The sequence below is a fragment of the Hydra vulgaris genome, chromosome 11 (assembly GCF_038396675.1).
Source record: "Hydra vulgaris chromosome 11, alternate assembly HydraT2T_AEP".
NCBI lineage: Eukaryota > Metazoa > Cnidaria > Hydrozoa > Anthoathecata > Hydridae > Hydra > Hydra vulgaris.
The window spans coordinates 40711888-40780000 of NC_088930.1; the positions used below are offsets into that span (position 1 = coordinate 40711888).

General features: G+C 28.0%; 7 protein-coding genes and 2 long non-coding RNA genes across 10 annotated transcripts in view; 4 read left to right on the forward strand and 5 right to left on the reverse strand.

Annotated features, from left to right (window-relative positions):
* Positions 1-12208: 12208 nt before the first annotated feature.
* On the forward strand, positions 12209-13973 carry LOC136087646 (uncharacterized). Of its 2 annotated transcripts, none has more exons than XR_010641960.1 (4): positions 12209-12659; positions 12806-12900; positions 13018-13183; positions 13288-13973. It is a non-coding gene; the product is annotated as an uncharacterized LOC136087646 (long non-coding RNA). The 2 variants fall into 2 exon arrangements; XR_010641961.1 differs by having other exon boundaries at positions 12209-12459.
* A 13545-nt stretch (positions 13974-27518) lies between these two features.
* On the reverse strand, positions 27519-29249 carry LOC136087645 (uncharacterized). The gene is made up of 3 exons (XM_065811083.1): positions 29031-29249; positions 28658-28885; positions 27519-28578 (listed from the first exon to the last, which is right to left on the reverse strand). The coding sequence occupies exons 1-3, from the start codon at positions 29230-29232 to the stop codon at positions 27578-27580; spliced, it is 1431 nt and encodes a 476-aa protein (XP_065667155.1). The 5' UTR covers positions 29233-29249; the 3' UTR covers positions 27519-27577.
* Positions 29250-31809: 2560 nt separating this feature from the next.
* On the reverse strand, positions 31810-32412 carry LOC124814044 (uncharacterized). The gene has a single exon (XM_065809537.1). The coding sequence runs from the start codon at positions 32410-32412 to the stop codon at positions 31810-31812; it is 603 nt and encodes a 200-aa protein (XP_065665609.1).
* A 128-nt stretch (positions 32413-32540) lies between these two features.
* LOC124814176 (uncharacterized) lies at positions 32541-33343 on the reverse strand. Its single transcript, XM_065809538.1, has 2 exons — positions 33145-33343; positions 32541-32899 (listed from the first exon to the last, which is right to left on the reverse strand). Exons 1-2 carry the CDS (start codon positions 33341-33343, stop codon positions 32541-32543), a joined length of 558 nt encoding a protein of 185 aa, XP_065665610.1.
* Positions 33344-37290: 3947 nt separating this feature from the next.
* On the forward strand, positions 37291-38791 carry LOC136087647 (uncharacterized). Its single transcript, XR_010641962.1, has 4 exons — positions 37291-37662; positions 37787-37952; positions 38073-38246; positions 38322-38791. It is a non-coding gene; the product is annotated as an uncharacterized LOC136087647 (long non-coding RNA).
* A 965-nt stretch (positions 38792-39756) lies between these two features.
* LOC136087032 (uncharacterized) lies at positions 39757-40107 on the forward strand. Its single transcript, XM_065809539.1, has one exon. It carries the CDS (start codon positions 39757-39759, stop codon positions 40105-40107), a length of 351 nt encoding a protein of 116 aa, XP_065665611.1.
* A 2755-nt stretch (positions 40108-42862) lies between these two features.
* On the forward strand, positions 42863-43213 carry LOC136087033 (uncharacterized). Its single transcript, XM_065809540.1, has one exon. It carries the CDS (start codon positions 42863-42865, stop codon positions 43211-43213), a length of 351 nt encoding a protein of 116 aa, XP_065665612.1.
* Positions 43214-58636: 15423 nt separating this feature from the next.
* On the reverse strand, positions 58637-60100 carry LOC136087034 (tigger transposable element-derived protein 2-like). The gene has a single exon (XM_065809541.1). The coding sequence runs from the start codon at positions 60098-60100 to the stop codon at positions 58637-58639; it is 1464 nt and encodes a 487-aa protein (XP_065665613.1).
* Positions 60101-62350: 2250 nt separating this feature from the next.
* LOC100215649 (polyunsaturated fatty acid 5-lipoxygenase) overlaps positions 62351-68113 on the reverse strand; it is a 31767-nt gene continuing 26004 nt past the window's right edge. Inside the window, exons 14-15 of the mRNA XM_065811084.1 lie at positions 65894-66057; positions 62351-62681 (exon numbers count right to left, since the gene is read on the reverse strand). Of these exons, the coding sequence (XP_065667156.1) occupies positions 62567-62681; positions 65894-66057 (279 nt within the window). The 3' untranslated portion in view covers positions 62351-62566. The remainder of the gene's footprint in view (positions 62682-65893; positions 66058-68113) is intronic.

Here is a 68113-nt window from a genome sequence, read left to right on the forward strand (position 1 = left end):
AACGCGTAAACGTTTTATTAAATTCAAGTTAAAACCAGTCATTTTTGAAGATAAACCCGGCTTTGAAATCTTCCTGACGTATTGCCGTAATTTGTATTTTCAAACCCTGCCTTAGATATATCTACATGAAGCCTTAATTTTTCTTTGAAGGATGTTTAAATTTTCTTTTTCGCTTCTTTGACAATTTTTTTTTCCCCGTTTAATTGAGGTTGCCACATTTGTAAAGGTGTTTTATAAGCTAAATGAAGAAGCAATTCAAAGAAGCGGATCCTTTTATGAAGAATCGAGATTTCAAATGAGAGGCCTTCTGTATCGATTTGCTCTTTTTTAATAAAATTATTAAAATCTTTTGATATTTGTCCACAAATGCATATAATTTTTTCCTGTTTACCATCAATTTTAACAATCATTCTCAGAGGTACTAAGGAAATTCGAAAAATATTTGCATTACTGTTGGTACTGTTTTGAAGTTTTTGCTTAAATTTTGCTTGTTGTGATCCATCACAGCCCCAGTTTTATAGTAAAACCATATTCTTCTGTTCTTCTTCTGAACACTTTTTTACAACCTCTGAGAGATACTTATATAAACGCAATGTGGTGTGGTTAAGTAATGCTTGTAGTTGAATTTCCTCTGAAGTATCGGTTATGAAGTATCAATTTCTTATCAGAGTAACATTCTCTTCTGGCTTGTCGAATCAGGGCAATTAGCAGGGCTAGACATTTTTGTTTCTACTCTGAATTAGTTCCCACTTTTTTCTGGTAAAATTCTACAAACAGCTCCAGTGCCTCTTGATATGTTAATTTATTGACAGTGACTCTTTTTGAAGCAGAGTTAAATACTTTTCAGTGTTTCTTTGCTCTGGTAGGCGCGACAGTAATTTCTTTAATAAATTTTGCTACTTCAGTATTTCCTGACGTGCGCTGGCTCACTCTGGCTGGATACGTTAGCTCATCAACAGATACCTGCTCGCGCAGATCTATAGTTTTTTGACGCCTACAGCAATCATTAAGCTCTATAAATGTTTTCGATAGTCGTCTAGGTCTCTGTCAAACGTTTATTGACCAATAAGGTATTTCGATGGTTGATTTAAGCGACTGTTTATTGTTTTTTATAAAGCTTTTGTGTTTATAACTTGCAGCTATATATTTTTTCTTGAAATCGCTCATAAAGAATTTTAAAGTTCTTGTTATGGCATTTTTTTGATTTCTTGGGTATTTCATAACTGTTAAAAGTTATCCTTCTAACAACGAAAACTTTTCTTCAAATTTTTTACCTGAAAAAACGATTTGCAAGCCTATATTGCTATTAATTTATTTTTTTATGTAATCTTGAAGAAATTCCTTTTGAAACTTTTTATTTTTTTTTTAATTTTTTATTCTTTTATTATTGCAAAACGCAAACTCTTTTATTTACTACGTGAAATATTCAACATGTAAATATGTAACACGTCGTTATACAGAGGTTCTCAACGACAAGACTATACGGTAGACCGTATGGTGTTGTCCTCAATCTAAGTTATTCTCCCTTCCGTTAATTTTATAATGATAAATCTCAAATTAAAGTTTAACTTGATTGCAATAATATAATATAAATTTATAAAATAATTAAATAAAAAAAAAAGAAATGTGCCTATGTTATAAGAAGAAACGTGCCTTTTTAAATGTTTATTATATTAAAAGAAATGTGCCTATATTATTTTGATGCGCGCCTTTGGCGCGCACAAAACTTGCATTTGTCTTAAAAATTATTTAAGTAAAATAATTTTAAAGTAAACTTTTCTGGGTTTTTTGCTTTATATATAGTGATTGCATGCTTATACTATCCTTCAATAAATAATAACTCTGCTCACATTTTCGTTTTTATTTTTATAAATTTGTTTTGTAAATAAAATAGTATTTACAAAAAGCGCAATTTAAATTTTACAAAGAAAATATAGGCAACTTAATTATAGATCATTGTAATAGTTCTTTATGAAGTATGTTACAGGTTTGCGTTTGGTTATCTGGTAAATAAATTTTTATGTCATTTATGTATCGCACTCGTGATAAAGCGACGTATAATTGCCCATGTCCAAAAACTGGTTTTGGCAGATATAATCCATTTGCCTCTGTTTTTTTTAATCGTCATCGCAAATGATAGTCGAACTGGAAACTGGTGTCAACGCAGACGAAATTGTTGTATCTGGTCGTTCGGCCATATCGTAATCCGTGGGACTACATCGAATCTGTCTTTGTAGCTGCCGGTCGTAATTCAATGGTAAGTCTCGTTCTATTGCATAGTCCGTTTTTGACGTCGAGATTTAATAACATTGCAATTGCGCCGACCTTTAATTTTAATTCATGCGGTGGATATTCAGGCGGAGTAATGCTGATGAGGAATTCCAGGAATTCGCATGTTTTGTGTTAATGTGAAGGTTTTGAAATGACGCCATAAAGGCGATTGCCAGATTGACGCCTCCACGATTGATTCCTTGGATGCTTTGTAACTACAGGAAGCACTTGTCAAAAGTCCCCATCAAGAACAACAATTTTTCACCTAAATGGTATTTCAGTTTTCATAATGTCGTGTAAACAAAGTATCTACTGCCTCTAGTCCAAGTCGAGGCACTATTGACACCTTGTCCCAGATAATCGCATTGATTTGCCGTAGAAAATTGGCAAGTTTACTTTGTCTTTTGAGCTGCAATGTGCAATTAGCTGCCGTAGAGGCACTGGCAAGTTGAATGCAGAATGCACTGTTTGTCCGAGTGGCAGCAAATTGGCAGCAAAGTAGCAGCAATACCTGATCACGAAACGGTAACAATCTTTTTAGCTATGTCCAGCGAAAATGTAGGTAATGGTTGTTTATAGGTATGTCTTGCCCGAACCGCGTTTTCCCATCAATGAAAAAGCATCGTTCGTTACCATGCAAGAACAGCATCTGCAGCTTTTTGTTTTTTATGCAGAGTCGAGTACAGTTTTGCAGCCTTTTGCTCACATTCTGCGATGGTTATTGTGGTTTCAACAGGCTTTGGCAAAGGATATTTTGGCACTGAAATAATGGTGGTAATATCTTGTCCACAATTAGAGACGATTCATCCAATATTAGCATATGCGTATGCTTCGTTTTTTTGTTCTGACATCGTTCGATGTCTGTAATCGTCCGACATGGCAGTTTTGAATTCTTTCCAAAGCGCTGGAGCGTTATTGGTTTTGTCGAAACAAATTGCGTATGCGAATAACGGTCGCATTTCTGATGGCATTTGAAGGAAAGATCCTTCTTGTACACTGTGACGATATTCATTGTTGTCATTCAGGTATCCAGCTGCCCGTGCTGCATCTTTAAACGTTGGATAAATTATTCAATTAACTTTTTGAAAATCCTCGAATGATGCAACTCCTCGAGTGTATATATGTATACACTCGAGGAGTTATACATATACATAAAACTCCTCGATAGGAAAGTATAATATGACCCGTTGGTAGCAGTGTTTTTAAAAGCTATGTTATGTATGGTTTATATTACGGGGCTTAATGATAAGACAGCTATAGTTTTCTTTTAGCTCCTGTCATGTAAATTTTATTTCTTTAATTAGTTATTGTAATTATTGTCAAACGGCGAAATATATATATATGTATATATGTATATATATATATATATGTATATATATATATATATATATATATATATATATATATATATATATATATATATATATATATATATATATATATATATATATATATATATATATATATATATATATATATATTCACAATTCAAAGAGTCAAGAACTGGCTGAATCAGCCATAACATAAAACTTAACATATTGCATTCAAGTACCAAGTGCTACCAAGTCCGCAGACTGTGAGAATGAAGAAGAAAATGAAATGTGTCTATCAATCAGAAAATTATTTAAAAAATGAAATTGGAACAATATTGTGACATCCACAGGAGTATCAAAAAATAAAGGTGCTAAAATTCGCTAGTAATTGTCACATCATGGTATTGATATTTCACAAGGAACACTGCATCTTTCATTTTAATGATAATCACTTTGTCTAAAGTGAGTATAACGTCGTCGTACTTAAGAAAGAGACGCACTTAAGAAAAACGCATTAAACACATAGCCATTAAAAGATGACAAGGCTAAAACTACTTAAGCAACTACTTTGGCACCTAATTGCCAAACATCAAGTATTTATCTTTAAGTTTGAAATTTTGACGAACTAATGAAGAACAGTAAGCAAAGTTGGCGAATGGAACAAAAAAATTCGCAATAAATCAGGCTGGAGAGATTACCTTTGGAGAGATGGCCTAAAACCTTTGCATAACACGATTGTTCAGATTCTTTGAGAAAAATAGACATTTTTGATTGATAAATTTTTAGAAAATTTTTAACATCAGTAATGCATAGTGAAATTCAATAAACAATGCCATAAACAAAAAATATCAAAAAGTCAAGGTCTGTGGTTTTGGTTATTTTTTATTTATAAATTACATAATTGTTTACAAATCTTTGTTATGTAATCATAAAGTTGCTAAAAAACTAAAGTTAAAAGCAAATAAATAAATTTAAAAAAAAAAACATTTACTTTGTTTCAGAAAATGACCAAATTATTATTGTTACTATTAATTACATATTATAGCTATTATTAATTATATAGAGTAAAAGAACACAGGGCAAGATAATATATGTTTTGAAAAGTTTTTGTAAAACTGTCTGTCATAACACATTACTATTTTTTGTTATGATCGCTTAATCATAATGACTCATTACCTGCACGAGTTTTTAGTTTGCAAGTATAAAAATTTCTCATAAAAGTTAAAATAAAGGAAAGTTAAGAAATTTTTCATCTGGTCACGTAATTGGGAAAGATATTTTATTATGATTTCTGTCTTCAAATTATTTAAACTTTAGAAACTATTAACTTCACCTTAGGTACAAAATAAAAACTTGTCGCAAAAAACCATACCTAAAAAAGTGTCTACCCGGAGCGTACTCAATAGCAATAAGTAACCACCCATTGACAGTAAATAATTAGCAATAAGTAACCACCCATTGACAGCAATAAGTGACCACCATTACATAGACAGCAATAAGTAGCCGCCCATTGACAGCAGTAAGTAACCACCCATTGATAGTAAATAAAATCTTTTTTGTAATAAAGTTAAAAAAAGTCTTCAATAGCTCTAGGAAATGGATGTAAATAATTTTCAGATGTTTTAAGCCCCTCATTCTTAAAAACTAGCTCTTATTCTATATAGTCGATGTTCAAATGTATATAGTTTTTTCGATTAGCATTTCCTTTCTGTGTTATTTTCTGATATAGATCAAAACACTTTAAAAACAATTTTTTACAGTGTACATTTTTAAATGCATAGCACTTCAATGGTTATGTTACACGCTTAGCTCTTCAATGTTTTTATTTAGAAGATCTTTTCCATATTCAAATTTTGTAAAATCAATATAATATTTAAACGTTTCAAAGGTATATAATATTTTAAATTAAAAATCGATTTTTGTATCAACTATCAAATACTGCTTCATCATTTCTTTTAGACTTTAAGCGTTTTGACTCCATTTCTGTTTTGTAAATTTGGATGTATAAAAACTGACACCTATTAATACTCCTATTCCATATACAGGAGCTAATGCAGAACACGCCTACAAGTTACATAGTTCATTCCGGTCACTGCATCTATCTATTACATTGAACTCTCCTAGCTTGTGGTAAGCACAATATAGCTTATGTCTTATTGCAAACTCATCTCCCTTGTTTTCTTTGATGTAAGTCAAATAATCTTTCTTTTTAACATATTGGAGATACTCTTTATATGAATAGTACGAGCACGGAACATTATTATCTATTTGAAGATTTACTAGTACATTTCTCTGCTAATCTATCTTTGCAGAAAGCAAAAAAGCCTTGGAAAAAAAAATTTACTTTGTAATTTATAATTAATGAAAATTTTCTTTTACCATTTTTATAAAAAATATCATCGTGATAGTAGGCGGCTTAGTAACGAGCAAGATACACGTGTGTTGCTTTTTCAAAACTTAATTTTGCTTCGTCAACAGTCATTTGGATTAACTTTAATAATAAATCCTCTGCTAGCATTTTGTGTTGCATTTCTTTATACAATTTAATTTGCGCTTTTTCCCTACCATTACATATAGTTTGACCGATTTCAAAAACAGTATTTGCAGATCTTAAAACTTGGTCTAACATTTAGTCGATATTATTTATTAAGGTCAAGGGCTTTTTCCTCGTTTATGTTCATTTTGTTGTTATAAAAATTCATATTGGCAATACCGGTTCTTAACCTTGATTTAGCAAGTATTTTGGTATTTTTTTCGTAAACACAGTATTTTTTAATTCTTGAAACGCGACTCCTAAGATGTCGCATAAAATTTTTTCTTTGTTCTATTTTGGCATCGCATTGGCAGCTGTGACAACTCTTCTCTATTATACCCAAATTAAGTCAATTCATTGATAGTTTTTTATTGTTCTCTTCCGGAAACGAGTCGGAGGTTGATTTTTTCGTTATTTTTTTCATCTACTTTAATAGCTTTTTTGATATTTTGTTCCCGTTCGTTCGTTTGCTTAAATAGCTTTAACATCTTGGTTGATTGGTAACTTTGTATCACGTAACAATGAAGTTTATGAATATATAGGTAAACATGGATAAATACTTTAAACTTTTTTTTAAACTGTTTTTAACATCATTCATACAAAAAGCAAGAATGATAAACAATAACCAGATAGTTTTAGTTTAAATGCATCAACGATTCATCAAGCTTCCTTCTTCTTACCAATCATCAAGCTTTTTTCTTCTTACCAATCATCAAGCTTCTTTCTTCTTACCAATCATCAAGGTAACTCTTTAAACTTTGTAACTCTACTTTCCTTTTTTATTTTTTTATTTTTTTTTTATTATTATTATTTGCCGTAAAAAAAATTTACACTGAAATAAATCGTGTTATTAAATAAGAGAGCTGGAGCAAGCAGAAGACATAAACTGTCTTATCATCGAGCCCCATTTACATTTAAAAAATCGTCAATTTATATACAAAAATGAAAAGTAGCTAAGTACATAATAGGAATTTTACACACGTAAGTTAAAATATAAATATTTATATAATATAAGTATTAATGTTGAAATATAACGTAATATATAAAAGATTAACAACAATATAAAAGTATTAAAATTTTTTAACAAAAATTTAAATAAAAATAAAACTGCAACAAAAGAGAAGTAGTGTCACTAACTATTTTTTTAGATAATTTATATTACTTATGTATTTATTTTAAAAGAGATATTTTAAATCAAAGTCATTTTGTAATATGAGACTCTTAGATTCTTTCGTGAATTGTTCCAAAGATGTTTTGAATATTAATTTTTTTTTGTAATAAATTTTGAAAAGTGTTTCCATAGAAACGGTCGACAGTATTGGATTTGGTAAGAACTTAGTTTTAAATTAGTTTTTGGTAAAATAAAGTTGTTAATTGAAAATTTAGTAGGATACTTGTGCGAGATTTCTCTAAAGTAAGACTGAAATACAATAGGAGAAAGCCCATGTTTTATTTTAAACATGAATTGTAGAACTTGATGTATAATAAGTTTATAGATACTTAGGGCACCAAGCTTCCTTAAAGGAGGTTCGCAATGAAAAGTTCTGTGTGCACCAAATACAATCCTACATGTGTGTTTTTGCTTACTATAAAATTTTTTTAATTTACTATAATTAGTACTACCCCAAACAATATTACAGTAAGATAAAACTATGAATAAATGAAAAGTATTTTTTTTTCAAGGAAACAGTGTTAAGATATGGTTTAGTTTTATATAATATTGAAATATTTATTGAGATTTTATTTTCTATGTATTTTATATGTGGTTTCCATGACAAATTTTCATCTAGTATTACTCCTAAAAAATTAACGATTGGTTCCCTTTTAATAAATGTTTTATTGATTAAAAGATTGGGTAATTTTAGAGAACATCATCACCTTAACTAGGTTTGGAGAATATAATAAATTTAGTTTTTTCTACATTTAACGAAAGCCTATTACTTGTAAACTACTCGTTTATTTTTCAATAGTTTTTTATTAAATATATTAAAGAGAACTTTTATGTTTTTGTTGGAATAAAAAAGATTGGAGTCGTCTGCAAACAATATAACATTTAAAATATTTGATGCTAAGTATAAATCATTTATATACAATAAAAATAATAATGGTCCTAAGATTGAACCTTGGGGCTCACCACATGTAATGTGTTTTTCTTTTTCAATTTTTTTATAAATAATACATTGTGACCTGTTCGCCAGAAAAACTACAAACCAAAATAAGTTTTTATTTTTTACTCCATAGAGTTCCAGTTTTTTTATAAGTATCTTAGGGTTAACAGTGTCAAAGGCTTTTGACAGATCAATAAAAACGCCTAAGGTAAAATATTCATTATTGAATGCATCTGATACATGATTAATCAGTTCGATTACCGCATGGTTAATTGAATTATCTTTTTTAAACCCAAATTGTTTACTGTACAGCAAACTGTTTAACATCAAATAGTTAAAAAGTCTGTTGTACATAATTCGTTCCAATAATTTTGAGAAGCAAGGCAAGATTTGAGAAGCAAGGTAAGACGGAAATAGGTCTGTAGTTTGAAATATTAGTTTTGTCACCAGATTTAAAAATTGTAGTGATTACGGCAAAGTTTTTTTGGCACAACACCTATTTTTAATGAACGGTTAAAAATATGAAATAATGACTGTTCAATGATATTGAAAACTGACTTAACAACATTTACACTAATTTTGTCAATGCCCGCACTTTTATTAATTTAAAGACTATTAAAAGCATTCCTTAACTCGCTTAGATTTAAATTAGATTCTTCCATAATAGTATTACACGGTTTAATATAAGATTCAAACTTTATGGTACTTGGCGGAATTTTACTCGCCAATTTCGGCCCTACTTCAAGAAATAATTAGTTTGGATTTTCAGCTATTTTTTTTTTATCATAAATCATTTCCCCGTCAATTAAAAGCTTATGGGGGCGATTATTTTTTACACATTTATTTTTACCAATTATTTGTTTAATTATATTCCACGTTTTTTTAGTGTCGCCGTTGGTTTTTTCCAACAACTTTGCATAATAAATTTTTTTGGAGTATTTTTTTGTTTTTTCAAATAAATTTTTATAGTGTTTGTTGTTTATTTCATTTTTATATGTTTTATGCTTTAAATATTTAACATAAGGTTATTGTTTTTTCTTAGACGATTTTATTAGTCCCTCGGTCATCCAGGGGTTTAAAAGAGACTTGGATTTTATAATTATTTTTTTAACAGGAAATGCTGTCATACTGTTTACAGAATTGCGCTGAAAATAGTTCATATGCATTATTGACTTCATGGGATTGTATATAAATAAGATTCAAATCAATATTTCTGATAAAAGAGTTCGAAAATACAATAAAGAGTTTTCATTGATCTGTCGCGTTAAAATTGTAGAGTTCGAGGGGGAGTTATTTTGGGTAATGTTACCATTATTTAAGAATATTGGAAAGTGATCTGTTAAATCAGTTTTGATTATGCCCGTTCCTAAACGATAGTTTTGAAAATTTTTAGTAACTATATTATCAAGTAATGACGATGTAGTCTTAGTTATTCTCGTTGACTTATTTATTGTTAGTATTAGGTTATATTGGGTTAGAGTATCTGAAAAGTATAGAACATTTTTATTTGAAGCATAACTAAGCAAATTTAAGTTAAAATCACCATTAAGTAAAAATGTTTCCGTGTTAAACTAGTTTTGGTTAAAAAACTGCTTAAATAAGTTTTAAATTTTTTTAAACTACCAGATGGTTGTCTATAAATAGAATTAATAACAATATTTTTGGTGGTTTTGTTTCTAATTTCTATGCGCAACGACTCGCAGTCTGTTTCATTAACATTAAGATCATTACGTAAAATAAAGTTAATTGATTTGTGGACAAAAATATTAACACCGCCACGGGCATAGTTAAAACGCGGTTGGTGAACTGATACGTAATTAGTTAATGCAAAATTTGAATTTTTTCCGTTGGTTTTAAGCCAAGTTTCCGTGATACAAATTATTCGAAATTCGTGGTTTAGTTGATGCAATAAGAGTTTAAGATTTTCAAAATTTTTGTTAATATTTCGAATGTTTACATTTAATGTGGAAAAGTTATTTTTGTTCTGACAGAGATATTGAGTAGATTCAGAAATTGGATAATATTCGCTTTCTAAATTTTTTCCATTAAAATATTTATCATATTTATACAAGCAAAATATTTATACAAGCATTCTTGTTATTATTATTATTATTATTATTATTATTATTTTTATTTTTAATTTAATATATTTCAGTAATATAGTTTACATAGTTTACATTTTTATCTTTATAACTTGTTGGCTAAGTGATTCAAGAAATTATTATAAGATTTAAACAGCTTCATGTTTTTGTTAAAAAATATACCATTTTTACTTGAATAATAACTACAAATCTCAATTTCATAGTATATAATGACTGTAATAATGACTATGATAAAATTAATTAAGAAGAGTTCCTCGTTGAAAAAAAAAGACTGATATATATTATTTGTTGCTACATCGCAAGATTAAAAAAATCAAGGATGGATAGTGTTCAACTTGAACTTTTGCAGTTCATTCTAAATTACAGTCTAGAAAATTAAGTTCCTAATAGAGTTATACTGCTACAAGTTTTCTTCACAGTTGCTGTAAGTGTTGCTAGTTCCCAGTCGGCACAACTCGTTTAAAAGTTACGCGTGGTTTCTGTTGCGTGTTTAAAACTCCCGAAAACACCAAGAATAACACGTGTCAAGAATAGGGTTTTGATTCCGTGAAATTAACTACTATATTTTACCAAAAAACCAGTTTGGATAATAAGTTTTTAGTGATGGTTTTTCAGTTACAAAAATGGAGTATTAAATTATCAAAAGTTTTCGCAACGAATGTGAAACCATTACTAAAAGCACGCGATTTTTTAAATTTATTGCATTTTTATTATTCGGAAGGTTTTAGAGTGTGTATCAAGAACATTCAGGAAAACATTTGTCGAGAAAATTATATGTTAAATAAATTCAGTTTTTGTTAAGTACTAGCATGTGTATATATATATATATATATATATATATATATATATATATATATATATATATATATATATATATATATATATATATATATATATATATATATATATATATATATATATATATATATATATATATATATATATATATATATATATATATATATATATATATATATATATATATATATATATATACACATATATATATATATATATATATATATATATATATATATATATATATATATATATATATATATATATATATATATATTTAAATATATTTATATATATACATATAAATATAAATATATATATATATCTATATGCACATATATAAATATATATATATATATATGTGTGTATTTATATGCACATATATATATATATATGTATATATATATATATATATATATATATATATATATATATATATATATATATATATATATATATATATATATATACACACACACACACACACAAGCACACACACATATATAAATATACACGTGTGTATATATATGTGTATATATATATATATATACATATATATACACACACGTGTATCTATATACATACACACTTATGTATCTATATAATTTATACAATGTATATTTTATATATGTATGTATAATACATATATAAAATATGTATGTGTTTATTTATGTATTCATATGTATATATGTGTGCATGTATAAGTCTATATATTATGTATGTATGTATAAAAAGAAAATATATATATATATATATATATATATATATATATATATATGTATATATATATATATATATACATACATACATACACTTGTAAATAAATGTATATGTTATGTATACGTAATATATACACATATACACACATATGTGTGTTTGTTTCGGAGTATGTATATTTGTGTGTATTTGTATCTGTATGTATTTTTGCGATGAATATATATATATATATATATATATATATATATATATATATATATATATATAAAATACATTTTTTGTGTTAACAGTATTATTGTTATTATTATTAGTATTGTTATTATTGTTATATATTTGAAAAATACTAGTGTTGTTCCTATATAAATGTGTGTGTACTAAATGCTATAGGATATCTTTTTAATAATAATTATTTAACAAAAATGAAAAGAACAAGTTCAGCATAGTAGAAAGAATATATGAAAAAATATTGATTAGCCTTAGCTGGAATTTATTTCCTGAATGTTTAAATTTGTCTTCGAGCTGCGAGGCTGCACCAATTTACTACCTATGCTTCAATAAACTTTCTCTACCAATATTGACACCAAAATCTAGTAATACTTTGTTGCAAAATACTGTCCGTAAGTAAATTTACTTATCTGTAAATCAATTGTTTATATTTGAAAATTATTATGTAAATGTTAATTTAATTTTTAATTGTTTGAGAAGAGACAAAAATGAGTCAGCAGTATTAAAAATATGGCATGAGCTGAAGCCAGCAAGAAAATTTCTTACATAGTCTATCTAATTGCAGAAATGATATATTTTTTTGCTGATAAAGGTAAGGGTCTATTATCAAGCAGACTATGGCTAGTGATATGCATTAGCACATATTGAACTTTTTTTGTTTTGTTTGTGTGTATATAGAGATTTAAAATGACACTAATATTTCTGGTAAATTTTGTTTTTGCAAATTTTATCTTTTAGGAGTTTTACCGTTATCACATAATCTAGATGAAGGCAATATATTTATAGAAGACTTCAGAAACTTAATGAAGATAATAATATTAATGTTGATTAAGGTAGGTGACTATTAATGAACAGGGGGCATGTGTGCATTTGGTTTTTTTAAATGTATGTATAACTTATATTTATTACCTATATTTGAGTGTATATTAGTCTAATTTATCTTAAAACAGGATATTTGCACTTTAACAAGCAACAAAACCTAAATGAGATGGTTTCGAATCAACCTTTAAAGATTTCTATATTTATAAGCAAAAATCAATTAAGAGAGGATTTACATCCTGGTACAAATGCTAATGAAAATACTTGTGCATACTCGGGCTTCTGGGTCTTTCCAAAGTAATAACTTATTTGCATTTAATTTAAAAGTTTATAATATTTATAAAGTACAATAGTATATTTGATGAATTATGTTTCTTAATTGGTTTCATAAATTCTTAAAGGGCGTCTCTTATTTACGTTGAAGTAGGCTCTAAAAAACAATTTGAAAAGAAGAATGAAGGGTCGATTCCGTTTAAATGTACAGACACAAACAAGCGTGATTAATAAGGAAAAAAGCAATTTTACTCTTCCATCGAATCATCACTCTGGTTTTTTCAAACAGCATTTTTTATAGTGCATTTATTTAGGTTCAATACAAAACAATAGACTAAGATAATCATTTATTTTGTTATTTATTATAAAACTTGGCGAATCATCAAAAACCATTACCAATACAGATCGACCAAAAAATCAGACAAACGAAACCTCTCCCATGGGTGATGCCATGTTTTAGCGTAAAGTGATTGTATCACACCATTACATAAAAAGAAATTTGGGCTACTGCAATAGTTTTTAGATAAAGATTTGAATGAAATTAAATATGAACAGGTTACCTCAATTGAGGAATTAGTAAAGTTCAAGACCCGATTTTTAAGAAAAATTAAAATAACATTTGATGCTACTGGAATTGTTTGTAAAAATGCGAAAGCGTATTTTTATACGATTTTAGATTTTATAATGACGGAAGAGGCGATCAATCGAAATTAAATATTATGTATGGTAACCATGTGCCAAACGTCTTTTATTAGCTTATTTTTAATGATTTGGTTTTTTATTTCTTCGTTTATTTTTTCTTTGTAGTATTATTGTAAAATAATTTACCTTAAAAAACAAAAATAAAACAACAAAATTGTCGTAAATATAATGTAGTATATATAAAAAAAGGTTTAAACGGTTTAAAGCTATAAACGTGTCTAACAAAACCTACGTATTTTTGGTTTATCATTAAACCGTGCTGAACACTTGCTAGTTCAGGCATAAATTTGGAAAACTTATGCCTGAACTAACTTATGGCATTAAATAAAGTTTCCGTTTGGAAACTTTATTAAATGGCTTAAGTCCGTTTTAGACGATAGAAAACACGAATTTAAAACCTAATAAAACACGAGTTTAAAACCTCAAAAACACGTATTTAAAACATAAAAAACTCGTGTTTGAAACCGTTAAAAACACGTGTAAAACTCCAGTTAAACTTCCCGTGAAATCCACGTGTTTTTGGTTTACGCCTGGATCGTAACAAACACGTATTTAAACGGGTTTTAATTCCGAGATTAAAACCAGATGTGCCGTCTGGGTTGTGAGAGAACTTTTTCAAAAATAAAATTGATAAAATGTTACCTTAGGTCTTCAATGAGTAACCTGCGTTCAAGAAACTTTGCCATATTATTTATCGAACAAAAACGGAGTATTGAAATTGACTTTTAAAAGTCTTTTTGATGATTTTGCTAATAGAAGAATCAAAAGAATAAGCCTTAAAAATTTCGCAAAAATGTCAATTTTTTGTAATTAAAAATCAAGTTATCAATAACCCTATATCAAAAGAAACTTTTGATAAATGCAATTGTTAATCTTTTTATGAGGAGGGAGTGGGGGCAGCGCAAACCAAATCCCAACACGGTCGGTATAAACCCGGGCTACGCCGCGTTTGTAGTTATTTATTTATCTAGTTTTTGTAATAAAAACACTATAGATGAACACTACTAAACTTATACACTATAGATGAACACCACAACACTTTTAGCTGCTCGTCTTTTTTTTTCAAAATTAACATTGCTAAGCGCCAAACCTTATATTTAAAAATAAATCTTCTGAAAAAAATGTTCTAAAAATAATCTTTAACAATATTATTGTATAAATCCAAGTTGTCTTGATGATCTGGGGGTGACATAACTGAAGCGTTATCTGGTGTTGACATTTTTCACATAATCGAGATTTAAATGTATGTAATTTTCGCGGTCAGCAATTCCTGTATGAGTAATACATTGATATAAATCAAAAGCTTTTTCGAATGTTTTTTTACTATAATCATTTCTAAATTCACTACGAAGTGCTTCAAGGTTTTTATTGAATAGGTCATTTCCATATTGAGATTTTGTTAGATCGATGTAATATTTGAGCTTTTCAAGGGTGTACAACTTTTCAACAACTTGATCAAAATTTGTATCAATTATCAAACATTTTTTCATAACTTCTTTTAATCTAAGAACGTTTTGACTCCATTTCTGTTCGTTTTTCAATCTACTTATTCCAAAAACAATACCTGCGACTGCTCCGAGTCCAATTGGGGTTGCTGCAGTGCAAGCCAGTGTTTTAATAAATTCATTCCGATCGCCGCATTTACCTATAACATCAAATTCTCCTAATTTAAGATAAGCACGATATAGTTTATGCTTTATTGCAAATTCCATTATTTTTTCATCTTTAACGTAAGTCAAATAATTTTTTTTTTTAATGTAATTGAGATAATTTTTGTATGAGTAGTAAGAACACGGAATATCATTATCAATGTTAAGGTTTACTAACATTTTTCTCTGCAAATCTATCTTTGCAGAAAGCAGACCTTGGAAAAAAAAATATTCTTTATAATTTTTTATAGAAGAATATGTTCTCTCATAATTGCTATACAAAACATCATTGAAATTGTAAGTTGCGTAATACCGAGCAAGAAACACATGTGTTGCTTTATCAAAACATAATTTTGTCTCGTCAACAGTCATCCGAATTAAGCTGGTCATTAAATCGTTTGCTTGTATTTTGTACTGCTCTTCTTTAATTAATTCAATTTGGTTTTTTTTTGCAAATTTATATAAATTTTTGCCCAAACCATAGACAGCACTTTGTGGATTAATGAACTGGCCTAACATACCCGTTATAGAAGTACTATTTTCAAGTACTGAAAAAAATCCATCTATTAATTTTTCCAAATCTCCAAAGGAAATGTCATTTATTGACTCAATTTTTAAATTGTTAGCCCCTAAAAGATTACAGGCTTCTATAGCTTTAGTTATTGCTTGGTTTGCAAGATGATTAATATTGTTTTTGTTGACATCATCTGCAGCGCTTTTTAATTCTTTAAACTTGGCTCCCATGATATCTGTTAATATTTTTTCCTCTCCTTTACGTGGTTTTATTATTGAAACCTGGCCTTGTGACAATGATTCTTTTGCCAAGTCGTTTAGTTTGTTACGTAATGTTCTAAAGTTCGTTTCTGATAACTGTTCTATTTGTTTAATTTTATTGTTGATAATTTCTCTATCATTTTTTATAATTTCTTCAATATTATTTTGTCGATCATTGATGTGCTCAATATCTTTCTTTAAATTTTGATTCTTTGATATCAAACTTACTTTATTTAATAGGGATTCTTGATGAACTAATTTTAACTCCTCCTCCAAAGTAGTTATCCTTTCTACCAACTGTTCATATTCATGCAGCATCGACAAATGTTTTTCAAAGTATTCTTTTGGCAATTGTTTAGTATCAATGCAGTTAGCTTCTAAAGTTGCCATCAACTTACAAGCATTAACGGTTTCGAACAGAACCATTATTTCAACTTTTTTTTTGTACTTAAATATAGAACTTTACTTTAGTTTTATGTTTTAGATGGCTGTAGTTCTTAACGCAATCAATAGATTGCTAGATTGCTTAACGCAATCGATAGGTTTAGATTTGAATTTTATTTAACAAAGACATCAGCAAGTTTACTTATGCTCAAATAAAATGTTAGGAGAAAATGTGTAATTACTTTGAAAAAAAATCAATTTAAAACTACGCACAAGCTTTAATCAAAACAAGAGAAATGAAATTTAAAAAATGCTTTTAATGACTAGTTTGGCTGACTAATTTTAGAAAGTAAACCATAATGCTTTTAAAAATGCTATTGTTAAAAATACAATTTGTAATTTTCTTCCAACGTTTAAAAATGTAGTTTAAACAAATAGTTTAAAATCGTTTTTTAGTGAACTAACAAACATAATACAAAAATAATGCATTGCGATGAAATGCTTGATTTATATACGTCATAAAAATGAACGTTTTATTTACATAAAAACTTCTTTTAATTTACAGTTACAAAATTACAACATGAAATAGAGTTGACTCTCGATATCTTAGCAACTCATTGAAAAAAGTTCGAGATATTGAGAGGATTTTGGCTCAAACGAGTGCGCAAGGGACGGGAAATAAAGCTCGAGATACACAGAAGTTCTAGATATCGAGTAATAGAGATATCGAGAGTCAACTACAACAAAACTTTCGCCTCAGTTTACTTTCCCCAAAAGCCAGTGCTGTTTATTATCCCTTCATATTAAGGGTATTGGAAGCTCTACATTGTCATAACTTTCAAACACATACATTTTATTTTATAAAATTTAAAATTTATTGGGTAATATAAATTTAGTTTAAGATATAAGTAATATAAAACCCATTAAATTGTTGCTCTCACATTTAGGTTGAGCCTAACCTAAATGAGAGAGCAATAATTTAATGAGTTATAATATATTTTGCTTCCTAATAGAAGTCAGACGTTTAAGGGTTTTTTTGTTCTTAGGCTCCAATCACAGCAATTTTTTGAAAGCATAAAACATAACTCATTTGGTATAAGCGTAAAATATTTGGAGTTTGCTCCTGTCTGAAATCACTGAAATCTCCATTTTTTAAACATTTTTAAATATCGATGAAAGCTGCCGCGATCCCTGTATCTCTAAGGTAGATGAATGTCTAAATTTTCTGCAGTTCGAAACTTTGTGCAAATATATTGATATATATTATATGTTTTTAAATATAGTTTAAGTAAAATGTAACATTTTTAAAAAAAGTTTAAAATCATTTATAATAGCAGGCACTACAAGAACAAGAAGCCAAGATTAATCTTCCTAACTTTCAAGAAAACATTAAAAAGAAATCTATTTGCATAATGTTAACTATTTATGAATCTAAAACCTACTTAAAGTATTTATGAAACATGGTAATAAAACATATATAAAGGTAAAAAAAATCAAAATTATTATATACATTCAACATGTATTAGCAATCTACAAACTATAAATTTTCAAAAATCAAATGACTACAAATTAGGAACATTATTACCCAGCAAACATGCCAGCGCACAGTGGGCCAGTAGGTGGACAAAATTGGAAAAATTTTAGTTGTCTAATCTTGAAAACCTATTTAATTTTAGTATCTACATATTATAGGAGAAATCTATTGATAATTTATTTATATTAAATCCCTTAGTTACCAGGACTCTAAGCATTTGAATATTGAGATAAAATAAAAAAAAAATAAAAATTATAAATAAGTAATCAACGGTGACATCAACGTTGTGTTATATTTCAATTACATCTACGTTTTTGAAACAAAAAATTAGTACATGTTATTCTAGAGTATTTAGAGATAAGAAAAACCAATGTGTGAAATAAATTTGTCATAGCATGTTATCTTAGTTATACTTTGAAAATCACAGATTAAAAAAAAAAATTTCTTAAGAAACTTATTTTTTGCCGCACAATAACTAATAATTACCACAATTTGCCATGTGTTGTCTTATATTTATTTGAGCTATATGATGCTTCAATCGAGTTTTAATTGATTGCTCGTCCCCTTAAATCCCCGTTCAGATTTTATGTATGTTTTAACTTGGTTGCTATGGTACTAAATTTTGCATAGCAACAACTCATTTTTACATTAACGTTGTTTTAACAGTATTTTACTTGCGCTAAATACACAATATTGGGGGTATGTATTAAAATGAGATTCAGAATTCTTATGAGGTTAACTTTTTTTGGTTACTATGGATACCTTACTTTGCATAACATAGCAACAACATATTTTCGGTAGTTGTTAGTAATTTAATTACTAACACTGACAGTAATTTAATTATTTTTAATTTTAATTACTAACACTTGTAGTAACTTAATTACTAACAAGTATTAGTAGTCCAGGCGGCATATATATTATAACATTTTACTTTTAAATACAAAATACTTGTTACAATAATTATTTAGATATGGTTTTGTTAAACTTAGACATTCATAATTTTCTCCAAAAAAACAATCTTAGTATTTCAAAACAAAATATTACTGAAGATATATTAAAATTTATTCAGCCAAAATTTGCTGATTTTAAAGACGTTGATTTTAGACATGCTGTTCAACGATTTGTTTACTTGTATAAAAAAAAGTGGAAATCTGCAAACTATACTGTGAAAAATTTTGAAAAGAAGTTTGTGAACTGGCTTAATGAATATTTAATTTTCAGAAAAAAAGACAATGAACCAACTGCAAATAGACGTGGTCGAAAACTAGTTGCATTTGATAATAGTTCTAATAAAACTAAAAAACGGTGTGTATCTTGTTTAATTGAATCTCATTCATCCAATGAATTATTTTTTGCTGCTAATAAAAAATTTAGAGATGAATCTGTTGTTATTGCTGCCAAGAATGTTTTAAATATATCAAATACAGATAAAGCAACTAAATATTCAGCAGACGAAGCACTGGCTTTAATAATTGATGCAAGTCTGACAAAAGCTTCCTATCAATTGATTAGAAGCGGAGCCTTGGAGAAAGAATATAACATCTACCCCGCTTACAATGATGTCAGAGATGCAAAATTGAAATGTTATCCTGCAAACATAACAGTGGAGGACTATTCAGCTTCAGTTCCTTTAAAAGATTTAATGACTCATACTTTGCAAAGAATCTGTGCAGTTCAGGAACCTGTGCTAAGGCACTTGATATTGAACGACAAAGCAATAAAAACAATGACACTAACGTGTAAGGCTGGTTTTGATTGTGCTACTGGCCAAAGCATTTATAAACAAGTTTTATCAGAACTCGACATTAACAGAGATTTAAAGCGTGAAGAATCATTATTTATTACTTGTCTTGTCCCATTGGATTTGACTGGATTTAACAACAGCAACGAAAAAGTGCCTATTTGGAGAAATCAAAAGTCGTCCTCCACAGCCTATTGTAGACCCATAAGATTTGCATACAAAATGGAATCCAAGGAATCTGTGATTGAAGAAGATCAGTACATTAAAAATGAGATAGAAAGCTTGGGTATGATTTTATTAGAGGTTTGCGGATCTTCTATTGAAGTGAATTGTATTATTGAACTTACAATGATTGATTGGAAGGTTCAAACAATATTATCTGAAAAAAATAACTCATACCAATGCTGTTCAGTGTGTGGTGTCTCTCCAAAAAATATGAATAGTCTTGATATCCTTAATATAGATTATACTAACAGAGAGATCAAATATGGTCTTTCCAGTCTTCATGCATGGATTCGATTTTTTGAGATGTTATTGCACATTTCATATAAAAAAGAAACAAGAAAGTGGCAAGCAAGATCTAAAGAACACAAAGAAAAGGCATCTGTAGCTAAACAAAAGATTCAGACTGATTTTATAAACAAAATGGGACTTGTTGTTGATTTCCCTAAAAGTGGTGGTTCTGGAACAAGTAATGATGGCAATACCTCAAGGCGTGCTTTTGCAGCATATGAACAAACAGCTGAAATTCTGCGTATTGACCAAAACCTTATATTCAGATTTTACATTTTCTTGGTAACGCTCTCTTCAGGATATGAAATAGACTGCTTAAAGTTCAAGGATTATTGTTTTGACACTTTTAGACTATATGTGTCCCTTTATCCATGGTATTACATGGCTCAATCAGTTCACAAAGTATTGATACATGGACATGACATAGTTAAAAGCCTTACATTACCCATCGGACTTATGTCAGAGGAAGCTCAAGAGGCTAGAAATAAAGACTTTAAATCTTATCGCGAAAATTTCAGCCGAAAAACATCCAGAAAAGCAACAAATACTGATCTTATCAATAGACTCCTAGTTTCCAGTGATCCTGTTATTTCATCATTGCGTAAATCAACATCACACCAAACAAATCATAAAGCTTTTCCTTCAGATGTTTTACAATTACTTAAACAATCTTCAAACGATATTATTGTTTTATAATTTTTTGATGTAATTTAAAATTGATAACGTTTTCTTGCACTATTTTTTGCTTTTATTATTCCTAAAACATTATTTACCTAAATACTCAATTTTTATTCAATATAGGTGGGTCAAAAATTCGATAAGATATTCAAATATCAATTTACCACTTTGTAACTAAGGAAAGTATCCGGTAACTAAGCAATATAAGTATCCATAACAACTAAATTTAAAAAATTATCACTTTTGTAAGAAGTGTGATCTCATATTGGTACTCATGCCAAATTTAGTGAATATAGCATTTATAAAATATCTGCAGATAACAAAAGTAGGTTGTTGCTAAGCAAAATAAAGGTATCCATAGCAACGAAATAAAAAAGTATTACCTTCATAAAAAGCGCAGACATCATATTAGTACTCATACTAATTTTAGTGAATATAGCTCTAATATTAAATTAGTTATGAATTTTGTCCAGTAAAAGTGCATTCTGGCCCACTGTGCAGCGTTGAATCATCGTTGAAAACCGGTCGTAGCGTAGTAAAAATGTTACAGTCACAAAAACAACGTGTTTTCAACGTTGAATCAATGTTTGTTTTTGTATACTAAATTGGGATAAATTGAAACGTTGAATAAGCGTTGAGATTGTAATGAAATTTAGCTTCTCAAGAAACAACGTTTATTCAACGTGGAATCAACTTACGCAATAAGCCTTTTTAAAGACGATTCAAAATTTATGCTTTATCAACGTTAAAAATAAACCGCCTTTTAAACGTCACATTTTCAACGTTGAATAAGCGTTTAATTTCAACGTATATTATCTTCTCAAAATATCGCGTTAATTCAATTTTGAATATTAGTACGCAAATAATCCCTGTAAAAACGTCGCAAAGTTTAAGATTTATCAACATTAGACATAAGCTGCTTTTTCAGCGTATTTAAGCAATTTATGAAACAACGTTTATTCAACGTTACATATAGACCAATTTCAAGTGACGTTTAAGCAAAATGTAAACAGTAAGCGCACAGATACTGGCAAGCAAAACAAAATTAAAATAGCGGTTTAACTATTCTTGCGGCGAAAAAACCACGTGATCATTGCGTAATTAAAGAATAAAAGTATCTACCATTATGATATGGGGGCAAACAAACGCGTTGATTTCAGTACAACACTACTTAAACGCTTTGAAAATGTCTTATGATTATCAAGAAAAACTATCAAAAGAGGCTACTGAACGTTATCAAATAAGTTAGATATAATAGATAAGCTTTTTATTAAACTAATAAAGTTTATTACAGGAAATTTTATATTAGGTCACATATTAAACACGCTAATACTATTAGTGTGTTTACTTAATTAAGTAAACGCACTAATACAGTAATAGTGAGTTTACTTAAACACATTAATAGTTTTTTTAGACACATTAATAGTGTGTTTAATATGTAGCCTCTTTTTAACCTTAAGTAGTCTGTTTAACAGCGATCCCTTTGAAAGATGTTAATTACTTTCATAGTAATTAAAAAAAAGAAAACTTTTTTTGCGTAGTCATAAATGTGTACTTCAAGTACTTGCTGCAATTGCCCCAGTCTCCACGCAACCGGTCTGAAGGAATAGATCAAATTACTTGTCTTACGTACTTTTGATCAACTTACTATATTATAAATCGTAAAATATCGTAATAAAACGCGTAATTCGCTAATAAAATTGATAAGCAACCAACAAAAGTAGAAATAAAACAAAAACAGATTTATGAGAAATTATTCAAAGTATCATTAACCAAAAACGTTTCTTATATTTTAAAAATTTCTTTTTTTGTTAAAAACTTGAATGAACTTAACGAATTTACCGTACCTTTGAATCCTTTTTGAAAAGTATTCCATACTTTTGGACCTCGATATAGAATGCTGTACTCTGAATATTTGTTTATTATCCGAGGCAGTTTATATGTGTTGGACATATTCGCTCTAAGATTATAGCTATCATTTTTATTTATTTTAAACTTGTTATTAAAGCTTATAGGAGAGATATTGTGATTATAACGATACATGAAAATTAAATGCTGGTAGATATTTATTTCAAACACATTCATCATTTTCATATCTTTCATTAAAGGCTTAGCGTGTTCACGCCTATTTTTTGAGTAAATGATTCTGCAGGCATGTTTTTGAAGACTATAAATTTTTTTAATCTTTGCCGCTTGAGTACTTGCCCATGAAATGTTTGCATAGCTGATGAGGCTATGAATTAGCCCAAAGTAGATTAATTTAAGACTATTTTTATTGACGTAGGAGCGAACTCGATACATCAAACCTATTATTTTGGTGATTTTTGACTGGATATATATTATATGTGGAAGCCAGGATAATTTTTCATCAACAATGATTCCTAAGAATCTTATATTGGATTGCTTATTTACTAGTTTATCATTTAGAGATAGGTTAGGCAACTTGAGAGGAAGGTTATTAAAGGAAATACTTATTATAAATAATATAAAATACCTATGTCAATAAGTAATACATAAATTACACGGGGATTGCACTTGAAAGTCCGAAAAAAGAACCTCGATGAAAAAAGAACCTCGTCCGAAAAAGGAGCAGGCGATGACTGTTTATTTGCTTAATGACAACAACTTCAAACACAACAATTACTTTACATTTTAATACTGATTATAATATGTAACTAAATATGTAAAAAAGAATTTATAATATAAAAATTCTTTTTTAAATCTGTCGGTATTAGACAGAACAATCTATTTTACAGGCTGAAGAGATTTTACTTGACTTTTTAGAACGAAATTTAGCGTTAAATTACAACTAATCTGTGCAAATATGTCTAAAGGAATGATGGAGTTCAATTAATTCATCATTTTGAAATTATTGCACAGTTTACAGACTAGTCAATAAATAAAACAAAAGTACTACATATTGATTTCTAATAATATTTAAAAACTATGCATTTTGCTTTAAATTTTCCAGTGTAATATCTATTCTGCATATTTTTAATATATGTGGAATAAATGTTATAAATAAAAAATATTTTTCACAGTATAATAATGGAATGATCAAAATTACTAATTATAACAATTTGAACAATAACATTGTAACAATATTTATAAGGTTTATAGTAAATGGTATGAGGATTAACGATATTCCGCCTTGGCTTTTAGAAAATGCTTAACATTAAGGAATTATTAACTTCGTTCATGAAGGTACTCTCTAAAACCAGTAACAGCAGAAACTCTACTAAAGAAAATGGAACCAATTAATGTTGAAAACATTATTTACACATCAATGTCTTATGTATTATGTTAATGTGAAAAATAAAAAAGTAATTTAAAATGTGACCGAATAAATTACAAAGAAGAAACTTCTTTGTGTTTTTGTGACCTAAGAACAACCCTAAAGATAAAAAATGCAACAATAAATATATGTTTTAGTTTAAAACATGATTCTTGGCTTTTAGTGAATGATTAGAAGTAGTGATAATCAAATCTAATAATCATTTATGTTAAATTGGGAACTTTGCTTTGAAAACGGCAGGAATAGTGCCAAGTGATCTCGTTTTTGCATTTTGATTAAGCAATTTAACTTTAAATACATAATATCTATCCACTTCAAAAATAATTTATGACTGTTTGTTTTGCAATGTTGCATGTGAAAGCAATATTTTCAAAGGTGTAATTATTGCATGTATAATTTAATTATATATACCATGACTTGATTATACATTTCTTCTTTTGAATTTCTCCCATCTCTAACTTTTGCAATCAAATATAGTAAAAGTTTTTCCAAAACATCAAACTCTAAATCTGTTAATGTTACACACTTTTCTTTATACATGTTAATGTTTGCATAACTAAATGGAGAATTTGTCTTTAATTTCAAATCTGATACTTCTAAACGAAGATTATATGTTTCTTCACATAAATTAATCATTTCTACGTATATTGCATCTCTTTCTGGATTCTTAATTATTGTTGTTAAATTTATTTGTGCACTCTGTTTTGGTGAATCTGTTATCAAATTAAAATCGATATCTTTGCTAATCAAATTAAAACCTATGTCTTCACTAAATTCAGTTGTTGTTTCTTGTTTGTTCAAGACACTAACATCATCCACTCCAGTCAACGCATTGTTAATATTTATTTGTTCACTGACTTCATCAACTTGAGATTTTTTTGTACACGATATTCTAAAAAAATATTTGTATGCTTCAGGTATATAGTAAATACAAACACAGGCATTTAAAAAAAATATGGTCTGATTCAACTATATTTCATATTAATAAATTTGTGCTCTACAAGCTATTTAACATTATTTTATCTAAAAAAAAGAGTAACAAACGCATAATTTATAAATGCATAACAAAAATAAATTACAACTATTACATACAGTGTTTACAAAAACATTTTAAACAACAAGATAAACTATATACCAAGAGAATTGTTCAATCTATTTATTCTCCTTTCATTTCGAGACAACAATCGGTTATGTCGTTGGGATGATTCCACTATATTTTTTTTAGCACCTAACATATTCACTGATGGAACATCAATATGCTTTTCAAAATTCTCTTTTTTTCCTAAAAGAAAAACATACTTACTATGAATAGGAATATAAAAACAAAAAAATAAGTTAAAGACAAATTTGTGTTCAAATATTTAGATGATTTAAATACAAAACTTACCAGATACAAAATGTTTTGAGCATACATAGATATGTTTTGTATTTGGCGACCAGAATTTGTTTTTGCAAGATGAATCAGTTCTATATATAGCATTAAGCCACAATCTTCTTCTCTTTGAATACAAAATTTAAGTTCGGATGACTTTAGACATTGTTTGAACAACAGAAATCACAGCATTCTTTCACCATTTTCGCAATGTTTGCCCCCATATCATAATGGTAGCCGTTTAGTTAGTTAATGTGACGTCACGTTCGCCGCAACATTTACTTTTACTTGATAAACATAACTATTTAAAATATTAAATAAATTATCAATAAGTAAAAAATGAGTACTTTAAACCCAATTGAAGTAAATCCAGAAAATTTTAATAAAAGTGTTTGGAAGAAAGATATTACAAAGTTGTCTGACATTACTTGGAGAGACGTTTTAATTTTTCTCATAGACACTCCTAGTGAGTTTACAAAAGAAAATACCAAAGCATATAGATGAATTTCAAAGTGTTTACATTTTTTCGGACGCGAAGGACACTGGCAGGATAGAAAGAAAACACGCAAGAGAAAATGTAGAGTGAATCTGAATACTTTTCAACGTTAGAAGAAAAGAATAAAGATGCATATAAAAAAAAGTTAACTTTGTCAAGTGGAATGTTACTTCCCGACCCTTACGTACTTGTAAATTGGAAGAATGACGTTTCAATGATGCCCGACATTACATGGGTTGACATGTACAATTATCTTATTAACTCGCCAAGTAACTTTACACACGATTCAATGAAAGCCTATAAATCATTGGAATCGTACAACTTTTACATTTGTGGGCATGTTCAGGATGTATACTATAATTTAATTGAAGAAAAGAATCAATTTTGTTTCATTAAATCTGAGGTATCGTTGCATATTACAAAGTCTACAGTGAAACTGACAAAAAAAAAATGTTTGAAAAGTTAAAACCATAAAATTCATTTTGAGTGAAATGTAATATGATTTATCTTTTTTTTATTTAATCGACGTTTAATTTGTCTTAGGTGCTTCCAAGTCAAAGACAAGGAAAGAAGCAGAAATGTTACGATGTGTGGGTAGCAATAAATAAAGTTAATGGTTGGATTTTAACAGCAAATTGCAAATGCATGGCAAGGTGAGCGCATTAGTTAAATAATTTAATTCTAATTTTTCTCAAAACAAGTGTTTTAAGAAGTTGAATCGATCATATATTTTTTTAAATTATAGATTGGGCTCTGTGTGTAGTCACATCGGTGCTTTGTTATTTAAGCTTGTTGCATGTGCACAGCTTGGTATAAATAAAATATCTTGCACAAGCAAATTGTGCAGTTGGAAAAAATCGCGTAAATCAGCAACGCCAGCTACACTTAAAAAAATCAATTTTTCCCGACCAAAGAAGCATGAAACTCTTCCAAATATTAGTGACAATGAAAACTCACAGGATGAAAGACCTTACAGCTTTAAGGATCCTATACCAACTTCAGATAGTAAAAAAAAAAAGTTGTTAGAACTCAAAAAATTGTATAAGAATGCTGCTATTCTTCAGTCTGTAGACATTAAAAATGAAAGCAAAGAACATTGTAGTGATACAGATACTGCAGAAGAGGATGACAGTTACAATGAATATAATTTGCCGGAACCACTTACTTCACTATATTTGCCTGCCCCTAAAGGTAAATGGTTCTGCAAGGAATGCATACAAATAAACTGAAGGATATATTATATTTATAAAATTTTTTTAAGAAAAAAAGGTTTTTCACTCCTATGAGCTTGGAGGAACAACACTACTGTTAATATTTACTAATGATGTTATCATTACCATTACATTGTCAAGTAAATCAACTTGAGTTATTGGGATAATGCTCTGAAGAATTCGAAATTTTCTTAACCGTCCAATTACCCTTTCAACATGAATTCTTACATGTGCAATTTGACGTGATTCATCGACTTCAGCAGAAGACATTTGCTTTTTTCCTTTGGTGAATTTTGGTAATTTTAAAATCCCTCCCTGTGTAGCAAATTCTTCAACAAGGGTAAATCCTCTATCAGCAAGTACACAATCTCCATGGGTTATTTTTTCTAAAAATCCGGATTTAATTGTAATTTCTTTATCTGACACTCTGCCACCCCATCCAGGTGATAAAAAACTTACAGCACCTGATGGAGTTATACCAATGAGATATTTAATAGTGTTGTTGTTTTTATAATTTGACCAAGTTTGGGCTCGAGCATGAAGACTAAAAGGTCTTTCAATAAATATTTCCATACAATCAATTATTGCAACACAATTATAAAACTTTTTGCGAAAACTTGTTGGCAAATTTCTTCTCAAAACATGCTTTTCTGGCCAAACAATTAAAAACTTTACATTTTCAGCAATAATTGGAAGCCAAGTTCTATATATTCTAGTAACTGTTGACTCAGAAAACCCAAATCTAAAGCTCAAGTCTTTATTTAAAAATCCAAGTTTGATTTTCATTAATATTAACAATAAATGGTCTTCCATTGGTATATTTGTCATTGGTTTTACAAAATCATTAAATAATGGTAAATACCACAAAAATAAATTTGCATTTGGCAAACCAGTATAAAAAGATAAAAGTGAATTATCATCTTTTAGTTTTTCAAATGAAATATACTGAGAAACATATGCTGATGTTATGGCTTTGTTTAAGGTAATCTTTAATTCAACATTGTTTTTACTCAAAGTTTTGACTTTGGAATGTAGCTCAGCAACAAAATTAACATCATCAGTCTGAGATTCTAAAAAAATAAACATGTAACCATTTATTTTATCAAAGAACGCAAGTAACTTCTTAAAATTAAATTACAACTTATTTACCTTGATTTAATTTGAAAGGGTCAACAGATGTTACTGCATCCATGTTAACTGACATCTGTTCATTTTCAGCTCTTGTTTGAGATAAATTGTCTTCAGTATTTTTTTTTTGTTCTTTTACAGCTTCTTTCAAATCTTTCAATACTTTGATTTTTTTTGAAAAAGATTGCTGTCTGTATAAAAAAACAGATGGAACATAATCAGGACTATTAGGATTGTCCGATTTTTTTCCTAAATAGAGAAAATAAAAATGCAAACTTCTTTTGTTTTATCAAAATAAAAGAAGTTATGTTAAATTAAATACAAACATTGTTTGAAATAAAGATAATAATAACATTATAAAAACTTCTAGTTATCAAAAAAATTAATTAATTACCTGAAATAAAATGTTTACTACATAATCTTGCGTTGTCAATTATACTTGTTGACCAGTTTTCACGTTTTAAAGCTTGCAACCACAAAACTCTTCTGTTATTTGATTCTTCTGTATTTCCTAAAGGAATTCGGTAAAAACTCAAGCTTTTATCGCCTTTTAACCTTTTATTCATACACCCTACAGCACAACAACTGTCAGGCATTATATTTTAGGAGTTTTTAAAAAACTTTAATCTTATTAAGTTACAATGCAGATTATTTACATAAATATTTGTTCAATAAACGTTCACTGTTTGCAAATAGGTTTTTGAATTCCTGCCACCTAGTGCGCATGCGACGGAAATGTAAACATTGAAATTCATCTAAAAATCATTGGAGGCATATAAAACATATTTTTTGTGTGGCCATGTGCAGGATTGTTGGTATGCTCCCAGCATCAACGAAGATTATTGTTTTATAAAAACTAAGGTTATATTTTATTTTTTTATTTATTAATTTGTTTGAGACAACAAGTACAAGGTCCATAGTTGAAATAAACATAATCAGTTATTAATTCTGTTTGCATACACATGTCTTCAAAAAGTTTACTGCATACACAGCTGCATTTTTATATACATATATGTATATGTGTGTATATATATTATATGTTGGTTTTAAACTAATTTGTTAAAAAGTTCCATGTATGATGTATGGGTTTGTCTTCACAAAGATGGGTGGGTTAAAAAAAGCAACTGCACTTGTCCAGTGGGACTAGGTTCAGTTTGCTCACATATTGCAGCTCTACTTTTTAAATTTGAGGCTGCTGTGCACCACCGTTTAAATAGAGAAGATGCGTCAACAAGTCAGCTTTGTTCATGGAATACCTCAAATCGCAGTGTTAATGCAGCACCATTAAGTGCTATGAATTTTAGCAAAAATAAAAAAAGAGGACAGTTACCCTCAATTAATGAGCTTGTATTAAAAAAAAAAAAAAAAAAGTATAAAAGCATCAACTATGTTTAAATTAAATGGGAATTATTCATATGTTGACCCATCATATTGCATATCAGTCAGCGACTTTAACACCTTACGCCAATCCAATCCTAAATCTGTTATATTTACCAGCTTAGATAGAAATAGCCATCATAAATTAAGTGATACTGAGTCAGGTTCTGAAGATGAGATGAATTGTTTACCAGAACCTATAACTAGCTTGTTTGATCCTACTTGCAAAGATCTATCTCAGTTTGAGCTTTTAAAACACTCTAAACAACTTTATGAAGACTTTAGTCAAACTTATTTTGAAAAACAATACGATCAACTTGCCAAAGTAACATATCAACAAAATCTTACATTTTTACAAAAAATTACAGCTTCAATATGTTTTAATGCATTTCACACATAAATTTGTTCTCAGTGAATCTCTTATCCAAGAAATCATGCAATATAAAAAAGATTTTTAGAGCAAATTTACACAATACGGTAAGAAAATGGAAAATTGTGCCAAAAATACATTTTATGAGGTCCAGTTAAAGAAGCACAGCAATTTTTCGTTTATTAACTCTGGTTTTTATGTTATGGCTGATATGCCTTTTTTGGGAGCTTCTCCTGATGGAATATTTACCTGTTCTTGTCATGGAAGGGTTGTTTTAGAGATTAAATGTCCATATAATTATAAAAATGGTTTTATTAACTGGCAAAGTGATGAAAAATTTCCCCTTAATAGTAATGGTCTAAAATCAAATCACCCTTACTTTTTCCAGATGCAATTACAAATGTTCGTTTGCAAAGTTACCTTCGGTGAGTTTTTTATATGGTCCCCAGTTGAGCAAAACAATTATTTACAGTGTACTGTACAGCGTGATAATGATTTTCTTAAGGTAGTTGTTGATGTTTTGGCGAAATATTTCTTCAATGTTATTTTACCAGAAATTGTCAGCAGAAAAAGAGACAAAGACTTTTAACATAGGAAACAGTGTTGTTTTTGCATGAAACCTGAATTTGGTCTCATGATTTCATGCAGTAATACAAGTTGTTCCAAAAAATGGTTTCATTACTCATGTGTATATGTTACAAGGAAACCAAGAGGTTCCTGGTTCTGTCCTCAATGCAGGAGTTAATTATATTTCTTTATTAAAAGTACCATTTAGTGATAACTAATATTTATGTTATGGCTATGTATTCATATTATATTTTTATTAGATATAGTAATATAACACAATAGAAGAATGTCATATTTAAATAAAATAAGCTGTTTATTACAAACAGTATGCACCTTTTGATTTTTAATTACCCACTGAAAAATGCCTAAGGCTTGTAACATATTTGCAAGGTAAACAGCTCTACAACATTATTTGCTGTATGAATCATTAGTTGGGCTCTGTGATGTTAACACAACCCAAAGGTTCCTTAGGCTTTTTTATAGATAAAATAAAACTACCCATAGTTATATATAAATATAGTTTAAGTAAATTTTCTTAAGCAAAATGTAAGGAGATTTATCAATAAATTGATAAAGACAGAAAGGTGTGGTTCATTAAGTTGTTTTTTTATCTAATTTTAAAATATTTTATACAATTCTTCAAAACATTGTATCACTTTATAATGCCTTTGTTTAAATTTACAAGGGCTTATATTACAACCATTATATCATCTAACAGATCAATTTGTCTGATCGGCACGATGGTTTGTAAAATTCTAAATTGTTTGACTCTGCCAATAATGCGTTCAACATGTATTCTGACATTTGACAGTTGCCTTGAAGTTCCAACTTCTTGTGGACTAAATTGTTGTTTTCCTTTTTAAAATGCTGGAATGTAAAGGTTTGCTCCTTTCTCTGCAAGCTCATCTTTAATGAGGAATTCCCTATCTGCTAAAATGCAATCTGCAAAATTTATATATTTGAAAAAGGCAGATTGATTTGTTATCTCCTTGTCCAAAACTCGACCTCCCCAACCACCAGACAAAAAAGTAATTGCACCTGTCGGACTGATCCCGATTAAGTATTTTACTGTAATGTTGTGTTTATAATTTGACCATGATTGAGCACGAGTTGTTAAATTTGATGGTCCTTCAATAAAAATCTCATAGCAGTCAATTATGCATACACAGTTTCTAAACTTCTTCATAAAACACTCTGGCAGGTTACTTCTTATTACACATTTACTAGGCCATTTTATTAAGGGTTGTAAACAAATGGCTAGTGCTGGTAACCAATTTCTCAAAATTCTGGATATTACACTTTTACAGACACTAAAACGAAATGCAATATCTTTATTTAACAACCCAAGTTGCAACTTTATAAGTATAGCTAATAAATGGTTTTCTTTTGATACACGAGATGAACAAAGCTTTACATCATTTTTCCTTGCTAATAAAGAAAGAATCCATACAAATGTTGCCATATTTAGTAGCCCCGTAAAAAAATTTAAATGAGCATTGTTTTCTTTTATTTTTTCAATGCTGAAAATCAAATCCCTTTTTTTTAAGTTCTTCATTTTCTTGTATTAAAAGATAAACTTTCATGTTCCTATCACCTAATTCCATGACTAATTTTTTGATTTTCCTCTTTTAATAACTCTTCCATGCTCAAATCACATTGGATACCAACACTTTTAAACAACACAGATTCTTCTGTGCTATTTCCAGAAAACTTCTCATTTTCAGAAAACATAGATTCTTCAATAGGAATATTTTGTGTGTAGTATTCTTCAGTTTCAACATATGCTGATTGTTCATTAAAAATATTATCTCCTGAAAATGTTTTTTGTTTCTTTTCTTGTGATTGGTATCTTTGATAAAGCTGCAATCGTTTATGACCTGAACTATTGGGTTTGTACATGAAAACTGAAGGTACATAATCTGGATGATTGGGTTCATCAGATCGTTTACCTATAAATAATATAAAATGAACATTATCACGTTACAATGAAATACCTTTGAGAGAACACATGATTACAAAAAGCTGTATAATGCAAACTAAAGTTGAACTAGTAATCACTTTAAATACTGTTGACTGTATACCTCAAACATTTTTAATAATACTATTTGTGTTAAATTTACCACTGCACTCACACTTAGATATAAATATAAAAGATAATGTTGAATAAAATGAACAAATCGGAGCTAAAAATGACCTGAAACAAAGTGTTTGCTGCATACACGAGCATTTTTTATCATTTTATCAGGCCAGTTTTCTCTATGAAGAGCATTCAGCCAAAGTTGTTGTCTGTTAAATTCTTTTGTGGAATGACCATTTGAAATGCGGTAAAAACTTGAAAACTTTGTAAAACTTCTTCTATTTGCACATCCTACTACACAGCAACTATCAGGCATTTTTTTAAATAACTTACAAACGTATCTAGAGCTGTAATTTTAGGTGAAAAAATAATAAAACGCAAGTTTATTGCAGAATGTTTATATTTTTTGCCTGCCAGTTTAGTGCGCATGTCCACGGGATTAAATATTTTGTAAACATTTGAAATTGGTCTATACCAACGTTGAAAATGTGGTAATTGAAAAACGTTGAAAAAGTGTTGCTTTGTCAAAGTTAATAAAACATTGTTTTGACAACGTTGAGGAATTGGCACATTGAAAAATATTGCCTCATTAACCAGCCATTACAAAAATAATTTGCCGTAAAGAAAAGGCAAGGAAAATTTAATAAAATGCATGCAGATGGTATAAAAAATATTTTAATAAAGTTATGTTTTATAACTTATTTTTATTGCGACTTTAAAACTTTTAGATTTTGTATCAAATTGTATATAATATACATAAATCTCAGGGTATATTCGTTTTAATCAGGTTATTTTTGTTGATGTTTTATGTATTTTAAGTTGACCATTTTAATAAATTGCAAAGTTGTTTTAAATATGTTATTTCTAATTTAGAAAAAGCACTTAATTTTAATAAGATTCAGATGTATAAAGTAATATCAAAATAAATAAAACATAATAAGTCAGACTAAATTTAGTATGTTAAATAACTAAATTTTTTATTCATTTGAAAAACTTTAAACACCTTACCCTAATTATCAAGCAAATACTTCAGCATAAAATCTTCGACCAATATTGAAAGTATGCATTATTACGTTTTTTTTTGTATAAAAACACGTTTGGATAAATAACTTTTTTTCCATTTTTTCTAAAAACTTCTAATTTTATTAGGAAAAGTGTTAAGTCCGAATTATAGAGTTAGTGTTGTATATTTAATTCTAACATTTATTCTTTATCATTTATTTTTATTTATTTTAATAATATGTATTTATGCATGTATATATGGGTAAATTTATGTATATATATAAAAGAAATGTATACATTTTATATACGTACATATATATATATATATATATATATATATATATATATATATATATATATATATATATATATATATATATATATATATATATATATATATATATATATTTATATATATATAAATATATAGATCTATAGTTTGTTGGCTTTGGGAAGAGCGGAAGGAAAAAAGTGATTCTTACGCCAACACATACGTCACTTTTAATTACTTTTGACTTTCGTCCAACATTTTCGTGTTGGACGAAAGTCAAAACCATTAATTTAATTACAAATTAATTGTTATATAAAAAAACCACAAAAACGCAAATTTAATTGACCAGAATGTTTTTAAAAACATTCTGAATGTTTTTAAAAAATTTTTATTTTTTTTAATAAAATGTTTTTATTTTTATTTTTTTTACTGTAAATCATGCGCGGAGTGTTGCTACATCGACTATCTTATAGCCTGACTCGCAAGGGAGTGCTGCTACATCGACTGACAAATAGCCTGACTCGCAAGCGAGTGCTGCTACATCGACTGACAAATAGCCTGACTCGCAAGGGAGTGCTGCTACATCGACTGACAAATAGCCTGACCCGCAAGGGAGTGTTGCTACATCGACTGAGGGTTTGGTTGGGGCAGGCAGTCTATCATTATTAAAAAAAAAAAATTCCGGTCTTGCATTTTAATTTTTACTTTTTGTCAACAAAATATGGAAAAAACTTTCGGACAACATCTAAGGGTTCTATATATATATATATATATATATATATATATATATATATATATATATATATATATATATATATATATATATATATGTGCATATAAATATGTATATATTTATATACATATATATATATATATATATATATAAATATATATATATATATATATATATATATATATATATATATATATATATACATATAAATATATATATGCACATATATATATATATGTATATGCAAATATATATATATATATATATATATACATATAAATATATACATATAAATATATATATATATATATATATATATATATATATATATATATGTATATATATATATATATATATATATATATATATATATATATATATATATATATATATATATATATATATACACACACACACAAACACACACACATTTAAAAATATACACGTGTGTATATATATGTGTATATATATATACACATATATATACACACGTGTATCTATATACACACACTTGTGTATCTATATAATTTATACAATGTATATTTTATATATGTATGTATAATACATATATAAATTATGTATGTGTTTATTTATGTATTCATATGTATATATGTGTGTTTGTAAAAGTCTATTATGTATGTATGTATAAATATATATGTATATATATATATATATATATATATATACACATATATATATATATATATATGTATATATATATATATATACTTATATATACTTATATATACTTATATACATACATACATACATACATACATACACTTATAAATAATTGTATATGTTATGTATACGTAATATGTACACATATACACACATATGTGTGTTTATTTCGGCGTATGTATATTTGTGTGTATTTGTATCTGTATATGTGTGTTTGTTTCTGCGATGAATATATATATATATATATATATATATATATATATATATATATATATATATATATATATATATATATATATATATATACATATATATATATATATATATATATAAAATATATTTTTTGTGTTAACAGTATTATTGTTATTACTATTAGTATTGTTATATTTTTGAAAAATACTAGTGTTGTTCCTATATAAATGTGTGTGTACTAAATGCTATAGGATATCCTATTAATAATAATTATTTAACAAAAATGAAAAGAACAAGTTCAGCATAGTAGAAAGAATATATGAAAAAATATCAATCAGCCTTAGCTGGAAATTTATTTCCTGAATGTTTAAATTCGTCTTCGAGCTGCGAGGCTGCACCAATACTACCTATGCTTCAATAAACTTTCTCTACCAATATTGACAGCAAAATCTAGTAATACTTTGTTGCAAAATACTGTCCGTAAGTAACTTTACTTATCTGTAAATCAATTGTTTATATTTGAAAATTATTATGTAAATATTAAATTAATTTTTAATTGTTTGAGAAGATACAAAAATGAGTCAGCATTATAAAAAATATGGCATGAGCCGAAGCCAGCTAGAAAAGTTCTTGCATAGTCTATCTGATTGCAGAAATGATATTTTTTTGCTGATTAAGGTAAGGGTGAACTTTATTTGTTTTGTTTGTGTGTGTGTATATATATATATATATATATATATATATATATATATATATATATATATATATATATATATATATATATATATATATATATATATATATATATATATATATGTATATATATATATATATATATATATATATTAGTGATGTACCGATTAATCGGCATCGGCTTAATCGGCCACTTTTTGTACAATCGGAATCGGTATCGGCATCGGCCTTTTTTTATTAATTTACCGATATGCATTACCGATGGCATTTTAATACTTTTATCCTGCATTTTGATAATTATTAAATAATAAATAATCTAAACTTTATGCATCGCTTAGAATTTTTAGAAAAATTGTTTATTTTGACTTTGTTTACAGGCAAGTTTATTTATTTGGGTCCAAGTATTTGTTTACCAGTATGGAATACATGAAAAAATTTACCCAATTTTAAGCTCTATGGCTTTATATCTTCAAAACTTTAATAGTTAGTTAATTCATCGGTATCGGCATCGGTATCGGCCTTTTCCGATCCATCGGCATCGGTATCGGCATCGGCCAAAAAAGTGTTATCGGTACATCACTAATATATATATATATATATATATATATATATATATATATATATATATATATATATATATATATATATATATATATATATATATAACATATAAAAACCAGAATATGTGGGTTTTAATAAGCAACAAAGCATAAATTGAAAAGATTCTACTATAAGTCTTCTACTTACTTATAGTTTACTAAAATAATCTTACTAATTCTACTAAAAGTCAACTACTAAGTTTTTCACATGTTCAACGAAAAAGAGAATGAGAAAAAATATTAATGGTGGTACAACTGTTAATGAAAATACTTGTATTGAAACTCTAGTTATTTATCTTTAACTTCAAAAAATTTAAAATGACACTAATATTTCTGGTAAATTTTGTTTTTGCAAATTTTATCCTTTAGGAGTTTTACTGTTATCACATAATCTAGATGAAGACAATATATTTAAAGAAGACTTCAGAAACTTAATGAAGATAATAATATTAATGTTGATTAAGGTAGGTGACTATTAATGAACAGGGGGCATGTGTGCATTTGGTTTTTTTAAATATTATGTATAACTTATGTTTATATTTATTACCTATATTTGAGTGTATACTAGTCTAATTTATCTTAAAACAGGATATTTGCACTTTAACAAGCAACAAAGCCTAAATGAGATGGTTTCGAATCAACCTTTAAAGGTTTCTATATTTATAAGCAAAAATCAATTAAGAGAGGATTTACATCCTGGTACAAATGCTAATGAAAATACTTGTGAATACTCGGGCTTCTGGGTCTTTCCAAAGTAATAAATTATTTGCATTTAGTTTAAAAGTTTATAATATTTATAAAGTACAATAGTATATTTGATGAATTATGTTTCTTAATGGGTTTCATAAATTCTTTAAGGGCGTTTCTTATTTAGGTTGAAGTAGGTGGCTCTAAAAAACAATTTGAAAAGAAGAATGAAGGGTCGATTCCGTTTAAATGTACATATACAAGCAAGCGTGATTAATAAGGAAAAAAGCAATTTTACTCTTCCATCGAATCATCACTCTGGTTTTTCCAAACAGCATTTTTTTATAGTGCATTTACTTAGGTACAATACAAAACAATAGACTAAGATAATCATTTTTTTTTTTATTTATTATAAAACTTGTTTTTTTTAAAATAGATTAAGGCGAATCATCAAAAACCATTAACCAATACAGATCGACCAAAAAATAAGACAAACGAAACCTCTCCCATGGATGATGCCATGTTTTAGCGTAAAATGATTGTGTCACACCATTACATAAAAAGAAATTTGGGCTACTGCAATAGTTTTTAGATAAAGATTTGAATGAAATTAAATTTGAACAGGTTACCTCAATTGAGGAATTAGTAAAGTTCGAGACCCGACTTTTAAGAAAAATAAAAAAGAACATTCGATGCTACTGGAATTGTTTGTAAAAATGCGAATCCGTATTGCTATACAATTTTAGATTTTATAATGACGGAAGAGGCGATCAATCGAAATTAAATATTATGTATAGTAACCATGTGCCAAGCGTCTTTTATTAGCTTATTTTTAATGATTTGGTTTTTTATTTCTTTGTTTATTTTTTCTTCGTAGTATTATTGTAAAATAATTTACCTTAAAAAACAAAAATAATACAACAAAATTGTCGTAAATATAATGTAGTATATATAAAAAAAGGTTTACATGTTTAAAGCTATAAACGTGTCTAACAAAACCTGCGTATTTTTGGTTTATCATTAAACCGTGCTGAACATCTGTTAGTTCAGGCATAAGTTTGGAAAACTTATGCCTGAACTAACTTAAGGCATTAAATAAAGTTTCCGTTTGGAAACTGTATTTAAATAAAGGCATTATTTAAATATGGCATTAAATATGGCTTTATTTAAATATGGCATTAAATAAAGTTTCCGTTTGGAAACTTTATTTAATGCCATAAGTCCGTTTTAAACTATAAAAAACACGAATTTAAAACCTCTTAAAACACGAGTTTAAAACCTCTTAAAACACGTATTTAAAACATAAAAAAACTCGTGTTTGAAACCTTAGAAAACACGTGTAAAACTCCAGTTAAACTTCCCGTGAAATGCACGTGTTTTTGGTTTACGCCTGGATCGTAACAAACACGTGTTTATACGGGTTTTAATTCCGAGATTAAAACCAGATGTGCCGTCTGGGAAGTTTCCGGACACTTGATATTTTTATATAAAAAGCTAAAATCTATCCTGTATCATTAAATTAACCAATAAAATTAATTTATAATACTTAAACTTACTAATTTTAAGTGTTTATGTAAGTTTGAGGTCAGTAATTGGGTATTACTGACCTCAAACTTAAATAAGTAAGTTTTTTTTTTTAATTGTTTATTTTAACTTGATATATAGCGTTACATTACTCTTAAGAGTTTGGTCTTGTTAAAAGTATTTATTTGTTGAAACATGAAGTAAATATTTATAATATAATGATAGCCGACTAAAATGATTAAGAATATTTAGTTTTGTTTAGTTTTCATTTGGTATTAATGATGGTTACATTGACAAATCTTGAAAAAAATTTTAAAATTTTATAATTCGACTATTTAACTAAAAATATGGGTAAGAAACTTTCTTTAACGGTTGCAAAACGTTCTGAAATAATTACATTTCATAAAGAAAGTTATTCAGTTCGTAAAATTTGCAAAAAATTAAAAGTTGCCAGAAGTACTGTACAAGATACCATCAAACGATGGAAAGCAACAGGCATTTTTGAAGACAAAAAAAGATCTGGTAGACCACGGAAAACAACAAAAGCAGAAGATAATAGTATAATATTGATGAGTAAAAGGAATCGAAGACTTACAGTTCCGGAAATAACTTCAGGCTTTAATAGGAGTCATTCAAAATCTTTTTCATTAACCACTACGAAACGACGTCTTAGACAAGCAGGACTTTCTGGCTTATAGCGGTCAGGAAACCGTTGCTAAGATTTGGAAATAAAAAGAAAAGGTTACAATGGGCTATAGACCACCAAAATTGGACAGAAGGAGACTGGGGAAAAGTACTATGGACCAACGAGTCCAAATTTGAACTGCTTGGGCAAAGACGTAGAATTTACATCAGAAGAACAACAAAAGAAAATATGATCCCAGAGTGTTTAGTGCCGACAATTAAGCATGGTGGTGGGTCAGTTATGGTATGGGGATGTTTTTCTTCAGCTGGTGTTGGTGACCTAGTTAAAATTGAGGGTATTATGAAAAAAGAACAATATAAAACAATTCTAGAAAACAATGCTATACCTTCTTGCTTAAGAACTATTGGTCGTAGTTTTGTTTTTATGCAGGACAATGACCCTAAACATACCTCAAAATTATGTAAGAACTACATAAAGGAACAAGAGGATAATGGTGTCCTCAAAAACATGACCTGGCCGGCCCGAATTGGACAGAAAGGTCAGACAAAAATGCCCAACATCCAAAGAGCACCTGTGGTAGATATTAGAAAAATCCTGGTTATCAATTACACCCGAAATAATAGATAAATTAATAAATAGGATGCCACGTATCGCAAAAAAAGTGATAAAAACTCGTGGGTTATTTTTTGACGAAAAGACAGTTTAATAATAATAGTGTTTTTTCTTAAATAGTAACTATATGTATCTTTTATAAAATAAATATGATATAAGAATTTTTTTAAAATAATTATGGGAGTTTTAATTAAAAAATTAAACAAAATCCAAGTGTCCGGAAACTTTTGGCATGCAGTGTATATATATATATATATATATATATATATATATATATATATATATATATATATATATATATATATATATATATATATATATATATATATATATATATATATATATAATACAACAACCATGCCAAAAATTTTTATTGATGAATTTGAAATAAAAAAGGAAATTTTTACTAGTTTTCTTGGCATTTATCTTGATGAGAATGTTACATGGAAACCGGATATTGACTACATTTGCACTAAAGTTTCTTAAAATATAGGAGTCCTCTTTCAGTCAAGAAATTATTTACGTAAAACCATTTTAATCCAACTCTGTTACTCATTTATATATAGTTATATTAACTATGCAAATATTGCTTGGAGAATTTCAAGCAAAAGTAAGTTGCGTACTCTTCGTCATCGTCAGAAACACGCAATACACTTAGTTTGTTTTGAAAATCGACTTACGCTTTCAAAGTTTTTATTTAAAAATATAAAAGTACTTAATATTTATAAAGTGAATGTATATAAAATATTATGTTTTACGTTTCAATGTATAATCAATCCGTCATTACACATTTTTAAAGATTTTATTACCTTAAAAACAAAAAATAAGTACACACTACGAAATGATAACTCACTCTATGAACCCTTTTGTCGAACAAAATTCAATCAGTTCAGTATTGCTTATCGTGCACCTAATCTCTGGAACAAAATCGTTTTACTTAATTTTGATTTATCAATTGGCTTCCCAGTCTTTGAAAAGAAATTTAAAAAGTTCATTCTTTTAAATGACAATATTTTGAAATACTTTTATAAATAAGAAAGTTATATAAGTACGCAACTTACTTTTGCTTGAAATTCTCCAAGCAATATTTGCTTTTATATTTTGTCACTTTTATTTGTTTATATTTATTAATGGCTTAAATTATATTTTATTATAACGTTTTATGGTTCTGGCGACAAGATCATTATATCTCCTATCTGATACCAAAAAAAAATGGTAGAAATTTCTACCTTAGGGTAGGATATGTGATATACCCTTAGTAAGGTATAATTTTCTACCTTTTAAGGTAGAAAATTATATTAAAAACAATTATTTGTCATACAATTTTCTAACTTAAAGGTATAATTTTCTACCTTATCAGGTATAAAATTATACCTTACTAAGGGTATATCACATATCCTACCTTAACTAAAAATTTCTACCTTTAATTTTTAGTGTGTATTTTTATTCTTATTGATGTGGTGATTATATTCTCTATTATAACTTATTAAAAGTATAAAAATTCCAATATTTACAAATGTAAAATTTTATATTAAAAAAAAGGAAATTTATATATACAAAATGTATGTATGTATGTATGTATGTATGTATGTATGTATGTATGTATGTATGTATGTATGTATGTATGTATGTATGTATGTATGTATGTATGTATGTATGTATGTATGTATGTATGTATGTATGTATGTATGTATGTATGTATGTATGTATGTATGTATGTATGTATGTATGTATGTATGTATGTATGTATGTATGTATGTATGTATGTATGTATGTATGTATGTATGTGTGTATATATATGTATGTGTGTAAGTGTGTGCATTAGTATATTGGTCAAACAGCAATTTTTCAGTATCTAAGTCTTTATTGATTGTCAAGAATTTGAGACGATTTAAAATAAGAAAAAAAATGTGTTATTTTATTAAAACTGAAGAACGAACTTTGCGATGATTTAAAAGGAGAAAAAGAATACTAATTTCTTGAAAAACTGAATTTGGATGTTCAATAACTCAAAATAACTGAGAATTTGAACAAAACTATAACCGGATATAAAAACTCAAAATACAAACTTCTGCAAGTAAAGACACTCAATTTCTGCAAGTAAACATTTTCACCACTAACAATTTATAAAGATAAAAATGTCAATTATGTAAGCTATATTATTGAAATGTATTAAATAAAAAGAAATCGGACGAATGTATACGTTCAGTCCAAGAGAAGAAGAGCGCTATTACCTACAAGTCATGTTACTATACAATCAAAGAACTACATCATTCGAAGATTTACGAACAGTCAATGGAATAACCTATCCAATGTTTAAAGATGCAGCACGGGCAGCTGGATACCTGAATGACAACAATAAATATCGTCACAGTGTACAAGAAGGATCTTTCCTTCAAATGCCATCAGAAATGCGACCGTTATTCGCATACGCAATTTGTTTCGACAAAACCAATGACGCTCCAGCGCTTTGGATAGAATTCAAAACTGCCATGTCGGACGATTACAGACACCGAAAGATGTCAGAACAAAAAAACGAAGCATAAGCATATGCTAATATTGGACGAATCGTCTCCAATTGTGGACAAGATATTACCACCATTATACCAGCGCCGAAATATCCTTTGCCAACGCCTGATGAAACCACAATAAACATTGCAGAATGTAAGCAAAAAGCTGCCGAACTGTACTCGACTCTGCATAAAAAACAAAAAGCCGCAAATGCTGTTCTTGCATGGTAACGAACGATGCTTTTTCATTGATGGGAAAACGCGGTTCGGGCAAGACATACCTATAAAAAACCATTGCCCACATTTTTGTTGGACTTAGCAAAAAAGAATCTAACCGTTTCGTGATCAGTTATTGCCGCTACTTTGCTGCCACTCGGACAAACAGTGCATTCTGTATTCAACTTGCCAGTGCCTCTACGGCAGCTAATTGCACATCGCAGCTCAAAAGTCAAAGTAAACTTGCCAATTTTCTCCGGTAAATCGACGCGATTATCTAGGACAAGTTGTCAATAGTGCCTCAACTTGGACTAGAGGTAGAACACGTAAAGAAACCAAAAAATGAATCTTAGAGAAACAAGGTTGCCGAATCAAATTGGAATAAGAAAGCTTACCTTGCTTTTTACAATGGTAGATGGTAAAGTGTGCAACACTGCAATTGATACTACATCTACTATGAGGTACTACATTTCTGGACAAATATGAAAAGATTTTAATAAATTTATTAAAAAAGAGCAAATTATTACAGAAGCCCTCTCATTTGGACTATTGATTCTTCATGAAAGGATCCGCTTCTTTGAATTGCTTCTTCATTTAGCTTATAAAATACCTTTACAAAAGTGGCAAGCTCGATCAGACGAGGAAAAAAAAATTGTCAAATAAGCGAAGAAAAAAATTCAAATATCCTTCAAAGAAAAATTAATGCTTCATGTAGATATATCTAAAGCAGGGTTTGGAAATACCAATGACAGCAATACGTAAACAAGATTTTTTTCAAAGCCGGGTTTACCTTCAAAAATTACTGGTGTTAACTTGAATTTAATAAAACGTTTACACGTTATTCATATGCCAATTCGCACTTATGCCTGTTGTAAAAAACAGGCATAAGTACGAATTGGCATATGCTAGTTATTTATATATAACTGGTAGATGCCAGTTATAACTCCCATATGCAATTTAGACGCATTAGTGCAAATTAGCATAAGTTCGCCAAATGAGTTTGAAAAGATTGGCATATGTACAAATTGGCATAAATGCAAATTGACATCCAAATACTATTAAGTACAAACCTAATGCCAGTGTTTTTAGGTTCTTTTGGCGCACCAGTTTTTGCAACTTATTTCGGCGCACATAAGCCAGTTCACATATAAGCCAATAAATGTTTCGCACTTATGGCAATTCACCCTTATTTAGCCTCCCAGTCTTCTACTAAATATTAAAAACAACAACAACAAGATATTCATTTTCCTTTTTAAATCATACAATAATGTAATAATAAAAATAATATAATAACAATAATAATAATGTTAATAATAACAAGAAAAAAAAAATAAATTCATAACTCTATTGATTGTAGTAAGTAAAAATAATTGCATAATAAAAAAATAAATACATAAATATATATATATATATATATATATATATATATATATATATATATATATATATATATATATATATATATATACATATATATATATATATATATATATATATATATATATATATATATATATATATATATATATATATATATATATATATATGTATATACATATATATATATAAATGATAATATTATAAAATAATATAATAATGAGTAAATTATTTATAAATATTTATTAATAATAACTAAAAGATTGATAAGGATGGTGTCACTCTAACAGAATTCTGATCAAAGGAGTGACGTCAGTTTTTAAATATAATATGATTGATAATAAGCATACACACATAGTACATAAACAAAGTAACCATTTAAAAATCATACTTTGATGATAATAATAATAAACAAACAAGAAGTTAATGATAATAGTTGTAATAATCATAATTAAAAAAATAAGAGTATTTTTTAAATATTTAGTGAAAATTATGTCAATAAGTTAGAATAAAATTGTTTTCAGAATTTTTTAAAATTGATTTCGTTTTAAATTAAGAAAAGTCGATATAGGTGTTTGGAGTTGTAGTTTTTTCAACTCATTCACTATGCATAAAAGACTCTTGTTCAAATCACAAATGTACTGATAGACAACAAAATGTTTACCATACTTTTGAGTTTTAAATGTGGTACACTAAGTTTACCATTATATATGTTTTTAGTAGAATAAAATTTGATTCTGAACTTTTAAAAAAATAATAATTAGTGCATTTTTAACAATTAGAAAGTTGCTATAAATGCACTAAATTGTTTGTAATGAATACTGTTGTAATAATGTAATGATCATAAGCTATTTTTTTTCTTTTTTTGATACCTCAAGACAACATAACGGTTTTGTGCACCGCCAAAGTGCATTTAACAAGGAAGTTCACGCCTCCTTCCTCACAAATGACGCAAAACATGTCTAATATAAATACATATTATATATAAATTATTATTAAGCATATTAGAAGGTTATTTTTTTACTATAGTAAACAAATAAGAAACTAAAATAAAAAGGCAACAAAAAATTATGCTATAATTGTAAAGCATATTTAAAATGGTTCTATAAGGGCAGTATGTATAGAAATACGCATCTTTTCGTATTAGTATAAATAATAACGATCGATAAAATTTAAAGTCAAACATTCGATAGATTTGGTGTATATCTTAAACAACTGCGTTACTCCCATGATCAAACTACATGCGTTTCAAAAACAAGAATGTTGTTGCTTTCAAAAAAAGTTGAAAAATATCTAATGTATGATAGGTAGAAAACGTCGTTGCGATTTTTAATGTTCATAATTTATGTATATAATAATTAATGTATATAATAAATAATGTATATACCCAGTAAAAATGTCAACGTTGAATCAGCGTTGAAAACCAGTCGCAAAAGATGTTGCGGAAACGTTGACAAAGTAATCGATTTTGCAAAGATATGTAACGTTGTTTAATACACGTTGATTAAACGTTATTGCATAACGTTGAAAAAACATTACTAAATAGCGTTACAAAAATGTCGCAACTAAACGTTGAAAAAGCGTTACATAAAAAGCGTTGTATAAACGTCGCAACTTAACGTTGAAAAAACGTTACTCAAAAAGCGTTGCATAAATGCTGTTAAAGAAGTCTACTTTGCAAGGATTTGTAACGTTGTTAATAAAACGTCGATTTAACGTGACTCAAAGACGTCGAGTAAAGGTTGAAATATAACGTTGAATCAACGCTTAAATGCGCTGTAGAAAAAATCGCATAATATTATTAAACGTAATTAAACGCGGCTATAACACAGGTCAACAGCATTTTTGGGGCCAAAGATATTTCAACGAATTTAGGGTAACTTTGGGGTGCTGATTCTGAATATGTCATCAGTTTTGCCAGATTGGCTCAAGTTTTTGAGATTTTTCGTGAAATGTGTAAAAAAAGACGTAATTTGCTACACGCGCATTAACTTTATTGATATTGTCATGAATACAATAAATTTAACAAAGTAAATGTTGATTTTAGTTTATTTTAACTAGTTTTAGAAAGTAATCTTCAAAAATGAACAAGACTTGAAAGATAGGAGACATTTAATCGCTGGAAAAGTGCTTTTTATATGATTTTCTTCTATGTGAGCTATTCGGGCAGTCACGCTGTAGATTCCAGCAGTAATCAGCCATCATATGTCTGTCCCATCTGCCTTGGTACCTTTCCTCCATCACCATAATATCCTGATGAAATCTCTCCCCTTGTTCTTCGCTAAAATCTCCAAGGTTTTTGGAAATCTGTCCAAGTGACTGTGAAGATAATGCAATTTAATGCTCATGTGTACACCCAGATTTCTAAATCTCAATAGCATGTTTTGTACCAGTTCTTCATAATTGTCTGCCTTTTTACTTCCCAAGAAGTTCTTCACTACCAACACAAAACTACACCATGCAGCAGCTTCAATGTCATTCGTTTCCTTAGGAAAATTTGAATCTTTAATGAGTTTCCGAGTTTGAGGACCATCAAAGATTCCTGCCTTCAATTTTTCGCTACTAAGACCAGGGAAAGATCTGCAGATGTACATGAAGCAATTACCATCTTTGTCTAATGCCTTTACGAACTACTTCATTAATCCTAACTTTATGTGAAGTGGTGGTAGAATGATTTTTTCCCTGTCCACCAAAGGTTCTTTCACTATGTTTGATGCTCCTACTGTCAAGGTGTCCCTTGGGGGCCAATTCAGTTTCTCCCAGTGCTGATGTTTTGCTCTACTATCCCACATGCAGATGAAGCAAGGATACTTTGTGTATCCACTTTGCTGTCCAAGTAAAAAGTTGATCATTTTTAAATCAACACATATCAGCCACGAATGTTCATGGTAGCACAGTTTCTCCAAGACCATTTTGACATTTTTGTATTGTTCTGCAAGTTTAGTTGAGTGAGATACTGGAAGAGATGCACACTGATTGCCATTGTTCAACAAAACACATTTCAAACTCCTTTTAGAACTATCTATGAAAAGCCTCCAGTCTTCAGTACGATATACTTGTAAACCCATTTGCAGCATCAGGCCAGGAATATCCTTACAATATACAAGTAGGTCATCTTCACAGAAAAATTGAAGAAGTGCTTCTTCTCTGGTCCTGTAAGATGTAATTTTAGTTCCAGGCGTCAGACAATTTTTTTCATCTAGCCTTGAAGCTAAAAGTTCAGATGCACTTTTTGAGAGGTTGAGGTCTCTTATTGAGCTCTCCTTGGGTAAACTGTGTAGGTGTTCTGAAACTTCCTTCATATTCTGGTTCACTTCCGGAACTAATGCTTAGCTCCATACCCTGCATTTCATCATCATTAGGTGGGGAAAGGTCAGGTAACATGGTAAACACAGGTACAGGCACATCTTCACAATGAGGGACACGCCTTCTTGCAGATTCCATGTTAGGATACTCCCACTTTTGTTTCTTATGCTTATTGAATCCTTGCACTTGCACTGCACAGAAATAACAGTCATCATGATGATTTTTTTGCTCTCTCCACACCATTGGAACACCAAATTTGAAGCTTTTTCTTTGTCCTTTGCTCCATGTTCGAAATAATTCGATACATGCTTTGCACACTATGTGTGGTACCCAAGACTTGTCTTGGTCCTCAAGCATAACCCCAAAATAGGCCAAATACACTTTTTTTATAAAGTCTGTTATGTTTCTTCTATGTTTTTGCAGTGTATATTCACCACAAATGTAACAGAATGAGTCTGGATCGTTAAGACAACTTCTTCTTGATGAGTTCATGCTTTTCACTGGAAAACAGACAACAACATAAAGTTAGTGCAAAAATCAAGCTATGAACAAACTTTTAGAACACTAATCAACAAAAAACTATATTGAGAACTGCTCAGTTAAAGTACTAATCCCAAGAAATTAATGAGATGCGTCACATTTACCAACAAGTGCTATAAATAAGATACCAAAAATATCAAAAACTTGAGCCAATCTGGCAAAACTGATAGCATATTCAGAATCAGCACCCCAAAAATACCCCAAGTTCATTAAAATATTTTGGAAACATATTTTTTTTTTGTTGACCTGTGTAATATATATTGAATTGGCAAATAAAACTAAATTGTTAGTTAAACTCAGCTCTCGCAATATTTCCGAAATCAATTTTTAATATACAATGTAATATACAATTTATAGATATATATATATAAAAATTTAAATATTTTCTTTAAAATTTATGGGTGTGAGTGTTTGTATATATATTTATACAATATATAAAAATAAAAGTAACAGGATATTCGTAAGATAATCGTATCGATTGGCCAGGATATCATTGAGATACAGAATCTAAATCAAAAAACAAAACTTGTACCATTAGTAGTCTGAAAGCAAATGTAAAAAAAAATGTTATTGATTTAGTATAATTATTATTAAATTTAAAAAGTAAAAATAAATATATATATATAACTTATTTATATATAAAATATATAGATAAATAAGTTATATATATATATAAATTATATATATATATATATAAATTAAATATATATATATATAAATTATATATATATATATAAATTATATATATATATATAAATTATATATATATATATATATATATATATATATATATATATATATATATATATATATATATATATATATATATATATATATATATATATATATATATATATATATATATATAAATTATATATATATATATATATATATATATATATATATATATATATATATATATATATATATATATATATATATATATATATATATATATAATTAGCAAAAAACACTTATCTAACTTTTATCTTCGACTCGGAGTTTCACCATTGCTGGATCATCAGGAAGAGTTACTAAATCTCAAAAAAAATTCAATTTATAGAAAAAAATATTTTACAGGAAGTTATAAATTATTATAAAAAATTTTTAATTACTATATTTTTTTGTTAACGGGAAGTTACAGAAAGTAATTATGAAATAATTTTCTTTGGAATGGGGATAGTTTAATTTGGTCATTTGTTTTTATAATTTTTTAAGAGGTATTTATTTTCGTGCCTACATTTAGAAATTAATTCAGATTTTTTATTTAATAAACTTTCTTGATTCAAATGAGTAATTATTTCAAATTTTTCTTGCAAACATAGCATACATTTTTTGGAAATGTTATTATAGGCAGGGGCAGATTTTAGAATAGACCATTGTAAATTAAAATTTTTATTTTTTTCTTTTAAATCCCAAATATATTTTGACAGCATAGTCTCTTTTGAATATTTTTTGTGTTTAAACGATTGTTTGTGGTTGGCATAACGTTTTTTCCATTCCCCCTCGGTTAAGCCAATATATTGTTTATCAGGGTTGTTTTGTGAGGAAACAATGCACTTGTAAATTACATTTTTCGAAAGGCATTTTCCATTTAGAGGGCAATCTATTTTTTGTTTACAATTACAATAATCAGTGTTTTTTTCTTTTATATGTTCATTTTTATTAATTAACGCGTAGTTGTGGCCTTTTATAATTCTTTCTAAATTTTTTGTACAACTATAACTTACTTTAATGGTATTTCTGTTAAAAATCTTATGTAATTTATTAGAGGGAGGAAAATGTTTGTCAACTAATTTTAGAAAAATTTTACCAATATTTGTTGAAACATTTTTGCTGTACGGGGGGTTGAACCAAATTATGTTTCTATATATATGTTTCTACTTCCTGTAAAATATTTTTTTCTATTAATTGAATTTTTTTTGAGATTTAGTAACTCTTCCTGATGATCCAGCAATGGTGAAACTCCGAGTCGAAGATAAAAGTTAGATAAGTGTTTTTTGCTAATTAATTATTGCTCTGTTCTTTAAGAACATTGAGCACTCTATTTGAAAAATACACTAACATAATTTACATATATATATATATATATATATATATATATATATATATATATATATATATATATATATATATATATATATATATAGTTTGTTGTCTTTGGGAAGAGCGGAAGGAAAAAAATGATTCTTACGCCAACACATACGTCACTTTTAATTACTTTTGACTTTCGTCCAACGTTTGCGTGTCAGACAAAAGTAAAAACCATTAATTTAATTACAAATAAATCATTTTTTAAAAAAACCACAAAAACGCAAATTTAATTGACCAGAATGTTTTAAAAACATTCTGAATGTTTTTAACAATATAAACAATGTTTTTATTTTTATTTTTTTTTAATAAAATGTTTTTATTTTTATTTTTTTTTACTGTAAATCATGCGCGGAGTGTTGCTACAACGACTATCTTATAGCCTGACTCGCAAGGGAGTGCTGCTACATCGACTGACAAATAGCCTGACTCGCAAGGGAGTGCTGCTACATCGACTGACAAATAGCCTGACCCGCAAAGGAGTGCTACTACATCTTCTATCTTTTAGCCTGACCCGCAAGGGAGTGCTGCTACACCGACTGAGGGTTTGGTTGGGGCAGGCAGTCTCTCAATTAATAAAAAAAAATAATTCCGGTCTTGCATTTTAATTTTTACTTTTTGTCAACAAAATATGGAAAAAACTTTCGGACAACATCTACGGGTTGTGTATATATATATATATATATATATATATATATATATATATTTAATATACAGTAAACTCCCGGTTTTTCGAAATGGCACTTATTAAAATATTCTGCTTACTCGAAGCAAATTTCATTTCCCGTGAATTTTCTTTAACAAACTCATGCAAATGCTGTTATGCAGAAATGCAGTTATTCGAACCTGCAGTTGTTCGACTATTCGAAACAATTTTTTGCTCCCCTTGACGATAAAAAAAGCACATTTAAGGAACAAAAAAATAAATAAAAAATGGACAATTTTTTCAATAAATTATAAATATTTATTGTTTTACAAGGATAAAACTGAAATAGCACCTCATTCCAAGGGTCTTTTTCTTTTTTACTTTCTACTTTTATTAAAATTTAAAAGTTTTAAAATTTAAAAATTTAAAGTAATCGAATAACCGGGAGTTTACTGTGTGTATATATATATATATATATATATATATATATATATATATATATATATATATATATATATATATATATATATATATATATATATATATATATATATATATATACATACATACATACACAGTAAAAATTAGGTAACATTAATGATAAATTGAAACTTAAACAATAAAAACAAAATTATTTATGTCAGGATCTACATAACTGCAAAAGTTTTATGTTTCTTTTAAAAATTGATTTGAAGGAGAAAAAAAAATATTTATAACTCTTTTTAACTCATTGCAAAAGTAACTCTATTATATGAAATTTGCTAACTTACAGTTTTTCTGTCTAAAATAAATGTGACAAAAGAAACATCTACATTTTATTATGAAATATGTTTTGTCAATAACTATTTACTTACAAGGATTAATATCAAAAATATTTTGTTAAAGTTATTAACAATAAGCATTTTAAACTATATTTTTTGGAATTTATTTTTAGAAAAAGTAAAACTAATAATAATAATGGTTTATCATCAAAATGATTCATTGGACATCAGATCTCGGGTCACTTGTGATTGAAAAAAGGGCCTAACCTACAAGCAATGTGATGAAAAGTATCAAATATCAGTAAGTGGTGTTAGGAAGATGTGTATAAAATATGAAACAACTGGTTCTGCTGAAAATCAGAAAAGACTTGGTCGCCTCCTTAAAACTTCAACAAGAGCTGATATCCTAATTGCACTGATAGAAAAAAAAATTCAACAATAACCTCTAAGACAAATTGTTAAAAATCTTAAACTAAATGTTTCGTGTCGAACTGTACAGAAGAGACCTAATTTAAGTGGTTTAATAATTATGGTAGTTTAAATAAACCTTCTTCAGAAAAGTAAACCCCTCATTAGTCGTATAAACAAAAAAAAACTTTTAGCATTTGCAAAACTGCATATTAACAAGAGTGAGGCATTGTTGAACTTAGTGTTTTGGTCTGATGAGAATAAATTTCAAATTTAAAAAACGACAAAGAGTTTGGTGCAGACCTTGTGATGTACTCTTAGATAGAAATCTTACAAAAACAGTCAAGCATGGAGGTGGCTCGCCTATGGCTTGGGGATGTTTTGATTCAAATGGTGTGGGAAGACTGGTGAATGTTGAATGTATAATGACAGGGAAGTTGTATGTTGATTGGCTTTCAAAAAATTCATGTCAATCCATTAAATAATTGATCGCAAATTTTTTTTAACATGACAACGACCCTAAACACACAGCAAAGTGGCACATCAGTTCCTTTAAAAAAAAAGTAAAGCTAATATCCTTAAATGGCCGCCACAAAGACCGGACCTTAACCCTGTTGAAAATATATGGGCAATTTTAAAATCTAAAAGACCTCCTTCAAAACGAACAAATATAAAATAATTTTATGTAATAAAATTTAATGACAAAATACTATACTTTATAATGAAAAACTTTGATGTTTCTTTCTTTTGTCACATTTACTTTGTTACTTTGGACAGAAAAATTGTAAGATAGCTCCTTTCATTTAATAGAGTTACTATTACAATGAGATAAAAAAAACTTATAAATATTTTTAAAAAAAAAAACATAAAATTTTTGCAGTTATGCAGATTCCGACATAAATAATTTTGTTTCTATTGTTTGAGTTTTGAATTTATCAACAATGTTACTTAATTTTGTTTAAAACTGTATATATATATATATATATATATATATATATATATATATATATATATATATATATATATATATATATATATATATATATATATAAAAAATGAAAGTCAAATTTTACAACTAAAAATAGTTACAATTCCATACATAAATTAACAAAATTAAACTCACTTCAATAGATGTAACTATAAACCATCAATTTAAATCATATAATGTACTTCGTACATAAGATGAAAACCAGTTAAAACCATATCATTCCTCTATCTTTGATCCACCAGAACTTTACTAAATAAACTTACACCTAAAATCAAACTATTACAAGCCAAAAAAGTTCAGACAGTATTATTAAAATCAGCTATGACCAATAGTTAATATTATGCTTTATTTATTCTTTACCATATAAAAAACAAAGAAAAGTTAAATGCAAAGAGAAACACAATAATTCACCAACATAATTACTTACATTCTTTTTTGTAGTCCTCTATAGTCCTAAAATTAAATCCTTCGCCTACTTCTTTATCCAATAATAGATACTAATTAGTAATTATTTAGTAAAACAAATATAAATAATGTAAAAACTAAAATGCAGAATCAGTGTAAACAGATTATGATATATATCTAGGCAATCATAATACAATATACAGATTCAAAATATTACTTATCCCAAAATAAAAATAAGTTTATTTGATATAGTGCTTCACCATTAATATAAAACTATAATAGTTTTTTTATTCATATAAAACAAATAAAATAGCAACGAGTACTGTAAAATTTAATGCCCTTTAGCTACTTTAATTCTTTTAACTCTAAGCTTGTTCCATAAATAATCAATCGGAAAATTATTATAGGCAGCTTTCATTGTATGAACCAGTTGACAAAAATAACTCACCATCTTTTACCCAACAACATGGAACAACTGCCTCTGCTTCAATCTGTTTTTAAAATAAACAACTAAAGCCCAAGATTGTGAAGTCATTGTAATAGATCATCTAAAAAAAGGCATCATTTGTTTTATTTACATATATATATATATATATATATATATATATATATATATATATATATATATATATATATTTATGTATATATTTATACATACATATATGTTAATATTACATATATATATATATATTTATAAACAAATATATGTATATATACATATATACACACACATATATATATATATATACACACACACACATATATATATAATGTATGCATATATATATAATGTATGCATATATATATATATACGTATATAAAATGTATATACTTCTTATATATATATTCATAAGTACATGCATAAATACATAATATTAAAGTTAATAAAAATATATACACACATATAAAAGTATATGTGTATATATATATATATATATATATATATATATATATATATATATATATAATATATATATATATATATATATATATATATATATATATACACACACATATATGTATATACACACACACACACACATATAAATATATATAAATAAATATATATGTATACATATATATATATATATATAAATAAAAATAAAAACATTTTATTAAAAAAATTAAAAATAAAAACATTTTATTAAAAAAAATAAAAATAAAAACATTGTTTATATTGTTAAAAACATTCAGAATGTTTTTAAAACATTCTGGTCAATTAAATTTGCGTTTTTGTGGTTTTTTTAAAAAATGATTTATTTGTAATTAAATTAATGGTTTTTACTTTCGTCCAACACGCAAACGTTGGACGAAAGTCAAAAGTAATTAAAAGTGACGTATGTGTTGGCGTAAGAATCACTTTTTTCCTTCCGCTCTTCCCAAAGACAACAAACTATATATATATATATATATATATATATATATATATATATATATATATATATATATATATATATATAATACAATTGATTTAAAAACTGTTTGATAGGGTACAATAAAAATAAACAAAAGCTGAGAGTAATTTACATCTTAAAATTATCTGAACATAAAATCAGTTGAAAGAAAATTTTAAAAACGGAAAATGAGATTAACAAATCAAAGTTAGATTGAACAATTTTATTCCATATATAAAGTGTTCGATAACTTATACAAAATTGGTTAACTTTGTTTGACAAAATGATTTAGTTGACAATTTATTATTTTGTAAAGTATATTAATTTAAAAATTGTAGGGTAAAAGATCTTTTAAAAAAATTATTATTGGTCAATTACGATTTGGTTTAATGACATTTTTGAATCAAAAAAGTCATTAAACTAAAATTATGAATCAATAACATAAACAAAGCTGCCATCGTTTAATAAGAATAATTTCATTGCAAGTTAATTATTTATTTTATTGACATAGGCTCAAAGATAACGAAGATGACAATACGTCATCGCAATTTTTTTCCAAATTTTCAATAAAGTATTTTAGCTATATTAAAAATCGTAGTAAAAATATTAACAAAATTAAACAAAAAAATCACAGTAAAACTAATAAGAAAATTGCTCATTAGCGCAAAAACTTTAAAAATGCCCCAAAAAAAAGAAACAAACGAAAAAAATTGTTTTAAAAACATGACTTCAGAGTTACTTTAAGCACAAATCTTTCTGAAGTTTTAAAAATTTCTTTTATATTGATGTTTTGATCAATTCTTTTGAAGAAATTTCTTTTTTTTAGTTATTAGCCTCTGAACAGAGCCGGTGCGAGTGGGTGTCACGTGGGGAGTGGGGACGCCATTACAATTTTTGCCGACTCAAAAAAAAAAAAAAAACTATACCCCATACTCCATTCGCGCCGGCCTTGCCTCTGAGGGTAATTGAAAAGATTTTCCAAAATCCTAGCGAAAACAAGTTTTTAACATTTATTTTTATTTTAGTTCAAAACTGTTTACAAACATTACAGGTAAAGGGATCTCAGAATGTTAGGTGCTTTTTAAGATCCTGCTAAGCTCCAAATATTTGAGCATATACTTTGTTTTCACTTTTATGAGTTAAAGTAATACTCCGGCTAAATTGCCAAAATGTTTTAACAATTTTATACTTTAGTTTTCACATATCTTTAGATAAATATTTAGGACATTGTTTTTTCATTAGGGACTTCAGAATGTCAGGTTAAATAGTAGATAGTATTGTTGCCAATATTGCTTAGGGAATCATGAGTTTTCTGCATAAATTATTTATTTTCCATGCTGAATATTATTTTAGATGTTTGATTCGCTTATCTTTTATACTTTTTACATTCCACCACATAATGCTAGGTTATGGGACCTCAGAACGCTAGAAAAATGAAAGTTATTTTTAAAAAAAAAGTTATTTGCATTTAATTTCATCTCGACGTTATGAAATGAATATTCTGCTTATAGTTCAAAAAGAATATTCAAGCAGAACTTCAAGCGGAGGACTTAGTATTAAGTGGATGTAGGAAGATAAGTTTTTACGAGCTGAGTTGTGTATTCATGAAAATACCGAAAAATATCATATCTCAAGAGCAGTAACAGTTTCATCTCCAAAAGATGTTCGCTGTGGCTCAGCAAGATATTGGAAACTTAAATACGAAAGTGCCATGGAAGCTTATCAAACAATATCTGATAAATCAATATCACTGGAAGAAATACCTAACTTGTTGCCTGTAACCAAAGTAACACCTAAATTGAAAAAAGAAAATGTTAGAGTTACCCAGGTTCACTGCTCAAGGAAGGGGAAAAAAATATTGGAAACGGTTTCTTTAATCAAGGAAGACAAAGCCAAAAAGAAGAAAGCAAATAAAGAAAGGAAATCCAAGCTACAACAACAAATTGAGGCATTCTATAAATGTAAGGTAGAGTGTACATGTGGAAAGAATGTTTGCGCAGTAAATAAACTTCGAAAATGCTCGTGTTGCCATAATGTTTTGAAATCTACATGTTGTAAAGCATCATGCCGAGGTAAAACAGGCTTAAAACCGAATATGATCAAACCCTTTGGGAAATAGGACCCAAAAAATGCCTTCAGTTTGAGTCTGATGAAGGTAACATTGAAAACTTCATTCCTATAACTGATTTTATCTAAAATACAACCTAGCGTTCTCTATTCGCCTCTTTTTGAATTAAAGTTTACCAGGATCATATTTTTATATTTTTTGTTCATTACATCTATTTTAAGTTGGTTAATGTTATAAAAAAAAAGTAATAACTTAAGTTTGTTATCTAGTTTTTGATTTGGTACCTCAAAACGTTAGGATTAGCACCTCAAAATGCTAGGTATTTAAAAAAAGGATTTTAAGAAAATTGGATTTATTCTGCGCACGCATCTTTTTAGCACTGTTTTCGGAGTCTTAAGGCAACATTTCACTTATTTTCAGAAGGGATTGAAATATTTAAAATTATTTAAAAAAAGTAAGTTTATTGCTTCTAGACTATTTTCAACGTCTTTGTAATTTAGATTATTTTGTAATGATTATATGTAATATTTTTTTGTTTATGACTTAACATTATATTCTTTAATCAGACTTTTCAACGCTTTTAGAATTAAATTAAAAAATTGTTCTATGTTGGTTTAATTCAAACCTGACATTCTGAGGTCCTTTTACCTGTAGGGGAGAGTATGCACCCATGATCCTAAAAATCTATCAGGCCAATTTACTGAATATATGTTTTTATTTCGATCTCTAAAGTAACAGTACATAATAGCAAATTTTATACATTATTATAATTCAATAATCTTTTTTTTACCAGGATATTTTAAGTTGATTTAAAATTATAAAAACTAAGAACCCTCAATTGGGATCATGGGTGCATACCAGTATGCTCCCATGATCCTACCTATATGCACCCTTGATCCTATGTGTGTATACATGTTCTGAGATCAAACTTATACCATAAATGTGTAAGTATTATTTTTTAAGTCGTCAAAAGTATGTCTATAATAGATACCAATAAAGTTATTATTAATTTTACTACAAATTTATCTTTCTTAAAAGAAAAAATCAATGAAAAAAATGTTACTTTTTACTGAGACTCGACGGTTTTTTTTTCATTACTTTCAAGATCAAGTTTTCTTTTCCTTGTCATAAAGATCTTATTTTGCGTTTCATACTTTTTCTTTTTTGACTGAGACTTTTTTCTCATTTCCTGAAGCCTATTTAGTTCATTTCGAACAGGGGTGTCTGTGAGTATTCGGGTACGCTGACGCTTACGTCCTTTAATGAACTTCCTTGATCCAGCTTTCGGAAATTTTTTCTAGACTTACTTGATGAGAGATATTAATAGAAACACCGGATAGTTGACTTACAGGATCAGATATAGGCTGAATTGGCAATACACTACAAGCTGGCCCTGATGACAGACTTGACATCAATGATTGATTAAAAGCTGGGGCATGAACAATAACAGAAACTGGATCAATAACACCTGGAAATGGGTTAGCAGTAATAGGTTCTGGACGATCTGTTACATATGAAGCCAAAAACTCATTATCAGAAAATACGTTAGGATTAAAGGGTTCAATTCCTGCCACAGCAAATCCTGCAGAAATGTTAGACAAAGTAAAAGCTTGTGCATAAGCTTTCCTTACAACTGCAGCTATATCATATATGGTCATCGGTCTTGGATTAGATACAACCCAATCATCACAGGCTGTATTGTAATAACGTTTCAAAGGCCCATAAACTGACCGATCTAATGGCTGCAGCTTGTGACTACAATGTGGTGGAAAGGACAGCATAGTTATGCCATTTTTTTTAGCTAAATCTAAACACACAATTGAAACATGGCTTTCATGGTTGTCAAGAATTAAAAGCACTGGATTAGCTGGTGAACATTTCACATTTTGAATAAAATGTTTCATCCACTCGAAAAACATTGCACAATTCATCCAGCTAGATGGGTTTGCAACCCCAACACATCCAGGTGGACCACCATTTAACATACTTCCTTTGAAATGAACTCTTGGAAAAATAAAAAATGGAGGGATTGAGTTTCCTATTGCATTAACTGCACAACAAACTGTTACCAATGTCCCTCTTTCTGCTGAAGTTATCCTTCCAACTTGTTTATCTCCTTTTTCAGCAATTACTTTAACTGGTTTTTGAACGGTTGTAAGACCTGTCTCATCAACATTATATATGTTTTGTGGCTGAAATTTGTGTCGCAGACGAACATCTTTTAGATTGGTGAAAAATTCTCCGACTGTATAACGATTAAAAGCAGTTGCAGGTGCCATACTAGTAGCTTCTGGATTTCGTAAAGATAACTCATTCCTACGTAACATAAAACCATGAAGCCACTGTTTCCCAGCAATTTGTAAACTTTTCCAGGATTTAGAAATGCGCTTAGAAAGAGTCATTGCAAATTCATAGGCAAGTGTTGTTTTGGTTGACAATCCATAGTGAAGTTTTGAAGCCCTTAAAAGATAGTCTGATAAAGATGTTTCTTCTTCGTTGTTAAAGATTTGGATGGTAATGAAGTTAGGTTTGCAGACTGTACTTGGATTTATTTGACATTTCCTTACATATCTCTTAAGTGTCATTAAATTGATTCCCCTCTCTTTAGATACACGATAAACTGTACCACCATTAAGAACTGCATTAACAGCTGCTCGCATTTCATTTTCATTAACTTTACCTCTAGGTGGTCTATCGGTTTTTCTTTTTTTATAATACACCATATTTAACTGTAAAAAAATGAAAAATATTTATATAGTTTTGCTATATTCCTAATTTTTTGAAGAACATTTATAAAGATTTTTAATTATTAGAATCTACTTTATTAACAAACACACACACACACACACACACACACACACACACACACACACACACACACAGACACACACACACACACACACACACACACACACACACACACACACACATATATATGAATATATATATATATATATATATATATATATATATATATATATATATATATATATATATATATATTTATATATATGAATACAATTATTATATATAAAAGTATTAGGAGGACAAAAAAAAAACACAAAATAGTATAAAATCTACTTTTAAGGCTACATTTTGGAAGAAAAAAATTTATTTAAAAACAATATGACATATTGTACATGTTACTTTATTGGTTAAACATTTTGTTTGTGTGTGTGTATGCACCTTTGATCATAGGATCAAAGGTGCATAAACACATTAGGATCAAGGGTGCTAACCCGCTCAATTTTTACAAAAATTCTTTTTTTGTCATATTAGATGCTTCCATAGCTTACCAAAAGCAACCATACAAAAGGTGAATAGTTTAGTTACAAAATGACATAAGCAAAATTATTCAACTCAAAATAATATTAAAGATGTGGGGTTCCTTGTAAAAGTAAAAAAATTACTTTTTATCATCAAAATCAAACTCTTTAGATTTAAATTTAATAGTGGTCTACTCTCTAACCAAAACACAATAAATTTTGAAGATGCGATATTTATAACACGCTGGTTATCAGCCCTCTTTAATAAGTTATGTAAGTAAGGAGATAAGGCTATAGGATCAAAGGTGCTTACGGATCAAGGGTGCAAGTTCTCCCCTACATAAATTTGTCCCTCATATAGAGGGGGGGGGGGGTTGTAAAGTTAGATAGTAATATGATTTATCATTAAATTAATGCTTGGCTGTTATTTTCAAGTAATTATAACAATTTGAACATCGTCCGCAGTTGATCATGCGGGAGCAGGGGGGGGGGTAATCTTTAATAAACTTTAGGACAGACAACTTTGCTTAGTATTCTAGCAAGTTTTTTGTTCTTGCAAAATAAGTAAAAGTTACAGGATGAATGCTCCGATAAAATTAGAGTACAAAGATGCAACTTTGAAGAATGACAAGTTACGCAAGATTGGGTTTTAGTTTTTGAAACAAAAGAAATAACTTGCTCGATAAGTAACCATAGTAGTATTTAAAGAAAAAGAAGAGGTGTAACTTTACAATATTGGATTAAGCTAGGCTCCTAAAGCTAATCTACATTCAAAATGCGTTTTGGACTTTGTCTAAATGAGAGAGCCTCATTACAAAAATCAGCTTATGTATGAAATTTATATTGAAAAGAATCAGGAGTAAGAAAACGGCGAGCAAGATAAAAAGAGGCAACTTTAGCTAAAGTTAACTTTGCAATGGATTGTATATATGGTTTCCATGAGATCATTAGATAATAATAATTTGAGAAAACGTTAGGTAGAGAACTAATCATGAGTGTTGCCATTTATCAATATTTTACTATTGGTAGTGAACAACCGATTTTGCTCCAACCGCAAGTTAGCACAGAAAAGAGAAAAAAAATTAGGAGTCAGAAAACCACATTCAAGATACCCGATCAAGTCAATCAAAAATAGATAACAATTCGTCAAAACTGGAGTAAATAGAACCGCGTCAGCAAGATTATTAATACAAATAAGGAACTGGAATTGCGAGAGCATTCTTAAACTAATAATTAAAGCGTACAATGATGTTGTTGACTGATGCAACTATATTGACCATTATCTATTTATTTATTTCTTTTATTGCAATTTTAAAACAATCATTGCTCAAGGTGGCGTTATATTCAGAAATAAGAAATAATAATGTAAGAAGTTATAAAGGATTTGCTGATAAACTTGGTTAAGTTGGTATTTTTCGATTGTATTTGATTTTAAGAATAATATTACAATATCTTCTATACAATAACCTTTATATATATATATATATATATATATATATATATATATATATATATATATATATATATATATATATATATATATATATATATATATATATATATATATATATTACTTAACATTAATTTATATTATTTACACAACTTTTATATTACTTATAAAATATCTTTTATATTATTGATAAATTATCGTCTATATTATACAAATTATCGTCTATATTATTTCAAGACGCTCACCAAACAACTAAATGACAATAGCCAATCATAACCTTTTATTGAACAAATCAAAACTTTATTATCTCAACCGATCATAATACTTTTTGATTACATTAAGAGATCATAATTTATGAAAACTGTTGTTTAATAAAGTCATCTATTTTCTTCCGAAAATTATAATTTCGAAAGTTCTTTGCAATTGCCTTAACAACTTGATTCTTTTAGTTTTTGTATATTTAATAATATCAGTCAAATACTAATAGCATTTGGAACTTCTTCAGGATCTAAGTACGGGTAAGGATTTTTCAAGCCTTTATTACGTTCTTTAATCTTGAAACTGACATCAGCTAAATTTCTTCGAAACCTGTAAGAAAAAGTTTTTACAAAAACAAAATTTATTTTTTTATTATTTTACAATAAATTTTCATTTAAAGTTAAATAACTAAGAATTTAAAACATGGTTTTTAAAACTAACTTAAATATTATTTAATTAATTCAATCATTCAATCTAGAAACCCTTCTTTTTTTTTTTTATACAGAAACGATGGCGGATAATTGTATGCGTATTTTATACATGCGTATTTTATACAGCGTATTTTATACATGTATATTTTATAAAGCGTATTTTATACATGTATATTTTATAAAGCGTATTTTATACATGCGTATTTTATACAGCAGTGATGGGGGATGATTGTATGCAGCAGTGATGGCGTATTTTATACATGCGTATTTTATACAGCGTATTTTATACATGCGTATTTTATACAGCGTATTTTATACATGTATATTTTATAAAGCGTATTTTATACATGTATATTTTATAAAGCGTATTTTATACATGTGTATTTTATACAGCAGTGATGGCGGATGATTGTACAGTGATGGCGGATGTACAGATGGCAGATGATTATACAGTGATGGCGGATGATTGTATACCGTCACTGTGTTTTTTTTTTGTGATTTTTAAATTACTTCAAAAAGACCAAATGGTCGTGTTACGGAGCAACGCTAAATACCATTTAATTATTTAGCTAAATTGTAGAGTAATATCTTAAAAAAATTATTGTAAAAATAATTGTACTAAATAATGTAAAAATTGTAGTACTAATTCAGTCTCGCCTATCAGTTTAATAATATCAATAATAAAATTAGTAAATAATATATAAAAAAAATTAAAACAACTTTTTAAATTGATGTAACACCGTCTCATAAACAAGATAAAGATGTGGTCATGAGTCGCTGCATTTAAAAATAAAATAAATTACAATGGTGCTGTTTTTTGCTTTTTTTAAAGTACAAAAATTGCTGTTCTAAAATTTATTTTCCACTACAATTACCCAGTGGACATAAAACGTCCAAAGGCGTCTATTAGACGTCATAAGGCATCCATTAGACGTCTGCACCCAATCATTTTATTTGTGAACAAAATCGAGTTTTTTTAAATTTCTCTATAATAATTTTTGTTAAGTTTTATTATAACAACAAAAGCTTATCAAATATTAATTATATAACTATCGCTTAAACACTGTTTTTTAAACAATTAACAACCTTGCATTGCGTCTACTTTTCTTAACATTGTTGTAGGAGTTAATAAAAAGAAATAATAAAACACAAAAAATAAAAAAATAAAAAATATAGCTTGATGAAACCATGGATCTAAAAAAGTTATTATTAAGAGGACCGCATAGCAACCATTTACAACATCATTGAACTTTCTTAGTGTCAATAAAGGAAATAGCTGGAAGGAAGAATTACTGCTAAATTATTCTTTTCAAGGCTCCAGCATTCTTTATAAACTTCCTGCAATCATTTCCAACCAATGTTCAACCATGAAACAACTGTTACTAAATGTGAACTAAAGCTATTAAATAGAGCGAAGTGAAGTCATTTCATTAAACGTGTCCAAAACTTAGATAGAGATTGTAGAAGATGATTTACAACTACAGGCAACAGACAGAGCTACATTAGTGTAAACATATTAAGGACAAAATATTGAGCAGAAGCATTAATCAGGAGCATGGGCTGAGTTTCTCAATGCGCTTACCTTTCTAATATTTGCACTAACCACACTGAATGCTTGAAAATCTTTCCCAATTCATATAAAAGTTCTTAAAAGATCTTTGATGCAATGTCACACCATGAGCGTGGATGCACATCCATGCTCATGGTGTGTGTATTAGTATGTGGTTGTAAAAGGAAAATTATATTAGCCAGTATTATATATAAGGACAATAGAGAGGGAAGTTTACCAAGTTTCAAAAGATCCCAAACTTGCTTGAGTTGCTATAGTTTTGCTTGAGATATTAGGAAATTGCAATCAGCAACTGATCATTAACCTTCTTGTAACTTAGTAACCAATCGTTTTAAAGATACAGATTGCAAAAATAAATCTTTTTCCATAATTCAAAACTTAGTTTTAGAAAACCACCACTACCACTATCAACTACCAGCTGATAGTGGTGATAAACTTTGCAGTGAACAATAAGTTTAGCTATAGGATTTGCCCCTTGTCAGTTACAACTTCGATCCATATTTTTATTAAATAGCTTTAAAGTTTTTTGCTTAATTGTTCAAACTTTGAGTAGAAGTTTTTCTCAGCAAACTGACTTAGAACAACTTGATTAAGAGTTGATACCAGCTTTTAGACAGCCTTATGTTGTGCCACACATGAACAAAGTCTTTAGTTGTTGTTTTTGGTTTTTCTTGAAAAGAAACTGGGCTCTTGATGATGAATCATGGAATAAAATGCTTTTTTAAGCAATACATTAACTTTTAAAATTCTATTTGTCTAAACAAAATGCTACCTGGAAGAAGTAACGGCTTAGACAATCCATTTCTTAAGGTTGACTATTATTATAGCTTAGACCATTTCTTAAGGTTATCCTTTCTTGTTGACCATGACTGATAATGCAACTCTTTTAGTTGGCACAAAGTCCTTTTACATGACTTTTTACATGACTTCTACTAAATTCTTGCACTCAGTAAACTTTGAGCAGTCTAGTTTACGAAGGGCAATTTTTGGAAAGCATTAAAACATCATTGTTCAACTGTGTCTTGTTTTTCTTGTTAGATTGATAAGACTGGACTGGATGTGCATAATTGTGATTGGCATTATTTTCCATCTGTTCAGAAGTATCAAAACAGTTATTTGACTACTAAAGCTAAAACAATCTTGTATGAATTTTATCATATTACTCTACAGAAAGAAAGACTTTTTTTTAAAGTATATCTTGTAAGAAAAATATGCGCTATTGTATAACAACAAATGAACATGAAAAAAAAACAAAAAAACAACAAAAAAAACCTAAACCTTGCTTTTTGCCAACAATCTTTTTTAAGTAAAAATTGTTAAAAATTATTCTGTACTAATTAAATGATAGAGAATCAGTTAAAGATCTTTTTTAGTAACAATATATCTACCTATATCTTTAGTAACAATATATCTACCTATATCTTTAGTAACAATATATCTGCCTATATCTTTAGTAACAATATATCTGCCTATATCAATAGCAACATTATATCTACCTACATTTTTAGTCACATTATATAGCATAATCATTAAATAAAAACCTTTGAACAGCTGCAATTGCATCTGGATTATACTGATACTGAACTTCAAAATCACCAAGTGGATTAGTACCTCTATCACTAAGTATTTTTGTAACTACCATTATATTTAAAGTTGTTTGCTTATCTGGAAGCTGGGCAATAACATCCTCTAAAGTGTATGGAGCCTATAATTAAAAAATAACACAGCTCATTTTATCTTAACTTATGTTCTAGTGTATACTATTACTAAGACTTAAAATAAACATACCATATTATACCACTCAATATATTAGATATTTTAACAAAATATTTTTTAATTTTCCAATTGTATAAATCCAAAATTTAAAAAAAAAGAATACATGAAACAAAATGTAAAAATAAAAATAATGCCATAGAAATCCTCACTAAACCAATGAATGTGTAGCTACTTATTTAAAGTTAAACTTAAAAAAGTGAATTTAAGTGCTTATTTAAAGTTAAACTCGTATAAGAGAGGACATTTTGTTTTATTGGTTAACATTTAAATATTTTAGTTAAATATCAACCAATGTCAGTTTCTTACTCATCCTTTATTCAATGTATACTCAAAATTTAACTTCATAATTCAAAAAACAACTGATTTTTTGAATTATGAAGAACAAAAACAAAGAAGAATACAATACAAAGTTGATTTATTACTAATACAAAGTTGATATTTTAAAATTTAAAATTTTATCAAATGCATAAATGTAAAAATGCAAAAACATTTATTTTTCCTTTTTTATTTTGCAGTCAATTATTTATTTTATAAGTATTTATTTAGTAAATAATATTTGTTACGTAACTTTTTTTATTTATTTTTTTTAGAAGTAAATTTATTTATTTTTGTAAGTATTGATTGGGTGCTTTGCCTGTCTTATTTTTGTTTTCGTATTAGTCTAATTTTATTTGTTATACTTCTTTTTTCATTTGTTATATATTAAATTCATTCATTTTTTATTCTAATCATAAAAAATAAAAATGCAGAGCAGTAGAGTTGCAGCCATGGTGACAGTAAAAACAAATTAAAATAAAGTTCTCTTTAACAATATCAACTAGCGTGTTGGTACAATGATGGATAATAATCCTACTAATAGATAATTACCTGACAAAAATGGTTATACATAATGTGGTACAGACTGCCATTCAATAGCACATGATGTAGCACAGACCATTCAATAATAGCATGTTCAAATAAAGAGAATTAATTGAGAACCTTTTTATTTTGTGGAACTAAACTAGATTTTATCAATTTTGAAACATTTATTAAAAAGAGTTTTGTGAGTGTAAAATGTAGTCCAACCTTAGGTTATCTTAATTCAAAATAGAAGATACTTGTATATATATACTTAAATACAAAGTAAGAAATAATAATGTAAGAAAAGATTGCTGCCCCATGCCAAACTTTCAGTTAATGTAGTGACATTCCTTTGAGCAGCAGGTTTTTTTCTTTATTCTGATTCACTCCCAACAAGGCTGCAACCAACAATTAAGTTGGGAGTTACTAGAAAAAAAAAAAAATAGAGTTATAGAGCAAAGAAATAGTTGACAGAAGACTTGAAAAGTTGTAAGTTGTGTAAGTCAGGAAAACATGAAGATGGCAGAGATTTACAAAGGGTTGAATTGCAGGGGAAAAAACTATACACATAAAAGTTTTAAAAGCATCCAAATACAGAAAAAGAATGAGACTTTGCTGAATGATGAGTCAGACAAGAACATGTTTTAGTTGATTGACCTGGAGATAATACTCCATATAGGGACGAATAAGTGATTTGTAGAATTAGAGAATGGAATCTGGAGTAAGAAAATGGCAAGCACAATAGAGAAGCAACCTTAGCAGATACTAATTTAGCATTTGATTGTTTCATGGTTTCCATGAAAGATCAGTAGTGAACAATAATCTAAGACATAAAGAAGATTCAGTGAGAGGGTTGCAACTCAGTAATATTGAAATGTCGACAGTATTGCAGTTGTTTGTAGTAAATAACTGGGTTTTGTTGGAGTTAAAAAGCCATTGCAAGCCCCAATCTATTAAAGATGTGAGACCAGATTCAAGATCAGCTGCCTGTTTTAAGCGATCGAAAAGAGAAAACTTTTTTGTCAAGACAGAAGTATAAAGTTGAGTTATCAGCAAAAAGAGCTACTTTAGATGTTAGGTTGTCAGGAAGATCATGAATGTTGATAAGTAACAAAACAGGACCATGGATAGAACTTTGAGGTATC

Excerpts from the sequence above, each read along its gene's own strand:
- LOC136087645 (XM_065811083.1), bottom strand. The coding sequence starts at position 29,232 with ATGCCTGACAGTTGTTGTGCTGTAGGGTGTATGAATAAAAGGTTAAAA. Across the intron at positions 28,886-29,030 it reads TAGTAAACATTTTATTTCAG|GAAAAAAATCGGACAATCCT; the intron begins GTAATTAATTAA and ends TTCTCTATTTAG. Across the intron at positions 28,579-28,657 it reads CCCTTTCAAATTAAATCAAG|AATCTCAGACTGATGATGTT; the intron begins GTAAATAAGTTG and ends TTATTTTTTTAG.
- LOC124814044 (XM_065809537.1), bottom strand. The coding sequence starts at position 32,412 with ATGGCAACATTTGTATGGATTCTTTCTTTATTAGCAAGGAAAAATGAT.
- LOC124814176 (XM_065809538.1), bottom strand. The coding sequence starts at position 33,343 with ATGCCTGATAGTTGCTGTGTAGTAGGATGTGCAAATAGAAGAAGTTTT. Across the intron at positions 32,900-33,144 it reads CAGCAAACACTTTGTTTCAG|GTAAACGATCTGATGAACCC; the intron begins GTCATTTTTAGC and ends TATTATTTATAG.
- LOC136087032 (XM_065809539.1), top strand. The coding sequence starts at position 39,757 with ATGGGTAAGAAACTTTCTTTAACGGTTGCAAAACGTTCTGAAATAATT.
- LOC136087033 (XM_065809540.1), top strand. The coding sequence starts at position 42,863 with ATGTATACGTTCAGTCCAAGAGAAGAAGAGCGCTATTACCTACAAGTC.
- LOC136087034 (XM_065809541.1), bottom strand. The coding sequence starts at position 60,100 with ATGGTGTATTATAAAAAAAGAAAAACCGATAGACCACCTAGAGGTAAA.